Source organism: Monodelphis domestica, chromosome 3, assembly GCF_027887165.1.
Source record: "Monodelphis domestica isolate mMonDom1 chromosome 3, mMonDom1.pri, whole genome shotgun sequence".
In the NCBI taxonomy this organism is placed as follows: Eukaryota; Metazoa; Chordata; class Mammalia; order Didelphimorphia; family Didelphidae; genus Monodelphis; species Monodelphis domestica.
In genome coordinates, this window is record NC_077229.1 from 100,595,763 (window position 1) to 100,667,851 (window position 72,089).

Below are 72,089 nucleotides of genomic sequence, written 5' to 3' on the forward strand. Positions count from 1 at the left end.
AAATAAGTTGGTGAAAGGAGTTATAATCATTCCATATGAAAGAACTGATGATATTTAGCCTAGAGAAGACAAGACTTGGTGGCAAGAGAGGATGATGGTGAACATGATGTATCTCCAAGTATCTGAAATGTTATCACATGGAATAATTACATTTTTTTGGTTGGCTCCAAAATTGAAAACTAAGGCCAATGGACAGAAATGGAAGAGTATCAGACCAAAGATGAATGTAAGAGAAAATTTACTAATATGAAGTTGGGGATGGGAATTGTTGTAAAAATATAAGATTAGCTCTTTGCTGCAAAAGGCAGGGCAGAAAAGAGAATTCTGGAACTCTGAAAGGAGACTGGCAGTTTTATACCCAGGCAGTTTTTTCTCTCTGGAGGAGACAAGACTGTTGGTGAGATTACTCTCTCTTGAGTAGGATTGTGTGATCTTCCTTCAATCAAATTCATCTACTGATAAGTGGTTGAGTTAGGTTAACTCTACACAGGTGGACTGTGTTGGCTAAACCATTACTCCCATTTCTTGGTCCTGTGAGCTGCTGCTGATTTCTACTGGGACTTCTGTCAGACCCCAGAGAACTTCAGTTTGTGAGACTTCCTTTGACCTTGTACCTGTACCTGTACAAACCCTTCCCTAATTTCAATATAGTAAAAGTAGACTTATAGTTAATGAAGTTAGTAGGTAGTGGGTTTAGTACTTTGTCTTTGGGGTTAAGTTCAGATCTTAGATCTTCCTCATTTCCTTCCCTTCTTTCCTTTAGGTTAAATAAACTGTTCATTTGTTATAATTTTAGTTTATGCCCCTTATTTATATACATTATTTCAGAATTTGGTTCCTGACTCCATTGATTTCCCCCATGTCAGGATATAATCATTGATATTGAGGTGCTAAGCTACCTATAAAGGTGAATATATTTATAAGGGCAAATGGTAGTGTATTAATGTATCAGGAATTATAAGGGTTAAAATTAATGGTTTGACTAAAATATGAGAGAATGTGGTTGCCAAAATTAATATATCTCAAGTCAAAATGACTTTTTATCAGTTTTATTTACAAAATAGAGGGGAAAGTAAAGTAATGTGAAAGAGGGTAGAGTAAGCAGTCTAGCTTATTTCCCTAAGTGTGTTTCTGGTGCCTGGCTCAACTCAGGCTTGGCTAATTAGTCCTCCATCTGAGGACCTTCAGTCAGAAGGCTTTTAAATCAGAGGATCTGGCAGAAAACAATCATGTGACATCCCCAACAGGGGAAGGCCTCTCCAGAAACTAGTCTTTCCAGAAGTTAAGAAAGGAAGGTCAGCTTTTTCCACTGACCAATCCAAAGTCTAAGGTGAGAAGATCCCAGAGCAGTCTTCCCAAATGCTAGAGTCCTAGGCCCACACTGAGGAAGGTCCTCTATCAGCCTCCAGACCATTGGAAAAAACTAAAAAAACTCACAGGAAGTTGCTGCCACTTTTAATGACCCCTTTTTTCATCACTTCCTGTGCCTTCCTCTACTTTACAAGGACCAATTGCATTCTAAACTTAGCTTAGGACTGCCCAGAGGGCAGTCTATCATTTCTGAGTTGTCACCTACTTTAGCAAGTGGGTTGTGGACCTCCCCCACTTAGGAGTTAAGCAAGGTGTATACGCTTCTGGTGATTAAATTTAAAAGTAGATGAGGGGAGAGTTAATCCCATCTTCACACAAGGTATGAATGATTTATTAAATATTAAGTCCTCCTTGATAGAATTGGAAGGTCATTTCTCTGTTTATTGGAGGGACTGACAACAAGGCTGGCCACATACATGGTGGCCATAAAAATGTTAGCTTGCTAAGCTTTATAATCAACAGAAGCCAGGAGCAAGTTTATGGTGTGTGATCCTCTATGACTATGCTAAAGGACATGAGAGGGAGGAATTTCATCTTCTCATTTCTTCCCATGGCATCTTTCAGTAGATCTATTTGAGCCATAAGAGACATCGTATTCAGCAGGGAGAAGAGACACACACACCTCAGACAAGGGGAAAGAAGGAACAAGCAGAACAGTTCAAGAAGCATGATCCTTGGCATTAGAGAAGAAAATAGACTATGGGTTCAAAAGAGAATTAACCCTATTAGTCAAGTTGTGGAGAGGCCAGCTGAAGGACCTAACTGGTGAGTAGTATAAAGGCTCTTTTAGGAAGAGAAAGGACATCAGATAGTACAGTACCAGAGGCAGGAGTTGGCTTAGCCACATGGGTTCCCTTTGTGAATGCTTCTGTACCATTATACTACACATTTCTGTCAACTCTTTCAATTGATTCGAGGTTTGTTTGTGAGTGTGTATCCTAGGTTTATGAAAGAATGTTTTATAGCTTTTGTTCTTACCATGCCTTCTTAGTAAATGTCTACTTTGAACTAATTGAATATATTGGCTAATTGTTAAAGGGAAACTGACCAGTGGGGGTTTTTAGCTGTAATGTTAAAAGCCTGAACCCCCAGGGTCCTCCTTTGAATCCAAGAGAGCAGGTATCTCTTTGTTGGACCAGTGCAAGTCAGGGAGTCAGAGGCCCAGAGGAAGTGCTACACTGACTATATCAATGTAGAACAGACTACCTCAGGAGGTAGTAGACTGCTCTTGAGAGTTCTTTAAGTGAAGATTCAAGGAAAAAGCAGCATGGGTGTAGTAATGATGAGATCATGGAGAGACAGAATTCATTACTGAGAATCACATAAATTAAGACATCTGATAGGGTTTTTAAAAAAGGAAGCAGAATCTTATGGTGAAGAGATCTAGTCCAAGACCTTAGGAAGAGTCATTGACACAGAGTAGTGCAAGAGATGAATCCACAGAGTCTCCTGAGGTTCCCATCTCTGCCTCCAAAAGTACTTCCTTTTGTTTTAAACTACCTCTGACCCAGGGACCATCAGGAATATGACAGGTGAGGATGAGATGCTGAGAAAATGAAAAACCTTAACCTAGAAGAGAAACTATTATGAGAACCATAATAACCCTAAACACTGGATAACATTTCATACCATTTCAGTGTTAGAAGAGACATCTGAGATCATTTAATCTAACTTATATCTGAGCAAGAATCTATGCATCTGAGAAACTAGACCATCCAGTATCTTCTTGAGACCTTTTAGTGATGGTGGACCCTTGCCATTTCAAGATGACCACAAAGAGCCAGGAGGGAGGGCTAGGCATAGAGTTCTTAACAATAACATGTTATCCAGATCCAGGTTCCTGTTCCTATACTTCTGGGAAGAGGGAATGTAGTCTTGCCATTGGTCCAAGTCAGCAAACATTTGAGAAGACCCAACACATCCTGGGGAGATGATATAACTAAAAAGCCACGTAGAAAAGATTTGTGAGCTTTAATGAACCCAATGCATAATATGAAACAAAAATGGCAGGCAACAAAGTACCAGGAAAAAGGGAATATTTTTAACTATACTCTTTTCTAAAACATTATATTCAATTATGGATAATACATTTTAGGAACTGACTGGACAGTTTCCAGAGGAAAACAAGAAAGACTACAAGAAAAAAAGTAGATCAGACAATATGAAGATGAAGAAACTGATGATGTTTAACTTGGAAAAAAGAGTTGTTTTGTAGGAAAATGATCCTGAATTATTTGAAGGACCCTTATATAAGTAACCGGTTGGACTTGCTCTTCATCATTGAGAAAATAATAAAGAGCAATGTGGTGCTATGTAGAACCTTGCATCTTTCATTCATATTTCTTTTATTTATTATTATTTTCAATATATTATTATCTATAAATAATACTTAAAATTTGTCTCTCTGTATTCATTGTGAATACTTTATGGCCTGCAAAGTGATTTAAAAATTTATACCATGTGTATCCTTCTAAAATATTCCTTTAATATTTCCAATTAACTTTCTCCATAGACTTATCAAAATAAAGATTTAAAATATTCTGTTCAGATCTAATTTATTTTTCTTTATCTTTCATACTTTTTATAACTCAAGAGATTAACATCTCCAATTGCATTTCAGTTAGCCTTTCCTTTAAATGATTGATTACCTGCTATGCAGTTTGGTGAATGGCAGCTAAATGGTGCAGTGTAGCATCCTGGACTTGGAATCTGGAACACATCTTCATGAGTTCAAATCCTGTTTCAGATATTAACAAGCTATGTGATTATGGGCAGGTTACTTAACCTTAGTTTCCTCTTTCATAAAATGAGTTGTAGAGGGAAATGGCAAACCTCTTCAGTATTTTTACCAAGAATGGGGTCATGAAGAGTTGACTGTGACTGAAATGACTTAGCAAGAACAAAAATTTGGTGAATATATATTTAATATTCATAATATTCTATTATTTAAAGTGCTTTTAGGCACAATGCAGCTTCCTATTTGTATCCTTTCAAAATTATTTTGGCTTCTGCCTCGTCTGAAATTATTATTAATGACACCAGAGTATAGTGGATTTGATGTCAATAAAACTGAGTTAGAATCTTAGATCTGTTTCCTACTAACTGTATCATGACCTTGACGGAAATCACTTAGCTTGTTTGGGCCCCAGTTTCCTTGTTTGTAAAATGGGGAAGTTAGATTTGCTAACTTCTGAGATCTTTTCTAACTTTAAAATCATTTGAACTGGATTTTTTGGCTTCAACTGAAATGGAATAAATTTTAGCCTAGTCTCTCACTTTAAATATCTTGTGTTTTAGGTATGTTTAAGAATCCTATGTTTTAGATATATTTCTTATAGGCAACATGTTGTGCTGTTTTCTAATCTAATCTGTAATACTTAGTACACGTCCTTACTTTCCTCAAACTCATGGTGGAACCCCTAGCAACATGGATTTCAACTTCTACCATCCATCAAATTCCTTTTTCCAAGGTTGCCAGTGAGCTCTTAACTGCTAAATATCATAGCTATTTTTCAGTTCTCATTATTTTTGGCATCTTATTAGCATTTGACACTGTCGATCACCCACTTCTCCTAGAGAGTTGCTCCACTACTGGCTTTTATGAAAATGCTTTCTCCTGCTTCCCCCTCCTACCTGTCTGATTACCTTTTTAGTCCATTTAACATGGATTATCTATCATCCATGTCTAATTCTCTAAGCATAGGCCTCCTCCAAGACTTTATCTTAAGCTATTATTTCTTTCCTCTATATATCCCCTTGTTGAATTTATCAGTTCCTAAGGATTAGGATGTCATTTCTATGCAAATGACTTCAAAACCCACATATTTCCCTGGGGGAGTTCCAATCCTGCTTCACCAAATACCAAATGCCAAATGCCACCTGGATGTTTTCTAGGCATCTCAAATTCAAACTCTTTCTATTCCTCCCCTAACTCGCCTTTCTCCAAATGTTTTTTGAGGATACCATCATCCTTCTAGTTGCCCACGTTCACAATCTTAAAGTCATCCTTGGCTACTTCCTTTCTTTTACCCATCCCCTCCCCATAACCAGTCAGTAACCCAAGGTTTGTTAATTCTGTCTCCATTATACCTCTCCTGTCTCTCTAATCATATTATCACCCTAGTTTTGGCCTTCTTCAGGCTCCAATCAACCTTTCCAGGCACATTTTACTTTGCTCTCCTTTTTTGTGTTCCATCCCCTCTAGCCTACTTGCTGTTCCTCAGACACAATAACCCACTTCCCATACTTCTGGCTTTATGTTCCTTTTTGTCATTTACTTAGACTCTTTATCTTTCTTCAAGGACCCATTCAGGAGCCACATCCTCTATCCTATCCTCCTAGTTGTTATAGCTTGCTCTCTCTTCAAATCATCTTTGCTTTTCTGTGACAATATACACAGAATTTAAGAGTTGGAAAACAACCTTAGTAATTGACTGTACATAGCCCAACCTATGTCCTCCAAAAGATTGCCCACTACAGTATACTTGAGAAGGGGTCATCCAGCCTTGAAGAGCTTCATCTATCTACCAGCTATCATCTGTCTAAGCAAAGAATGGGTAAAATCTGTAAATGTTTGTAATGGGAAAAACAGAATACATGAATAAAACTTTTAAAATATGTTTTACTACTTGTTCTTCCACCTCCACATTTTTTATCTTAAATCTGAGCCATTCTATTCCTTAAAGAATTAACCATTAATTTTTCCCCACTAGCTGTCCCAAGTTGTCAATCTCATGCTTGTCTTCTTTTTCTTTTGTTGATTTTATAGATGCCATATGTCCCTTCATGGCTTTAGTTTAATGATATTGTGCATCTGCCCATCAGTAGAGAGTATAGTGGGAGTAAATAAAATGAGACAGATTTCTAATGTGAACTTATGCATAAGAAGTGAAACAAAGCATATTGTTCAGAGTATAGATGAGCAGAAAAGGAAGTGTGTGGTTATATAGCAAAAGAGAACAGAAGGAAAATCTGATTGCTTCCTTAGTACCCACAAAATATAAAATAGTCCTAGAGGAAGATCTGTAGCACATTGGGTAGATCCTTTGTGAAAGCTCTATAGCAGAACACAGACTTCAACTGTATAAAAAGAAAAGACATGAAGGGGTTGAAATCTACAGTAAATGGGAGGAATACATCAATGAAAACAGATCCACTCAAGTATTAGAAGTCCAGAATTCAGGCTATGGGCCAAAGATCTGCTTTCTGTTTCCCTCCCTCCATAGTGAAAATCACTGATACTTGGAACATGGGGGCAGGACAACAGGAACATTATGGGGACAATAGAGACCCTCCTATAGGACAATCCCCAGAAAAGAGCCACCATTCTTAGACATGACCACCCTTCATTTCTGTGGCACCTATGTGGCATTGAAGCTGGAGTACCAAATTTGGAATCAGGATGTCCTGGGATTGAATTCTACCTCAGACACTTTCTAGGCAAGTCACTTGACTTATCTCTGCCTATCTCTTCATCTGCAAAATTGGGATAATAATAGCATTCAACTCACAGGATTGTTGTGAGATAACATAAAGTGCTTCACAAACCATAAAGCACTATATAAGCTCTTATTCTGCCCCTAATCTCAAATAAGATCAAGGAGCACACAAGAGACCCATGATGACTTAGATTTGTTTCTCCCAGACTTACAAATCTAAGGAGAAGAGGAAGAGAGGAAGGATTTGGGGGAGAGGAAAGGTTTCAAGGGAGGAAGGGGAGGTTTCAGGTGAGGGACAAGAGCATCAGTGAAAGAAGCTGGTCCTGGTATAGGAAAGGGAAGAAGGGTTGGGGCTTGGATGGGAAGAGGGAATTGGTAGAAGAATCCTGAGGTCCAGGGAGAAGAACTGAGAAGAAAGGAGAATAGAGTGGTAGAGAAGAGAGGTGCAGAAAGATGAAGGAAGGATGGAGGAACAGGGATGTTGAAAGTCAGACCAGAAAGGATGAGGAGAGGGGGTTGGGGAGGAAATGAAGGGAAGATGGGACAGATATGACCATGAAGGGAGAATGAAAAGGTATGGGTAGGAATGTTGGAGAAGAAAGTAAAATAGGGAAGGGATGGTTTGGACCTGGAGGTACAAGGAAGAGAGGATGAAAAGGAGGATAGATGGGCAATGAACTGAGGAGAATGAATGAAAATGGGAGGGATGTGGAAAGGAGGAGATGGGGGAAGAGAGAATGAAGTAGAGAGATAGAAGGTTTGGATTCCATGGAATAGAAGGGGAAGAGATTGAGGGGCAGGGGGAATGGAGATGAAGCAACAGAGGAGTAAAAGAGGAAGGGAAGGAGGGAGGACAAGGGACTGAGGAAAATTAAGGAGGAGGGAACTTAGGAATGGAAAAGGAGGGAGATGGAGGGGCAGAAAGTATAGGGATAGAGGAGTAGAAGGGGAGGGATAGAATAGCAGAATGGGGAGAGGATGGAGGGACAGGAGGCTAAGGAGAAGGAAGAGAAGAGGAATGGAAAGGAGAAGTAAGGAGACAGAAGTAGTTAAAGGGTTAGGGATTGAGGAGACTGAATGGACTGAGATGGATGGTTAGAGAGGAGGGAGGATGGAGTGGGTGGATAAGTAGTGTGATAGAGGCTGGCACTAAAGAAAAAAAAGTATGTGAAATTGATCACAGGGGAGGGGCCCGAGGAGTAAATTTCCTGAGGAGAGAAGACTCTGGCTGGGAGAGCCCTGAGGGTCTCTCCGTCTCAACGTTGAAGAGAAAAGATGGACAAAGACTTTCTCCTGAGGGTTAACCACTTTTCCTGCTGGTGACTGGAAATCCTTCCCCCCAACACTTCCCAACTGAAGGGACTTTCTGAAGAGAAACCTGAGCAGACTTTACCTCAGCTCCTGTTGCCCAGGGGTGAGTCAACCTGACTTTCTCTCAGGGGGATCAGGCTGCCAAGGCCTGCAACCCCCCAAACTGGAGGAGGGAGGGGAAAGGGTTTAGATAGAGACAGGGACCCCCTTTCCCCACTTTCCTTTCCCCATCCTTCCCTGCTCATTATTCCATTTGTATTACCTATTTGAGTTAACATTAAAAAGTTATCTGTTTCCCAAACTGAGTGTGAGTGAGCATATCAAGAGGAGACCTTTTGGTCTCGAGTAGTAGAGGGGGGACAAGAGGGACAAGAGCAAATTGGGGAGAGCAGCTTTAGCTAAGCAGGGAAGGCAGAAGGGGGGAAAATCTTCAAACCCCCTCTCCTCTCTCTGAGTCAACCCGTTACAGCTGCTGTCCCCCCTGTACCCCGCTTTGTGGGAAAAAGGGGTTCTCCTCTCCTTCCCCTCTCTCCATACCTCGGGTCCAAGCCTCCTCCCCTCTAGACTACATTCCTTTGTTGTTGTTGTTGTTGTTGTTTTTAAAACAGTAGGGAACTAAGGAGGATAAATGGGGAAAGGGGGAGAGGAGAAAGATGGAGGGATAGGCGGGGTATGAATGGAGGGGTTTCAGGGTCGAGAGGATGGAGGGACAAGGGCTTGACAAGTATGTGGAGCGGAACGGAGGAAGTGGAGGTTGGATGGTCCAGTTGCTGAGGTGGATGAAGAGACCAGGAGCGGGAGGAGAGCAAGGATGGAGGGACAGAGGAGAGGAAGGAGAAATGGATGAGTAAGGGACTGAAGAGGAGAAAGAGGGGAGGAGAATGAGGGAAAGAAAGGGAAATGGAGAGGAAAAAAAGGGACTGAAATAGGGGTCAGAGGACGAGGAAGATCCCTTGCTTGGCTGGCTTGGACAAGTTCGAGGGCCAAGATTCACCTAGAGCCAGACTGGGCTTCCACTTGAGGCAGCAAACCACCCCTACAGCAGGAGCCAGACGGGAAGCCAGTTACAGACCCTAGCACCGAAGTCTACCCAGTCCGCTGTTGCCTCGGGCTTGCCAAGGCTTTGCTGTCTCATCGGTTCTCTGTTCAGTCAAGGTCCTTTGCAGCGCCTGCCTGGTCCTGGAGGATACGCAGGGAAATCTCCCCAAGAGAAGGGGGCGGGAGGCCGAGCTGGGTTCCTAGTTCAAAGGACTCAAGGTGCTGTAGAGGGTAGGGCGTGATCAAAGGAGTAGAGTGGGCATGGTTAACAGGAAGGGCGGGACCAAGGAGCTGCTCTGAGTTCTAGGCAGATTCTGGAGTTTCCTTTGCTCCTAGTCCTTACAGACACTTTCGATTTCTGCTAACTGCGGTTGAGACTACTCTGGAAGCGGAGCCCTTTGCTCCTACAAAACGATCCTCAAATAGGTACTCCCAGGCCTAGATACCGCTGTCCTTCAGTTATTGTAAGGCTGCAGCCTCGACTTGTCCCTGTCTCCTTTCTGTGGACTCAGCCCTTCCAGAGACTCAGAGAGACGCGGCTCCTGAAATCATCCCGGGTGAGTACTAAGTCCTGTTCCCTGCCCCACCCCTTCAACATACACAGCTTCCCTTTTTAGAGTTCACTCTGGTTTATTCTTCTCCCTGCTGCACTCAGCCCTCCACGTCCCTCTCCTATTGCCTCCTCAGAATTCTAAAAAATGTTTCCCGCCTCTCACAGGTCACTTTGGTATGTGCCTCCTCCCAGAAGACATAGGATTAGTTTTCCCCAGCATCATCCCTCCTAATATCCCTTGGGCATGTGCAGCAGTTTGCCACTCCCCAGCTCATGTAAATGGCTCTCCTGGGGTCCCATGGGTCATAACTTCGTCTGCAACAGCTCCCGTGGCTCAGGAGTCTCTTGCCAGAATAAAGCCAAGGGATGCTTCTTGGATTCAATGTATTTCCTGAATCTTCCCTTCCTTCACTATTTTAGGTTCCAGGTGTCACCATCTATTCACCCAATAGGGTTTAATTCCTCTCAGACCACTTGCTGAACAGAATGCAAGTTATTATTCTCAATTCACTTCTAGATCATTATAGTGAAAGCCAGTCCATGCAAGCCTCCCTTCCCACTTGAAATCCTCTCTTAACTGCTCTGACATCTGATTTTCAGTCATTCAGCAGAAATTGCTCTCTCCAAAGTTAAAAATGATCTCGAAATTTTTATTTATTTTTAAACATTCTTTTCTGTTTACATTTTGAGTTCCAAATTCTCTTCCCTCCCACCTCCTCACTTTAAGACCCGGTTCTGGTTTCCCAAATTAGGAGGCACACAGGATAATGTAAAAGCAAGAGGTACTGCTTTATTACAAGCCAGAGCTTGGGTCCCACCACCTCCAAGGCAGATGGGGTTCTGAATGTAGGGGAGAGAGGGATTATATAGGGTAGGTTTGAGTTGCAGAAGAGGACATCTTATCAGAAGAGTTGGGTAGGGTTAGGTCCTTGCAGTCAAGTGTCAGCTGGTGGTGCCTAGTTCTGTTTATCTCCTCAGAAGTGTTGGGAGGTCCTGGGTGGGGTTAGGTCATGGATCAAAAAAGTCCTGGGGGTTGAGTCCTTATCAGTCCCTAGCACATTCCAGGATATGGTCACTGGTTCCTTACTAACTTGACTGCAGGGGCTCCAGGGGCAAGGGGGATCAGGGAAGGGCATAGGAGCTGGTTCTTCATTCACCAATCCACTGAGAAATCAAACAATATATAAATTATATATGTAAAATCATGCAAAACATCTTTTCCTATTAGCCATTTTTTAAAGCAAGAAAAATGAAGAAAGTAATAAAATTACACTTCATCATGCACCTAGAGTTCCATCAGTTCTCTCTGGAGATAGATAATATTTTTTTCTTCTTGAGTCCTTTGGAATTGTCTAGAAATATTATATTGATCAGAGAAGTCGTCTTTCACAGTTGAAGGACATTGCTGTTACTGTGCACAATGATCTCCCATTTCTTCTCACTTCACTTTGCATTCATTTATATAGGTTTTCCATGTTTTTCTGAAGCTACCTCCATTAGTATTTCTTATGGTACAGTAGAACTCCATCATAACCACATGCCACAACTTGTTCAGCTACTCCCCAAATGATGAGCATCTCCTCAATTTTCAATTCTTTGCCATCACCAAAAAAAAGCTGCTATAAGGGGGCAACTGGGTGGCTCAGTGGATTGAGAATCAGGCCTAGAGACAAGAGGTTCTAGGTTCAAATATGGCTTCAAACACCTCCTAGATGTGTGACCCTGAGCAAGTCACTTCACCCCCATTGCCTAGCCCTTACCACTCTTCTGCCTTGGAGCCAATACACAGCATTGACTCCAAGATGGAAGGTAAGGGTTTAATAGAAAAAAAAAATCTGCTATAAATATTTTGTACATAGGTTCTTTTACTTATTTAAACATTTTCTTTGGGATATAGACCTAGTAGTGGTATTGCTGACCCAGAGGGTATGTACAGCTTTATAGCCTTCTGGACATAGAACCAAATTGTTCTTCAGAATGATTGGACCAGTTCACCACTCAATAAGAGTTCATTATTGGACATATTTTTTTCATCCCCTCCAGCATTTATCATTTCTGATAGGTGTGGGTCGGTACCTCAGAGTTGTTTTAATGTATATTTCTTGAATCAAAAATGATTTAGAGCATTTTAAATATGATTATAGATAGCTTTAAATTCTTCTTATGGAAACTACCTGTTTATATCCTTTTACCATTTATCAATTGGAAAATGACTTTTATTTTTTATAAATCTGACCCTATTCTATACTCAGCATGTTTGAAAAATTAGGTCTTTATAATAAAAATTTCTTGTAAAATTTTTTATATAACATCATTGTCTATGGTACCTTTTTGCAAAATGTAGTTTCCCTGCTTGTTTCTTTTTATTTAAAAATTTTTTTTTTATTTATTTGCTTTTGCTTTGTCTGCTAACCCTGCCTTTTTCACTTTAGCTGAAGCATGTTATAGTCTGTTCTACCCCTTTATTTTAATTCTGAGTGTCTTTCTGTTTCAGATGTGTCTTTTGTAGATAACACATTGTTGGATTTTGCTTTCTAATCTGCTATCTACTTCCCTTTTGAATGAGCATATCCCATTCATATTTACAGTTAGGATTACTGTATATTTATTTTCTTCTTCTTCTTCTTCTTTTTCTTCTTCATCATCATCATCTTCTTCTTCTCTCTCTCTCTCTCTCTCTCTTTGGCCTGTTCCTCCTTGAAAGTCTATTTATTCTTCTCTTGAGTGTTGTGTTTGAATGTCAAATTATTTATTCAGCTCTGGTCTTTTAATCAGAAATGCTTTCCTTTGAAGAGTTATACTTAGGTTTTTTTTTGTGGGGGGTAGGTTATTCTTGGTTGTAATCCTAGATCCTTTGCCTTCGAGAATATCATATCCAAACCCTCTGCTACTTTTACACAGAGCTGCTAAACTTTGTCTGATCCTGACCATGGCTCTATGATATTTGTATTGTTTCTTTCTGGCTGCTTGAAGCCTTTTCTCTTTCATATGGAATTTTCCTATAACATTGCTAGGAGTTTCCATTTTGGGATCTCTTTTAGGAGGTGATTAGTGGATTCTTTCTATTTTTATTTTACCTGCTGGATTTAAGGTATCAGACAGTTTTGAAGTGACAACTCAGATTTGTTTTAATGTGATTCTCTCTAATCAAGTGATTTAGAATTTTTTTCATCATTATCAATAGCTTTGATTTATTCATCTGAAAATTACTTATGTCCTTTTACCATTGCTCAGTTGGAGAATGGCTTGTATTCCTATAAATTTGACTTAATTCTCTATATATTTGAGAAATTTGGTCTTTGTCAATGATACTTCGGAAGGCTTTTAAATTATCCACCCTGCAGAAGATATCTGCTGATGGTTTTAGATAAATACTACTTATCATTTTAAGGTGAGGTCCATTTAATCCTATACTTTTTAGTGCTTTTAATAGAAATTGGTGCTACATTTTTTTCAAAGGCCTTTTCTGCATCTATTGAGATAATCATGCAATTTCTATTAATTTTGTTACTGATATGGCCAAATATTCTGATAGTTGTCCCAATATAAAACTGGTCAAGGGTGTATGGGGTGTTCAGAGAGGGGTAGTATCTCTGGTATTGAGGGCTTGTCGTGCCCTCCTAGGGCAGCTCTCCAGCCACTGACCCCTACCTGACACCCAGCTCTCACTTCTGGCTCCTAGTAGCTGCTAGCATGTGGCAGCGGCCACACCCCAGGCAACGGCTTCGACAGGCCAGCTAAACCTTGTGAGGGTAGCCATCGGATCGTTGACCCCTGGTGAACTAGGGCTTTGCTCACCCAGCATGTGAAGACTGCTTCGGCTGAACAGCCGGAAGAAACCAACAAGAAGTTTCAATGGCTGAGATGGTGACGCAGCAAAGCACTGTGGAGTGCTTAGGGCATGTTGGAGAACAAAAAACAACACAGCCATCCAATGCAGCTGAGGAAGTCTCCAGGTGTAACGACCTTTTGTGCCACGGGACCCAGGCTTCCAACGCCGAGAGAGTGGGACTGTCTCTGTGCACCAACTCTTCCACTTAAATCTCTTTCATGCACAAGTGTCTTTGTGCATAAAGCACAAAGACAATCGTCATTCTCGGTTACTGAGAGACTACTACCAAACTGGTCATGCATTCCTGATATAAATCCTACCTGGTTTTAGTGAATTATCCTTGTGATATATTGCTGCAGTCTCTTTGCTTGTGTTTTAGGATTTTTGCATTGATATTCATTAAGAAAATTGATCTATAATTTTATTTCTGTTTTGAGTCTTTCTGGCGTAGGTATCTGCACCATATTAGTGTCATAAGAAGAATTTGGTAGGACTCCTTCTTTGTCTATTTTCCAAGTAGTTTATGTAGTATTGGAATTAATTAATCTTCATGTGTTTGATAGAATTCACTTGTGATCTATCTCACCCTGGGAATTTTTTCTTAGGGAATTCATTGATGGCTTTTAAAATTTCTTTTTCTGGGATGGAATTATTAAAGTATTCTATTTCCTCTTTTGTTAATCTGGGAAATTTATATTTTTTGTAAATGTTCACCCATTTCATCTAGATTGTCAGATTTATTGTTATATAATTGGGCAAAATAGCTCCTAATGATTACTTTTATTTCCTCTACATTGGTGGTGAATTATTTATTTTTAATGCTGATATGTTGATTTTCTTCTGATCTTTTAAAAATAAAATTAACCAATGCTTTATCTATTTTATTTGTTTTACGCATAGCCAACTCCTACTCATTTATTAGTTCAATGATTCTCTTTCAATTTTATTAATTTCTCCTTTGATTTTTAAGATTTCCAATTTAGTCTTTAATTGAGAATTTTTAATTTGTTCTTTTTCTAGTTTTTGTATGCCCAATTCATAAATCAGCTTTTTTCTTTTCTTTTCTTTTCTTTTCTTTTCTTTTCTTTTCTTTTCTTTTCTTTTCTTTTCTTTTCTTTTCTTTTCTTTTCTTTTCTTTTCTTTTCTTTTCTTTTCTTTATTTCTTTATTGATATAAGCATTTAGTGATAAAAATTTCCACTCTAAATGCTTATATCAATAAGCTGCTTTGTACTGCTTTGAGTATACCCCATAAATTTTGATATATTGTTTCCTCATTGCCATTTTCTTTAATAAAATTATTGGTTGTTCTATAATTTATTCTTTGACCTACTCATTTTTTAGAATTATATTATTTAGTTACCAACTAATTTTAAATTTGTTTTCCTAAGAGTCCTTATTAATTATAATTGTTATTGCATTATGATCTGAAAAGGATGCATTTATTATTCCTGCTTTTGGTTATGAAGTTTTTATGGCCTAGTAAATAGTCAATTTTTGTGTAGGTGCCATATACCACTGAAAAGAAAGTATAGTTCTTTTTATTCCCATTCAATTTTTTTCCAGAGTTCTACTAGTTTTAACTTTTCTAAAATTTCATTAACTCCTTACTCCTTTCTTATTTATTTTTTGGTTAGATTTTTCTAGTTCCAAGAGGGGAAGGTTGAGGTTTCCTACTGGTATAGTTTTACTATTTCCTTCTGAAACATTTATTTTCTCCTTTAAAATTTGATCATATTCCAAGCCTTCCAAGCCTTTAATGTAGAAACTGATAAATTCTATGTAATCCTGATTGTGACTCCATTATATTTGAATTGTTTCTTTCTGACTGCTTTCAATATTTTCTCCTTGACCTGGGAGCTCTTGAATTTGACTATATTATTCCTGAAAATTGTTATTTGGAGATTTCTTTTTGGAGGTAAGCTGTGGATTCTTTCAATTTCTTTTTTACTCTCTTTTTCAAGAATATCAGAGCAATTTTCTTTAAAAATTTCTCATGGTATGATGTCTAGGCTTTTTGTTTTTTAAATCAGGACTTTCAAGTAGTCTGATAATTCTTAGACTGTCTCTCCTGGATATATTTTCTGGGTCAGTTGGTTTTTTTTTCAATGAGATATTTCACATTTTCTTCTATTTTTCGTCCTTTAATTTTTTTTTTTTTGGAATGGGGGGCTCTTTGCTGCTTCACTCAGCTCTAAGTTTCTGCAAATTTCAATTCTTCCAAGGTGGTATAAAGGCCTGTGGACTGGGAACTCTGAAAGCCACCTCTCATTGCTGATTCAGTCTCCCCCTAAAGCCTACTGATGACTCATAGTGCTCAGTGCACTGTGAGCTACTTTGTGTTGGGGTCCAGGGCCTAACCTTAGACTTGGGCCCTCACTCTGTGCTTATACCAGCCATGCTCACCACAAACTGCCTTACAGTGGGATTCCCCTGGGGTTCAGGTCCTCACTGTAGGCTTAAGCAAAGGTTCAGAGCCTTACTCTGGGCTTACATCAGCCAGGAACACTGTTGAACTTTCCTATGATGGAGCTTGGAGTTTTACTGTAGGTTTGGGTAGAAGTCCTGGGCCTACCCTTAGGCTTGCACTAGCTAGGTATACCATGGACTGCCTTGTGGTAGGGCTTGGTGGTGTCTCACTGCTAGTTTGCATTAGGACTTGAAACTTCAAGGGGGGGGGGTTGTAGAGTGCTCTATTATTGGCTTAGGCAGGGTCTCTGGATCTTGAAGTTGGCTTGGGCTCAGGTTCAGAACCTGTAGCAGTAGATGTAGTATGTGATATCTTACTATTGGCTTGTACTGGTACTCCTTAGTGTGGTCTTACTTTTGGCTGTGCTCTCCTCTCATCCCAATGAAATAGACTCTCTCTGACTACCTTCCAAAGTGTTTTCTGCAGGGAAGTTGCTTCATTCTATCCTTTTGTTGATTTTATCACTGTAGTATTCATTTTCAAGTATTATTGTAAGGCTGGTTGGAGAGGATTCTCAAAGCAGGTTTGAGCTCTCTGTGCTTCTATTCTGCCATTTTAGCTCTGCCTCCTTTTACAACAAGCCATCATAAATTCTTGTTGAATAGATGGGATTTAGTATTGTGTTCAGTTCTGGGTACCACATTTTAGTCTGGGCATCAATAAGCTGGAGAATGTCCAGAGGAAAGCAACATTATGAATTGCTTAATATAGTCTTTTCATATATTTGCCAATCCCTATATTTGTGGGGCCTCATAGAATAACAATCCTTTATATTCATGTGCCACAGTTAACATACTGATTTATTTTAGGCAATTCCTATGATTGTAGTGGTGTCAAATTAAATTATAAATTATGCCCCAAAGCCAAATATTGACTAAAAAAACACAAATTAACATTACCTGTGATGTAATGTATTTTATTTGTTTTGTTAAAAATTTCCCAATTACCCTTGAATCTATTTCTAGCCATTGTCTATAATTTGATACCTCAGTGCTGATCAACAACTGCTCTGTAGCTTCTTACTGTGGGACATAGTTGCTTAGCAAATTGAGAGGTTAAGAGATTTCCCTCTGGTAAAATAGCCAGCATGTGTTTGAGTCAGGATGACTCTGAGGCCAGCTTTTCAGTCACTATACTGAGCTGTCTCTTTTACACATTCATTTTAACTGTGTAAGTAATGCTAACAAACAAAATTGAGGCACTCTACAGGGGAAAAAAGGGTGGAGTTGAGGGAGTGGAGCTTTTGTGGGGGTGGGGAGAGCCCAGAAAGTGGATTGAGCAAGGCAGATAAACAAATAAGATAAGTCTGATGTTTAAATTTATATACTTTTGTTTAGTTTATTGATAGAAGTTTGATTTTATGTATACTTTCTTTTGCTTTTTGTGTATTTGGATGCTTGTATTTGTGGGTTGACAACTATATAATAAAAAGTTATTTTTACTGAGACAAACCAAAAAGAGAGTGCAGAGTAACTCAAGATCGCTTTCTTACTAGGAATATCAGGAAGCTTCGTGCAAGAAACAGAATTTCTATTTAATTCAACAAATGTGTGTGTGTGTGTGTGTGTGTGTGTGTTGTAAAATGGAGATTTGAACCCTAGATTTCAATCCCCAGAAGTCCTTGGTATTTCCCAGAATTCCCTATAATCTCACCTGAGTCTCCACCTGGGCGAGATTACGAATATTTAATGGACTCTCTGCCTCACACACGGCTCTTTCTCTTCCTCTACTTGGCCATTGAAAGATGTAGTAAGTAAGCTGTGAATGGGCTAATCAGCCTTAGGCACGTGGTTTATTATTTTGTATCCTTGATTTCTAATAATCTTTAATAAACCTAATAAAATAGAATATTTCTATTACTAGAGACTAAATTTAATTTTTGCAGTGTTAGGGGGGGATATAGGAGTAATTAAATTAAGAGTAATTCCAAATAATTTTGCGCTGATAAACCTTAAAGTTGAGTGTGAATGAAGGGAGGTAAGAGGAGAGGAATCATGGGCTATGAGAATACAAGGAGCTGATGCATCATGGGTTGTGTTGAAGATGAAGAATAGGTCTATGAGGCAGCATGAGAAGTAGAGGACAGAGTATCATAATCAGATGGGAGAGAGAGTTCAAGAAGTTGAATGTAGAGCAATTTGGGGTAACATTGAGATTATCAACCTCTGTGGATAGATGGAGTAAAAGTGGACAGAAATTCCATAGATGTTGAGCTTTATGAACTGAGAATTAAGGGTGATGAAAGGTTTGTCAACTTAAATATCAAAGTTATTAAAGAGAGGTAGGGTGGAGGAGAAGATTCCAAGTCAGGTGGTGAAACAATTAGGGTAAAGATCTCTAAGGGGTTTATATGTGTTGCTAATCAGCATTGTATGTTCAGGAAAATATGTAAAATATCTTTATATCAAAGATCTTGTGTTTATGATACCTCAATAAGCCTTTCATTTAAAGTCTCCCTGGACTCAGAGAATAGTAAAGGAAGTTCCAGTTCATCTCCCAGGTAATTTTGACTCTCTCCCTGACTCATTTCTTTCTCCTTATTTAAAAAATAAATTTTTTTTAAAAACCCTTACCTTCTGTCTTAGAATCAATACTATGAATTAGTTCAAGACAGAAGAGTGGTAAGGACTAGGCAATGGGGGTAAAGTGACTTGCTCAGGATCACACATCTAAAAAGTGTCTGAAACCAAATTTGAACATAGGACCTCCCATCTCTAGGCCAGCTCTCAATCTACTGAGCCACCCAGCTGCCCCTTTCTCTTCTTATCTTTAGAACCAGTCCTGCCCAACCCCTTTCTTCCATAACCTTTGGTCTAGTGATCTTTTAGCATAGAGCTAAGTGCATAATAAACTTCTCTTTTCTTCCTTAACCTTTTTTTAACCCTTTATTTTCTTGTACCTAGCCATTCAGCAGATACAAATAAGTGCTAAGAGACCAGAGAAGTCTGGAAATTTCCCCAAGTATTTGAACTTAGTTTTAGAGCAGTGGAAAATTTCTAGTTGTATAACAAATATATAAACAATAGGAGACAAAAGTAGATTAATTTCATTACATAAAAAGCAAAGGGAACAAAAGGAAATGATTCCAAAATAAAAAGGAAAGAACCAGAATGAGTGCAAAATCTCCATGATAAGCACTTTTGACAAAAATTTGACAGAAATTTAGCAAAGAATTGATACCAACTTATAAAAGTAAGGATTGTTTACCCAACCACATTAATGGTCAAAGGACATTAATAGTATTTTCAAAGAAGAAACACAAATTATGTGGAAATTGTAGAGGAACACATTTAGGTTCTATATAAGGAAAAACTACTTTATATTCAAAAATGGGAGACAGTGGGTTCTTTGTCCCTAGAAATATTTAGGTAAAAGTGGATCCATTCATCAGTGTTTATAGAAGGAATTCTTGTTCACTTATAAATTGGACTAGGTGATCCCTGAGATCCCTTCTGACTCTGAGTTCTATGATTCTGAGGGAGAGTGGTGGTCAAAGAAGAGAGCAACATGGATCTGGACAGGGTGACATAATCAGGTGCTCTGAAGAAAAAATTTGTGTGTGGAGTGGGGAAGAGAATGAGGAGGAGGTAGTTGGTTTTTTTTGTTTGTTTGTTTGTTTTCCTTTAGATGGTCCTGGTGAGTGAGGCTCCTAATTGTAGATTCCAGATGAATTCATTTACATCTTAATAGCAAAACAAGGATAGCTATTTCATTTCAGTTCCTTTATATTTTACCCCAGAAGCAGAAATCATTCTCTGACAACATTTTCTTTATCAGATCAGTGCTTTTATCAAAATCCTGGCACCAGGAATGGTTGTACATTGGAAAAATTCAGTTAGGGAGGTCAGGTGATTACAGAGCACAGTCTACCTCAGATACAGTTCTGCCAGAAGAAGGAGCAACCCATTGATAGAACAGGAGTTCTTAACCTTCATTTGGGTCATGGACTTCTTTGGCAACCTGATGATACCTATGGACTGCTTCACAGAATAATATCTATAATTCATTAAACAAATATATGGGATTACAAAGGAAACCAATTGTTATTATTGAAATAAAGGCATATTTTCCCTTCAAAGTTCATGAATCCTCTGAAATTTATTCCAGGGATCCTTAAGGGATCCATGAACCCCACATGAAGATACTCATGCCCCAGAGAGTTCTAATTTCTGCTAGTCCCTAATTTTTTCCCTTCTCCCCTATCCACATCACCCAAAGCAAAGGCAGTCCTTCTGACTACTGACCTTTTTAGACACCTGAACTCCATGCAGCTGGGGTAAGTGGAAAGCAGGGGTGGGAAGACAGACCCCCCAAGAGAGCCTGCTCTGAAAGAATGCTTCAAACATTAAGCTTGGGGCTGGCCAAAGCACTCCTGAGAAAAAGTCTGCTCCAAAACCACCCCCTGCCCACCCCCAAGTGGTGGAAATTTATTAGCCTAGACATCAAAAAACAAAAAAACAAAGTCTCCAAGCCAAAAAGAAATAGGGTTTTTTTTTTTTCTCACAATAAAGCCAGACTCTGGCTTCAACCAAAGACCTTGAACCTTGAGAGCAGCCCCCTTATATGGCACAGTTTGAGCTAGAGATACAGTAAATAGTGTTGGAGATGTAAAGAATATATATATATATATATATATATATATATATATATATATATATATATATATATATATATATATATATGTACACCTCTTACCCCATGAGCTCAAAATAAGAAGTAAAGTCAGCATACATACAGAATACAAATGAACAGGGTGGGTGGAGGGGTCAGAAATATAAAACCAATGTAATACATGGGTGTGCAGTATATAGTATTACATACATATTATGCATGCTGTGAAGGCTTTCTATGAAGAATTTACAGAATACTTACAAAGTGCAGATCTTTGTGGTAATTTTGCAGAAAGAACTGACTACTAGCAACGTGACAACTTATGAAACACTAAATAAGAGAACAAGATGACGATATTTAAAATGCCTACTGATCCTTATATTAAATATAATCATGGGCACGGGGTAGGAGAATTTCACATTCACACCCACCATGTTTTTGCTCTCCATGACATTCCCTGACCCCACCCCACACTACCATTTAACTGACTCCCCCTTTCACTCATTCAACAAAACATTGCTAGATCCTGGGAATGGAAAGACAAATGGAAATATCCTTGCCCTAAAGAATCTTATAGATTATTAGAGGAAGACACAGATAAGTACAAAATACAATATAGACAAAGTAATCTTGGTGGGATAGTAGCAAGGGGAAGAAATTAGCACAGATGGAGATTAGGCTAGACCTCATGAGTTAGGAGACATCAAATGAGCTGAGCCTTTAAGGAATTCTAAGGGACTTGGAGAGAATGGAATATATTCCAGATACAAGCAACAACTTGTACAAAGGCATGAGGTTGGAAGATAGAATGTTGTCTATGAGGAAAATCAAGTAGGACTATTTGGCTGAGACACAGTGCATGGGAAGAGAGTAATGTGTAATTCATCTGAAAACTTAGATGAGTGCCAGGCTGCAGGATTTTGCACACCATGAAGAAGAATATGCATTTTATCCCAAAGGCAGTAGAGACCTACTAGAATTTATTGATCAGAGAAGTGACATGATCAGACCTGTGCTTTAGGATTATAAGCCTAACAGCTGTTTTGAGGATGCTTTGGAGAGGGAAGAGACTTAAGCCTGTAAGAACAGATAGGAGGGTATTGGAACTATCCAGATGATGGTGATGAAAAATTGGTCTAGGGAGGTAGCCATTTGGAGAGAAAAAAAAGGGAATAACTTGGAGAGATATTACTGACCCTCTTGTGTCTTTTTCTCTCAGGTGTGATGGAGACCATCAGTCCCTCAGGTGCCTTTCTCTCCAAATTCCTTATCTGCTTCTTCTTCTTCCTTGAGATGTCCATGCAAGCCTCAGGTATGAGTCTTTGCTCCTGTCTATCTTCCAGAGCCTTTGCCATAGAGTTGTAAGGGCTGAGTCTACAGTGTTGCATATTTTTTTTCTAAACACAGGTGCACAAATGATAAACAAAGTCTCCAAGCCATAAAGAAAGATAGGTTTATTGGGTGGGTGGGTGGGGGGTCCCAAAACAAAGCCAGACCTCTGGTAAGACCAGAAAGACCCCTAGCACTGTGAGAAACCTTCTTTTATATCTCAAAGAATTAGACAACTTTTATACCAGTACAAAAATAGTATAAAATAATTATATCCTTTTAAGAACAGAGACACCCAGAAGCAATATTCATTGGTGAGGTCAACTAGGAAACACTCCTTATTTGGTAAGGAAATCTTTTGACAATGACTTAAGAATCACTAGATGGAAAGCAGGGGAGCAGTGATGCCTGGGCTAAGAGTGGGGGGTGATGAGTGGTATCAGGTTCTGAACTCAAGGTCAGGCATCCTGATGTATAGTGATCACAAGTTAGGATGCCTGATATAGCAACTTTGAAGGGTGGGGCTGGCACTAAAGTCTTGCAAAAGTAATTATTTACTTAATTCAGAACCTTAATACTTATACTAGAATATTCACCAAAAGCCTGCTAAAATGATAACTTAAGCTAACCATCTTAGAATTACAATTATGATTAACTCAAGACTACTGCTAATATTAAAATCTAATCCTCACATAAGGGGATAGGGGATTTTTCTCACAGCAGAGATTCTAGCCCCCATTTCTTCATTATTAGAAGAACCTACCTCTATTTTCACAACCAGTTCCTTCTCTCCAATCTTCTACTTTCTTAATGTCTTCATAATCCTGTTCTTTTCCTTTTCTGAGTTTTCTCCTTTCTTCCCTCTGGCCTGACCCATCTGATTTTGGACTCTTCTGCATCCTGGAGTCCATCACCTCCTACCCCTTTCTATGTTCCTCTCTGACCTCATGTCTCTTTTTTATGGTTTGTTGAATAGGGGATTTCTCAGTGATTGGACCTAATGAGCCTTTCCAGACTTCAGTGGGAGGAGAAGCAGTATTATCATGTTACCTGTCTCCCTCTCAGAGTGCACAGAATATGGAAGTAATCTGGTCCAAATCCGAGAACAAAGTGCATCTCTATCAAAATGGAAATGATAACTTTGAAGAACAGGCACCCAGTTACCAAGGAAGGACTGAGCTGGTGAAAGATGCCATCTCTTCAGGGAATGTCACACTGAAGATATTGGATGTGAAGCCTTCAGATGAAGGACAATATAAGTGTTTTTTTAATGATTATTCTCATGCAGCAGAAGCATTTGTGGAGCTGAAGGTTATAGGTAAGGCTCTTTACCCAGATTTGTTTTCCTAAAATTTCTTTTAATGCATCAGAAAAAGCATGGCATGCCTACTCACTCTATTTAAGAATATAAGTTTACAAGGGGCCTCCCTCTTGCAAGGCCCTTGCTAGGTGCTGGAGATAGAAAGATAAATGAAACAATCCCTACCTTCAAGGAACCAGTTGTCTCATAGGGATAGCTATCGTGTACATAAATATCCACAAAACAAGGCAGAATGTGATTATCCCAAACACTTTTGAATGAGAGGTCGATTTCAACTAGGTACACCCAGGAAGACTTCATGGAAGAGAGGAAGAAGGGAAACACTTCATGGAGGATTTGATATGTATAAAACTGATGCTATCCAGTTCAATGATTCTTATTTTTGACGGCAAGTTTTCCCCTTAACCCATGTAGCCCCTACAAACTTATGCCTCCTTTCTCCCTTAAGAGCCTTTATTCATTCAGTGTTTCATGTTCTATCCTCATCCAAACCTGGTGGCCTCATTTTATTTCCTTTATATACTTGTTGGACTCCATCTGTTATTGCCTCCTCTAAATGAAGGACCCATTTTGGGGCATCTGGGGAGTGATGGTATATTCTCTTTTTAAGGTGCTGAGGGTATGCAATATCCAGTCCTGAGCCCTAGATATCAATGAATCCCATCAGCTTCCTAGGATACCAGCTCATTAGGACTGATTCAAAGGGGCCTCAGCTTACCTTTGGTCTTAGGGCGGTTGACTTTCACTGCTTTGTAAAACCCTAACTCCTTTCCATTGTGACTCAAGGGTAAACAAATTCCTTTTTCTGTAAGTCTAGCTGAAACACATTTGGGAAATTTTCCAGAGGAATTTAAACTTAGAAATATACATAAATTGCCTATTCTGTGGCAGTTAATGCCTTGTCACAGGTGAGCCAGTTTACCTCACATCAATTTCTTTCCTCAACACTATCTGTGGTAGATTCTGGATCAAGATCTCTGGCTTCTAGATTGAGAGATGACTGGAGCTAGCCTTGCTTTGGGGTCAAATGAGATTATCAGTACTTCCAAGAATCTGCCTTCTAGGACCTCTTATCCCTGGCTGCTCTCTCTTCTGCCCTGACCTTCTAATTGATGACTGGGTAACAACACCAGCACTATTGGATCCTGTATGGTTCCCCAGTTCTCCAACTGGTGATGAATTCACTCTTGGTGACACATCAGGTGATAAACTAAAAGCTGGCTGAATAGGATAAATCATCAACTTTGATTAGTCTAAGTACTAGGAAGGCAATTAAGTGGTACTATGATTAGAGTGTTAGACTTGGGGTCAGGAAGATCCCTAGCTGTGGGACCATGGACAAGTCACTTTATGTAGCCTAAGTTTCCTATTCTGCAAAATGAATACCAAAAGTACTTACCCCCTCCCCCCCCGGGTTGTTATAAATATTTAAGAAGGTAACATATAAAAAGTACTCAACAAATAGAAATGCTAACTATTATTATCAATTGCTAGTGCCTTCAATCTAAGATTACCTTCCATTTATTCTGTATGGATCTTTGGTTTATTCAATTTCTTTTTCGGAGATGGGATTACTTCAGTATTCTATTTCCTTTTTTATTAATCTAGACAATTTATATTTTTGCAAATATTCATCAATTTCACCTAGATTATCAGATTTGTTCTCATATATTTAGGAAAAAATGGCTCCTAATGATTGTTTTAATTTCCTCTTCAGTGTATGTCTTGTTGTATTCATGTTTTTAGTCCTGTTAGAATGTAAACTCCTTTGAGGACAGGAATCATTGTTGCCTTTTCTTTATGTCTCAATGGCACATGGTGAGCATTTATTAATAAATGCTTGTTGGTTAAGTGAGGTGTGATATTGAAATCACTTTAAAAGACCAATATATATTAATTTAAGGTTGCCAAGGAATTCACTTATGTAATTCCTAAATGAAACACTCAAGTCAGCTGCCAAAATTTTATGGTGTTTTAATTACAACAGGATGAAGAAATATTAGAGGGAGAGGAGAGAGAGAGAGAGAGAGAGAGAGAGAGAGAGAGAGAGAGAGAGAGAGAGAGAGAGAGAGAGAGAGAGAGAGAGAGAGAGAGAGAGAGAAGGAAAGAGGGAGAGAAGGAAAGAAGTTTAACTCAGAACCACTCTGGCTCAGGCTGAACCAAAGTGGGTGTTAAGGCCTTGGATAGCCAAGGCAGGGAAAGGGATCAATCCTTATCACTCATGTGACCAATCTGAAGGAAAGCAGTCTGGGGGGCTCCTCCAACCTCAAGCACCAGCCTCGAACTGACTCTCGTCCTCCTCCCAGGAAGTCCTAAGAACTTCAGAGGCTGTTCTCTACCTCACTTCCTGCATCTCACATGTGCCAATGGTGGCTCAAGCTTGATCTAGGACCACCCAGAGGTCTGTCCTTTTTTTGCACATGTCTGTTGAAGGCCATATTCTCAAATAATTAAATCTTGAGTTTGCTGCAGCCCTTCCAAATCTTGTTACACTGAGTAGGGTGGAGATTGTAGTTTCCAAGACCTGATTCTGTTATTCCAAGTATCTCTATTATTATTGATCAGGAAATAGCTAAATCAGATCTTCTAAAGAATGGTCTGAATAGGGTGGAGAAGTTTTGAAATTCACAAAGGTGAACATCCACTACCAGAATGAGAGGGCTGCCTTTGAAACCTGAACTGGGTAAGTTTAGGACAAAGAAAAGGAAGGCCCACTTCTTAGGTATTGTTATTAGGAAATAGATAATCAATAAATCCATAGCATATATGAATGTTCACTTTTTATAGATATTGGATGAATACTCATTAGAGACACACTGAACTTGTACTCTAGGAGGATTACCAGAGTTGGCTACATCATTCCCTATGAGGGTAGAGCAGACTGGCAAAGTCCCTATGACTGGGCTCTCACTGGCCAGCCCTATTATTCCTGCAACTCACCCTCTACTTACAAACCCTCATTCTGCTCTCCTGGGTATTCCTGATTTCTGTGACAGAAAGGGGACTATTTTTCTTGGCACAGAAAACAGAAAAAAAAGATGAATTCAGCAAAACCTGCATGAGGGAAGCCCCAGTTATACCTGAGACCTAGTGTTGGGTTTATATTCCAGAGGCACCAACCCTGTTCCAAGCCTATCCTGCATGGTGGAGTGTGATTGGCATCCTGGCATTGGGGCAGCTCAGCATCCTCTTTTACTACAGCTGGAGAACCTACCAACACAGAGGTAACTCCCTATTGGGAAGGTATATGGGGCAGGGAAATCAGCAACGTATATCAAGTAGCATTTATTAAGTGCTTTATGCCAGGCACTGTACTAAGGGCTGGGAATACAAATATAAGTAGAAAGTTCCTACCTTCAAGGATCTTTTATTCTAATGGTGGAAGATTACTCATAAATCAGAGCTGAGAGAAGGATAGGAGCCAGTACAGAGGTACCTTGCATAGGGGCATGACCAGAAACAATCCAGAGTACAGCCAGGAGAGGAATGAGTCTGCTGGCATGGACAGCCTCCTTAAATGGAGAGACCTGGAAGGATAATCCAATCAGAGGGACAGGCCACAGGGGTATGAATTCCATGGGTGGAATGAGACTTCAGAACGAAGTTTCAGGGGTTGGTGAAGGAAATCCATATTTCAGCTTAGAGAAGAAAGAGAAGAGACTAAGGGGAGATAAGAAGTCTCATGTTCTTCACTCCAAACATTAAGAAGTTTTGTTGAATGTCCTTAGGGAATAGATATTGTGGTCTTCAGACTTGGTCAGGGACACCAGGGATGCAGAGGAGGAGGCAGGGACCAGTTGGTCAATCATTTAGTTCTTTAAGCTGACTCAGGGCCAGTTAGTGACCAAGGGAAGGAAGAAGTATTCAGGACAGCCGTGTTCTTGCAACCTGAGGTGAGGTCATGGGATGAGGTGATAAGGAGCCCTGGCAAGGAATCCACTGAAGGGTTCTTGGTCTGGGCATTGTGTTTCAGAGAGTTTCTTAGTCAAATGGACCCATAAGTTGGGAGTGATTATTCTGGCAAGTTTTTGGTGTTTGCTGATGGCCTTCCTGATTTACTACATTGTGAATATGTCTGGCTGTAGAGGTAAGACTTATTTGTCCTTATTGGATGTTGGAACTTTCTGTTCTGCTGTGACTCATCAGAACTGGGTTGGGCAGAAGGCTCAGGACAGAGTTCAGACCTCTCACACACACTCCTAGCTTTACCCTGAATATCCTGGGAGAAACAGGGAGAGTGGCATGTCCCTAGATGCTCATACTGGGCCTGTGTATAAGTTGGGAGTAAAATGGGAGGGTAAAGAGAGGGAGAGTAGTCCTGGGGGAATCTGTGCTAGAAGAGGATGGGACTCTGCTCTAGTAGGTAAGAAAAGGAAGAGGAACCTTAGCTCTGGTTGGGAATATGTATGGACGATGGAGTGGAAGCTCAGATAGGGGATGTAGAAGGCCTGAATGCTTGGAGTTGCTCTGATTTCCAGGAATGGATGACCTGGAAGAGTGGAAACAGAAGGATCAAGTGTATTTAGCACTGCTGACATTCCTTCCTCTGCTGCCAACATTCCTGTTCGTGGCTGTTGATTTCCATGGCAAGCGCAAGGCAAGAGGTAACTAGGACCAATCTGAATATAGCTTGGGGTTCAGACTCCCTGAGGAAAGTTACACAGAAATATAGGCAAACTGCCTTCTCCTCAGGTGCCCCTTAGACATGGTGCCAAAGATCCAATTAGCCTCAGACTTCAGGTTCCAGTGAGGACAGATCTCTGTATCCTCCCCCATTCAAGATTCAAGCAGATTCAAGAGTCTAAGGACTCAATAAGCTCCTCTCTTCTTCTATCTCCTCCTCCCTCATCCCATCCACCAAACACAACCATATGTTGGACTTCAATGTGATGCCTTGTCCTGATCCCCATACCAAAACTCCCCTAATGCTCTGGGCAGGCAAACCTAAAATGATCTCTAGCCTGAGGTCTATCCATAGTTCTTTACCCTGATAGCCTTCTCCTATCCATTCTCACCTGTCTTCCTATGCTGTTACCTTCTAGGGAATGCTGATGAAAACCAAAACCAAGACCCTCAAGGTAAATAATTCTGAGTTCCTATCATCAGTCTTACTCTGGGCTTCAGAAAGTTGGGGACATTAAAAAAAATTTTTTTTAGTTATATACATTCTTAAGCAGCCAAGTTTTTAGAAGAAGTAAGGAGTCAAGCCAGCTTTCCAGCCCCTTCCCAGAGCCTTAGTCCTTTCTCCTATGCTCTCTCTATATTACTTTTGTACCACTTACAGGGAATTCCCAAAGCCAGAGACCTACTCAGGATATCAGTCCCTTTCTAGAAATATCTCAAAGGGAACTCTGCACTTGGCCTAGGAGTTCTTTTGCCTATTATCAACATCCCATTGATCTCTATTCCCAATTCATTCTTAAACTTCCTACTGAACCTTTGACCTTCCTGTTCTTCAAACTGGACCCTGAACTTTTTAATCTCTCTGACTTGCTGTACTTAGTCCTTGAAGGAAAGATGAAATGATGGATAGAGTGTTAGACTTCAAGTCTGGAAGATTTGGGTTTGAATATTGCCTCTGGTATTAACTCTCTGAACCTCAGTTTCATCATCCTTAAAATGGTCATAATAATACCTTCACTATTACTATCCTCTTTCAGGGATGTTGTATGATATGAATGAAATAACATTTATAATACTTTGTACATTCTTAAATGTTAGTTCTAATCTGGCTCTTACCCATCTGCAATGATGTAACCATATTTTTTTTCTCTTCCCCTCTACCCAGTGAGGTCATAGCATCATAGATTTAGAGCTGAAAATGATTCAAACACCATCTAGTCCAACTCCTTAATTTTATATCTGAGGAAAATGAGGCCCAGGGATGTTAAGTGACTTGTTCAAGATCACTCATTCAGTATCAAAAGCAGGATTCAAACTCAGGCCTCTTGCCTTCAGAGCTAACATTCTATCCATCACCCCCAGGCCACTTTAGACGACTCTGCCCACTGGAATGCTTTCCACTAGAGCTGTATTCTCAGCAAAATCCCTTACAATTTTATCATGCCCCAAAGATACTACATACAACCTTAGCCATGTATAATTAAGAGATGTCAACAGGAAGGAATTGGGTTGTTGCTTCATATCAGTTCCCCTAGTGACCCACTATGGGTTTGCATTCCTGTACTTTCTCTAAATGTTTTTTTGAGTCTACTTTTATTTCCACTTAAGGTCAGGTTTGAGGGAATGAGCTCTATGTATTCTCTGCTGCAAGGATATGGGATTTCTGCTTATCAATCCTCTACCTCTTCCCCTCTCCCCTGCTGACCACATTATGTTCCCTCCTTCATCTTGCCTCATCTAGGTCTTTGTAGACTTGGATCCCACCTCTTCTCTGCCTGGTCTTCCCAGACTGATTAAAGGAACCCAAACCTTTTAGTCTCCTCATTTGATGCTTGCTATCCTTTGACTCACTTTTTTTTTGGCTATCCTCTCATGCGTGGCCAGGGCTCACAACCAGAATGTGAGAGGGGCAGGGATTATCTCTGTCCCAGACTTTATCCTGATGGAATCAGAACCCAGCAGCATGCAGGCAAGGCTACAAGCATTTATTAGACCCTGATTGTACTAAGTACTAGGGATACAAATTCAAACAAAAAGAAAAATTGTTCCTGCCCTCAAGGAACTTATATTCCAATAAGAAAAGACAACACACAAAAGGGAGCTGAAAAACAGGGCAGAGGGAAGAGGGGAAAGTACCTATGTGGGAACATTGGGTTAAAACCCAGAAGGTCAGAAACAGTCATTGAGATTTATCTAGTGACTGATGAGTCCCTATTTTGGACCACATGCTGTTCAAAGCAGTGAAGATAGCCCTGATGACTCTTCCCCTAATATAATACCTTGTATTTTGTCCTCTAAGTGATACCCTGTCCTGTCCTATTTTTCTACAATATATTAGATAATCTCTTTTTGGCTTTCTTCTCTTCTATTCCAAGCATATTATTCACATGACAAAAGAATTCTGGAGAGGAAGGGGACATTGCATTGTGGATAGGATTGGACTTGTGTAGAGGTTCAGTTCATATAAACTGAGAGAGAGAGGATGAAGACTTGACTTATAACCCTACCTAAACCAGCTGAACAGTTTTGTTTTGTTGTTTTTACGCAGAAGCCATCAACCTGACATCATTACCGAAACAGCAATAAAAAGCAGCAACAGCAGCCAGAGACTTCACGACTTGACCCTGACATCATCCTTTAGAAGAAGATTTAGTTCCCTTCTCTCTCTCCATCATCCCATCCTCAGCTCCCCTCACTCCTAACCGCTGACATCCACCTTTCCCGTTAAACAAATTTTAGCTATCGGGGAAATCATAGAGTGGCTTAATTTAATAGGTACCGTTGCCCAATTATCTGTTTCTCTTGAAATTACTCTGTGTGTGTGTGTTTTCTTCTATAGAACCTGAAATAACTCTTGTCTCACATGTGGGAACCCCCCCCAAAAAATGTTTCCACAGGTTTAAGGTACTCTGTGGGTCTGCATAAATGTAAAACCATAGACTAGAAATCCTTCCTCATGTATTGACTTAGTCAGCCAGAGTACATAATTCAAAGTGAAGGCATTTGGTAAAAGAATATGTAATAAGTGGGTATCTAGGTGACTCAATGGATAGAGAGCCAGGCCTAGAGATGGGAGGACCTGGGTTCAAATCTGGCCTCAGACATTTCCTGTGTGACACTAGGCAAGTCACTTAACCCCAGTCGCTTAGTCCTTACTGCTCTTCTGCCTTGGAACTGATACTCGGTATCAATTTTAAAATAGAAGGTGTTTATATGAAAAAATAGTATATATTATGAAAATTAGCAATATTACACACACACACACACACACACACACATACACGCACACACAAATACACCATTAATGGAAAGAGTAGCTGTGCATAAAGATTACACACAAAAGTTCACAAATGGGGGAGGTATGTGACCAGGGCATAAATGTTGTTCTACTTGTCCTTAATAATTTCAGTTATGTTTGGCCTTATTTATACTGGTTGCCTCCATTGGACATGTGGTGACTAGTCTTCTGTCTGTTACCAGTTACTGGGCTTCATCTCTTTAGGGCCACCTGATGGCCATCTTAGATCACATTTGCTAGGATAGACTAACAGTTTTTCAGTCACACCCAGAATCCATAAGCCACTGGAGGGGATGGTTGGGGTTAGTTCCTGCAGATTAAGATTGTCTTTCACTTTCATTCCCTCTGTCTGGTGCTGAATCATAGTCATTTGTACAAGATTAGAACTTCTGGAGTTCCTTTCTGGTTTGGCATACAAATGAATTTGAGATAGTCCTAAACCTAAGAGAAGAAGGAAATATTGTTTTCCTCTACTCACCCTTTTTGCCTTTATTATATATACCTGTCACCAGCAAAATCCTCTGGGTTCTTTTGTATTTTGGCTCATGAAAAGTTTTGCTTCTTGTTGTTTAGTTGTTTGGTCATGTCCAGCTCTTTATGACTCAATGAACCATAGTACTCCAGGCCCTTCTATTTCCCACTGTCTCCCAAAGTCTGTCCACACTCATGTTTGTTGCTTCCATGTATGCATCCATCCGTCTCATCCTTTGGTGTCCCCTTTTCCTTTTGCTTTTAATCTTTCCCAGCATCAGGGTCTTTTCCAGTGAATCTTATCTTCTCATTATGTGGCCAAAGTTAAGCTTCAGTTTCGGTGTTGACTTTCTAATGAACAGTCTGAGTTTCAATAAGTTTTGGCTGATTTGATCTTCTTGCTGTGAAAGGGACTCTCAAAAGTCTTCAGGACCACAATTTAAAAGCACTGACTCTGTTGTGCTCAGGTTTCCTTATAATCCAACTCTCATAGTCATGCAATACCTCTAGAAATCTCTGCCATCTCATTACAATTTGGTTTGGAAAGCAAACTTCTTGAAGGCAAGAATTGTGTCATTTTTTTTAATATATGTGTATATATGTATTTTTTTTACATCTCTTATGCCTAGGACAGTGCCTCACAGTGTAACAAATACTTAATAAAAGTTTATTGAATTAAATTGGTTTTTCTTTCCATATTTGAAATTCTAGAACTTTGTAAGTATAAGATATAGATGTTCTCATATAAGGTATATCTACATGAGTGGTTCGGGCTGCCCTGAGATTTCTGGAATCTGGCCCACCTCTACAGAGAAGAGGAAATCCAAGAACCCTGCTTATATTGCCAGTAAACCTCAGAATACCTCAAAGTTGGATGTTCTTTCCTTCAGTATCTGAAAGGGTCTTTGCGCTAGAATTATATCTATCTGCTCTAGATCAAACCAAGAAATAGGACCTGAATTCACTTCAAGATAAGTTCTCTCTCCGGCATTTCTAGAGAAACAAGCTGGAAATTAGGGATATGTTGAGGAGTTGGGTTCTCCTACATATCTATGATTTACCAAGTCTTTCTCTCCTGCCTGATATGTCCTTAAGTTTCTGCTCCCCAAAGTTCTAAAACCAATTGTCATTTATGTAGTGTCTCCTGAAGATCAGCTTCTTTTAATCAATTATGAGTCACATAAACACAGCTTTATGCTAAACATGTCAGGCTTAGTTGAGAGCCCTGAATAAAAAACATTTGGGTTTTAATGTGGGACTTGGTGCTCCATCCCAGCTAGAACCATTGACAAGAGGTGAACAAGGAAAATGGGATCATTTTAGTAATTGGGAATATTGCATAAAGGATATTTGTATGGGACTTCTCTGAGGATACATGGATGAGGATCAAAGGACCTTTGTTACAGTGGGAGTTGAAGGAGATCAGGTCAAGCACTACTGACCTCCCGAAGGACACTAGGGTACCTGGGAGATGTTTAGAATCTATAACTTTCTCTTCTGAGGCACTTTATCCCTTCTCATCTGTTCCCATTTTGAGGTAGGTATATAACTCCAATGATTGGCCATGAAGCGAATCAGGAATGAGGCCAAGACTGGTAGCCTAGGCTTTATTCTTCATGAGTATAAGAGGAGAAATCCTACTGGCAGAAGTGAGATAGGCAACCTGCCCTTGGGTCTGAGAGGTAGGTAAAAGGGAAAATGGGAGAAGGGAAGGAAAAGAGAAGGACTGAAAACTTCAAAGTAAGGGTAATCTTAAAGGAACAGATTCCAGACAAAAGGACAAACCTGGATCCAGGGCCCAAAGAGAGCCCCAATTTCTTCCTTTTTTTCCTTGGCCTCTACCATTTGAAATGTAGGGTTTCTCAGAACTGACAACCATCCCACCCTGAGATCCTCAATCTTTCTCCATAGTTATTTGTGTGGGATGAGATCCGGTGTGTAATTCTCAGAGTAGTATTTGGCTTGTAGCTCCAATTTTCAAGACCCCTTACTATTACTATTCCTTACACTAAAACTGCCCCCACCATAAAATTTTTAGTTTTCCTGACCAATTTTCAAAAACCAATCTTTTGCCCTGAGAAAGCAGCTTGTGTGGGCAGAATACCTTTTTTTCCCTTTCCCCATCCCTTTCCCCACTTTTCCCAGATATCCACTGTTTTCTCCAGATAAAGCTGTTTTTTTTTTCTCTACCAACATCTTACTAAGTCTCCTATCTGCTCATTAGAATGGTTTCTAGGGGCCCAAGCCCCCTCCCCACCAATTTCCCTCCCCACAGATTGGGCTCACCCTGGACTCTAGAATGATAGAAGTGCCTCATTTTACCCATTTGGGCAAATTTGAAGCCTTCTATATGCTTCTAAAAATCCCTGCGAGCAAGATAGCAGATAAGGACTGATAGATGCAAGAGAAAAAATTCAAGTCAACATCCACTGAGACCATTTGTGTAAGTATCAGGGCGAGTGGGAAGGTGCATCACACTTAGAGAAAAGCAGCTGAGTGGAAAGCAGGGCAGTGCTTGTGTGTGACTTTAAGAAAAAGAGATGTCAGAGAGAGACAAGTCAGGATAAAGGGGATTTCTAATTAGGAAATTTGAGATGGCGGTAGGATTAGTAACTCTAGGTGGAGTAAGAGAATAAATTGAGCTTCCAGGCTGGGATAGGTGAGAAATCCCTCAGCTTCAAGTACCAGGTAGAAAGATTCAGCAAGTATGATTAGGTCATGTGAGCTGGGGATCTTGTCAGAAGCCTGTGTATGGTCACACTGAAGGGCAGTTTTCAGGGTGGAAAATGGAAGTAGCCCCCCTCCCCCAGTTCCCTGTATAGATACAAGAAGGTTTAAAAGTTGTTTCAGGGTTGTTTTAGAGAGGTGTGATCCAGAAAAGAGTATTGAGCTGAGCTGAGATAGTAGCCAGTGGAGATCGATAATTGCTAGATCTGCACTAAAATGGTGAGGTTGAGATTCAGTTTGAGCCATTTGTATAAACACAGGACCTCTCTGTTCCAAGATGCTTGGGAAGATTAGCAGGAGTAGGAGAGATCCTGGACTAGTCTTGAGACCTATAAGTAACCTTGTAAGTTGAGAGACACAAGGAAGTAAGATACTAAGATTCTTAGAGAAAGAAAGAAAAGGAAAAGTCTTTTTATTTTTGAAAAAAAAAAAAGCAGTGAGAATACAGCAAGAGATAAGGTTTCTGGGCAACAGGCCAAGCTGAGTTGTAGCTAGGAGAGTAAAGGTTGGAAATTCCAGGATAGAGAGCAGTCTGTGAAAGTATGGACATTTTTAGTTAAATGGAAATCCTAAATTTTGTAGACAGTTGGAAATTAAGCTATAGCTAGAGAACAAAGACCAGAATTTTAGAGAGAAAACTAAGGAAGGATGGAGAGGGTAGCACCACAAAAATGGAAAATTTGATTTAGTAATTGAATTCACTAGTAAACCCTTGGGTGGCTGTGAGGGAGAAATGGGAAGTTTCTCAGAAGCAGAGAGAGAGCATGAACAGGAATGCTCCTCTCAAGTGTTTCAAGAGAATATTGTTCAGGGTATATAAGAAAAGATGTACCCCAGAACCAGAATCTGAATCATGTCTATGAAGTCAAATAGAAGAAGAATGAAACCTTTACTGATTTCTAAAATTCTGGCCTAGATATAACTACTAATCTCTGGCTAGCTAATAGTAGAAAGTTCCAGAAAATGGAAGATTAGGTGAATAATCCATTAAAGGAGCTCTTCCAGAAAACTCAGTCTAAGAAAGGACAGATCCCTAGGAAGGAAATATGGAGCAATCATTTTGGAAGGCTTCCAGAGGTTATGTGTGATAGCTATGGAAAAATAGACCACTTGAAAGAGAATTGTTCCAAACAACAGAACGAGCAGGAGATTCTCTCTCACACAGAGATAGAAGTCTCAAAGATGTTGAAGTATGAAGTCATCTTGTTAGAGAAAGAAGGTCTAGTTCTGAGAGCAGATTATAATTTGAACCCTGCAAAGTTTTTTGGGGAACTGGGGAAAGAGAATCATTAAGAGAAAAAGGAAACTGAGATGAAAGGGATAGATTACCAGACTGAAGGAAGGTATGAATAAGCTGTAATTGAGGAAAACAAAGAGGTTTTAATGAATAGAGGCTGCCCAAACCTGTAAATTATATGCATTCAACCAAGCTTTGAAGATTGCTAGCACTGAAAGGCCTGGTTTCTAGAAAAGGGAAAGAATTAGTTCATGTGGAGTTACTAAATCAAGTACTAACGAATTTACTGAAGCCAGAACAATTGGCAGGAGTCAGCCAAGCCATAGCTCAGACGGTAACCAGAATTTTACTTGAGCACCTTGTACCGAGATAGGGACTTGTCAAGAATATTGATTCTGAGAATGAGATTCATTTTACACCCAAGATGTTGCAAAGATTAGCAAGAACTTTAGATATTGACTGGGATTTGCATGTGCCATGGTATCCTCCTTCCTTGGGGAAGGTGGAGAGAATGAATCAAGAGCTGGGAAAATAGTTTACCAAGCTAGTAGTTACCATGGACCAAATGTCTTTGGCCTTACTGAAGATAAGGACAAAGCCTTGAGAGATAATAGGCCATTCTCCTTTGCTACTGAAGCCTGAAGACACAACTGCGAGAGAACTGCTGAACAAGGCTATAAAGCCTCCTATTCCTGGGATCACTGATGGAGCATCTTTTCAAAGTTTATGTTAACTGTGTATCTGTTTTTGTTGCTTGTGATCCTGTGTTATTGTGCACAAAAAGAGGAGTTGGGAAGAGAAACCTCTCAGTGATTTTGAGATAAACCTGTTTCTCTATGACCCCCAACATTCCAGAAAATGGGAGAGCAGACAGACCAGAGAATGTATTTGAGAGATTCAAAAAGAAATGTGAATTTTTGCACCCCTTAAACTTTAAGACTATCTAAGTGCTAAAGGAACTTTGCCCTTTACTTAAAAAAACAAAAACAAAAAACATTGTAATGTAGGAAACAGACCCTGCTGTTTGGAATGAATAGCCAGCCTTTGGGGAAGCAGCTGGCTGAGGAGGAGGGGAGAGTGAGCAAAGAGGATTCTGGGAGCTGAGAGAATTCTGGAGCAAATGATCACTTCCAGCCTGGGAAGGAGACTGCCAGGAGGGTCAGAGAGAGATTCCTGATGCCAGGAGGACAAAGAACCTGATTTCCACCTTGCTATATTCCTATCTCCTGCTAGAAAAACTTCCACAATCCCTCATCATTAGACTCCTGCCACTCAAGAATGGCCAAGAGTCAGTTGGACTCTGAGGCAGGGGCCAATCTGCTCTCCCATTTGGGTCTCTTTCCCACTTCACCATTCCCTAGTTAGATAATAACGATATTAGTTGAAATTAGCGCAAAGTTAGGAGATAAGGAACAGGGTGTTTGGGCAAAAGGTTTTGAGGCACCAAGCCTATGGCCAAGGACCTTGTATTTCAAACATCTGTTGAATTTCATTGTTAGGGATCTCCAAATCCCTCTATCCTGCTGCCAGATCTCTCCTACCTTCATTCCCCATCCCTTTCAAAATAAATTTCAGTTAATGTCAGTTAGAGATGGATTAGTTTTCTTGAGGAGATAGAGGTTGGGTGTGTGGGGAATAAGATCAAAAGTGAAACCTTGTTTCATCTGTGGCAAGTAGAGAGCCAACTTGTCACTGGAGTTATAGGGAAGGGTCTCACAAAAAAGACCATTACCCCTAAAAGGGGCGGTCTAAGATATGACATCCTCCCAGCAATTTGAGCCCACATTCAAAGGAAGAGAGGTAGACAAATTCTTTCTCTTTCTCTCTGTGTAATCCCTAGCTCTAAGGTCAGCCAGCCTTGGGGTAGGAGAGACACAGTCATCTCTTTAGACTTTCAATTTTCCTCACATCTCTTTGCTTCCATATTACCCTTCAACCCCTCACTGAAGAAGCACCTGCATTCAGTGAGTTAAATACTGTTTACCCCTCTCTATTGTAAACCTTAAAATTTCTTAGACTTATAAATGTTGGAAATTTCACCATTGGGAAATTTCATACTTGGAAATTTTCTTACTGATAGTCTATTGGAACGTGAACCCCACTGGCATGGGAGGTTCCTCCTCCTCCCTTCTTAAGATTACTTTAGGACAGAAACCATTTGCTGAACAATGGAAAGGGCTTTGACCTATGCTTAAGCATAGAACAGGAAGTTCTTTGAGTCATGATTGATTTTAGAATTGATACAATAGAGATACTTGGAATGACAGAACCAGGTCTTGGAAATTACAATCTCCACCCTACTCAGTCCTAACAGGATTTAGGAAGGGCTGCAGCATAGATCAAAATTTAATTATTCCAATCTCCACCCTACTCAGGGCAACAGGATTTAGGAAGGGCTGCAGCAAAGGATCAAGATTTAATTATTTGAGAATATGACCTTCAACAGACATGTGCAAAGCCACAGACCTCTGGGCAGTCCTGGGTTAAGCTAGAGCCACCATTGGCACAGGGAAGACATGTACAGTGATTGGTAGATGTGAGAACTGAGGGGAGGGAACTTGGATGGTTTCCTTAAAGATAGCGGGGTCTGAGGACTAGGGGTGGTTGAGTGGAGAGGTTTTGCTCTGAGAGGTTGTGCTCTGAGAAGCTTGCTCTGAAGGAAGCTGGAGGTGGAGGCCCCTGAGACTGTTTCTCCATTTTGGTCACGTGAGTGATAGGGACTGAACTCTTTTCTTTGCCTCAGCTATCTAAGGGCTTGGGCCTTTTGGCCCAGCCTAAACAGAAGGGGTATTTAAGCCCTATTCCCTTCTCTCCCCTTTCTCTCTCCCTCTCTCTCTCTATCTCTAATACCTTTCTTCCTCCTGTTTGTAATTAAACTCCATAAAAGGTTGACTGCTGACTTGAGTTTTCATTTAGGAATTACATAGCTGAATTCCTTGGCAACCTTAAATTAATATATATCAGTCTTTTAAAGTGATTTCCTTGTCACACTATCAATAAGAGAGGAGAGAAATCTTCCTCCATTTTCTCTCCCCATTTTCCTCCTCTTTTACAACACCTCCTGTCTTAGAATCAATACTGTGTATCAGTTCAAAGGCAGAAGAGTGGTAAGGGCTAGGCTATGGGGGTTAAGTGACTTACCCAAGGTCACACAGCTGGGAAGTGTCTTAGGCCAGATTTGAACCTAGGACCTCTCGTCTCTAGGCCTGGCTTTCAATCCACTGATCCACCCAGTTGCCCCTTACTCTTTACTTTTAATAGAGGACAAAGGTAAAACTATCTGTTCAATATTTTTTCTTTTCCTTTTTTTGACTGGCCACCCAGGTGAGGAAAGAGGGAAGATTAAAACAAAAGAAGGAAGATTTTAATGCCATAATTTGATTGGATTTTTGCTTAGGATTAATGTTAAGGTTGATGTATGTAACTTTGGAAAATCACAGATGATTCTGAAATGTACTGGTGGAATTGTGTGAAAAGACTGTAAAGTGATTTAATATTGAAAATTGTCTAGCAGTTGTATAAGATTCCAGACAAGTTTGATTCTGTACTTAATGATGAGAGAACTATTAGTTCTCACTGAGATTTGAAATGAACAATGGTTAGAGATTTGAATGTTTGAATATCCCAAAAATGTTACTACTTATTTGAGTCAGCTGTATTTGAGAATTGACTGAATGTAGTTGATAGCCAGCCTGAGGCAGAAAGGATTTTTTTCTTTAAAGAAGCAGATGAGAAGCAAACTTCTGATAAGAGGCTGCTAAATTATATAAGGGTTCAATAAAATAAGTGTAAAGTGTATATGAATTTAGTACCAGTTTAGAAGAAGTGATGTAAAATGGAGAAAATTCTGTATGATCTACATTTTGAATTTACAGATGACAATATGAAAATTTTATTTGAGTATATTTGCTATTGAATTAAGCAACAAGTAAAAATGTAATGAACATTGGGGAAGAAGTTTGAAATTTGTAAATCTGGAATTAAATATGTAATCAGAGGTTGGAATATTGGTAAAAGGAATTTGTAAACATTTGTTGTAACCCATTGGGATATATGAATTGTTACCAAAATATGTACATTGGGTAAAATATTTTATTACTGAATGTAAATATGGATTTAAATGTAATCTATTTGCCTGTAGAATGTAATTTTGTTTAAATAGAAATGATGTATGAATTTTTACTATGAACTGAATTAATGTTTAAGGTGAATTGGATAAGATAATATGTAAATAGTGATGCAGTTGATGAGAAGAAAGATAATCAGGGCTCTTTTGAGACACAAATAGCAGGTGACAGAATACCTTGTTGAAGTTGAGTGATGGCAAAAGCAAGTTGTAGAAGGTGAGAGAGGACGATGGGATAAGAATATGAAAGATGTAAGGTGTAGGAGACTTTAATAGAATATGGGACCTCTTTATGAGAGCCAGAAGACAGACATGTTGTATGAACAATGTAAGTAGGCATATGAAGGCATCAGAAGGGAAAATAGAGAATTTGGATTCTACTTGAAGCAGAGAATTGACGGGACAATAGTGGATGTTGATTTTCCCCCCCATTTGAATAAGTTTATTTAGTCAATTTAGAAAGGTATTCCTTGGTTACAATAATCACATTATTTACCGCCCTCCCCTCCACCCACTCTTCCTGCAGCCAATGCACAATTTCATTGGGTATTATTTGTGTCCTTGATCAGAACTTATTTCCATGTTGTTGTTTACACTAGGATGTTCATTTAGAGTCTACATTCCCAATCATATCCCTTCGACCCATGTATTCAAGCAGTTGTTTTTCTTTGGTGTTTTTACTCCTACTGTGTTTCCTCTGGATGTGGATAGTGGTTTTTCTCGTAGGTTCCTCCAAGTTGTTCAGGGTCATTGCATTGCCACTAATGGAGAAGTTCATTATATTCGATTGTACCACAGTGTATCAGTCTCTGTGTACAGTGTTTTCCTGGTTCTGCTCCTCTCACTCTGCATCAATTCCTGGAGGTTGTTCCAGTCTCCATGGAATTCCTCCACTTTATTATTCCTTTTAGCACAATAGTATTCCATCACCAACATATACCACAATTTGTTCAGTCATTCCCCAATTGAAGGGCATCCCCTCATTTTCCAATTTTTGGCCACCACAAAGAGCACAGCTATTAATATTTTTGTAAATGTCTTTTTCCTTATTATCTCTTTGGGGTACAAAACCAGCAGTGCTATGGCTGGATCAAAGGGCAGACAGTCTTTTATTGCCCTTTGGCCATAGTTCCAAATTGCCTTTCAAAATGGTTGGATCAATTCACAACCCCACCAACAATGAATTAATGTCCCAACTTTGCCACATCCCCTCCAACATTCAGAGTTGTTTTGATTTTCATTTCTCTGATTATAAGAGATTTAGAACACTTTTTCATGTGCTTATTAATAGTTTTGATTTCTTTGCCTGAAAACTGCCTATTCATGTCCCTTGCCCATTTATCAATTGGAAAATGGCTTGATTTTTTGTACAACTGGTTTAGCTTTTTATAAATTTGAGCAATTATACCTTTGTCAGAGGTTTGTGCAATGAAGATTGTTTCCCAATTTGTTACTTCCCTTCTAATTTTGGATGCATTCATTTTATTTGAACAAAATGTTTTTAATTTGATTTAATCTAAATTATTTATTTTACATTTTGTGACTTTTTCTATGTCTTGCATGGTTTTAAAATCTTTCCTTTCCCAAAGGTCTGACATGTATACTATTCTGTGTTCACATAATTTACTTATAGTTTCCTTTTTTATGTTCAAGCCATTCATCCATTCTGAGTTTATCTTGGTGTAGGGTGTGAGGTATTGATCCAGGCCTAATCTCTCCCACAACTGTCTTCCAATTTCCCAGCAGTTTATTTTTTTTTATCAAGTAGTGGATTTTGGTCCTAAAAGCTGGGATCTTTGGGCTTGTCGTAGACTGTCTTACTGAGGTCATTTACCCCAAGTCTATTCCACTGATCCTCTTTTCTGTCTCTTAGCCAGTACCAAATTGTTTTGATGACCACTGCTTTATAGTATAGTTTGAGATCTGGGACTGCAAGTCCTTCCTTTGCATTTTTTTTCATTATTTCCCTGGATATCCTTGATCTTTTGTTCTTCCAAATGAAGTTTGCTATGTTTTTTTTCTAATTCAGTAAAAAAGTTTTTCTGGTATTTCAATGGGTATGGCACTAAATAAGTAAATTAATTTGGGTTTGTCATTTTTATAATGTTAGCTCGTCCAACCCATGAGGAATCAATGTTTTTCCAATTGATTAGATCTAGTTTTAATTGTGTGGAGAGTGTTTTGTAGTTGTGTTCATATAGTTCCTGTGTTTTTCTTGGCAGATAGATTCCTAAGTATTTTTTATTGTCTAGAGTGATTTTAAATGGAATTTCTCTTTCTAATTCTTGGTGCTGAAATTGGTTGGAGATATATAGAACTGCTGATGACTTATGTAGCTTTATTTTGTATCCTGCAACTTTGCTAAAATTGTTGATTATTTTGACTAGCTTTTTGGTTGATTCTCTAGGATTCTTTAAGTAAACCATCATATCATCCGCAAAGAGTGATAACTTGGTCTCCTCAGTGCCAATTTTAATACCTTCAGTTTCTTTTTCTTCTCTAATTGCTACTGCTAGTGTTTCTAGTGCAATGTTAAATAATAGGGGTGATAGTGGGCATCCTTGTTTCACTCCTGATCTTATTGGGAAGGCTTCTAGTTTATCCCCATTGCAGATGATGTTTGCTGATTGTCTTACAGATATACTGTTTATTATTTTTTGAAAAGGCCCTTCTATTCCTATACTTTCTATTGTTTTCAATAGGAATGGGTATTGTATTTTATCAAAGTTTTTTTTCTGCAGCTATTGAAATAATGATGTGATTTTTGTTGGTTTGCTTGTTAATATGGATAATTATGTGGATAGTTTTCCTAATATTGAACCATCCTTGCATTCCTGGTATGAATCCTACCTGGTCATAGTGAATAACCCTTGTGATGACTTGCTGGAGTCTTTTTGCTAGTATCCTATTTAAGATTTTTTCATCTATATTCATTAAGGAGATTGGTCTATAGTTTTCTTTCTCTGTTTTTGACCTGCCTGGTTTTGGGATCAGTACCATATTTGTGTCATGAAAGGAATTTGGTAGAACTCCTTCTTTGCTTATTCTGTCAAATGGTTTGTATAATATTGGGATTCGTTGTTCTTTGAATGTTTGATAGGATTCATTTGTGAATGCATCTGGACTTGGGGATTTTTTCTTAGGGAGTTCTTTGATGGCTTGTTCAATTTCTTTTTCTGATATGGGGTTGTTTAGGTAATTTATTTCTTCCTCTGTAAGTCTAGGCAATTTATATTTTTGTAAATATTCATCCATATCACCTAGATTGCCATATTTGTTGCCATATAATCGGGCATAGTAGTTTTTAATGATTTCCTTAATTTCCTCTTCATTAGAGGTGAGGTCTCCCTTTTTATCTTGGATACTGTCAATTTGGTTTTTTTCTTTCCATTTTTTAATTAGACTGACTAGTACTTTGTATGTTTTTTCGAAGTACCAGCTTCTAGTCTTATTTATTAAATCTATAATTCATTGACTTTCAATTTTATTAATTTCTCCTTTGATTTTTAGGATCTCTGATTTAGTCTTCATCTGAGGATTTTTAATTTGTTTGCTTTCTAGTTTTTTAATTTGCATGCCCAATTCATTGACCTCTGCCCTTCTTAATCTGTTAATATATGAACTCAAGGACATAAATTTCCCCCTGAGTACTGCTTTGGCTGCATCCCATAGGTTTTGAAAGGATGTCTCACCATTGTTATTTTCTTCAATTAAGTTATTAATTGTTTCTACGATTTTTTCTTTAACTAGTCAGTTTTGGAGAATCATATTGTTTAATTTCCAATTAATTTTTGATTTACCTCTCCATGTACCCTTCCTAATTATTATTTTCATTGTATTATGGCCTGAGAATGTTGCATTTATTATTTTTGCTCTTTTCCACTTGTTTGCAATATTTTTATGCCCTAATATGTGGTCAATTTTTGTGAATGTACCATGTGCTCCTGAAAAGAAGCACATTCCTTTTTGTCCCTATTTGTTTTTCTCCACATGTCTACTAACTTTAATTTTTCTAAGATTTCTTTTTATCAGTTGATGCCCAATAGATTTGGCTCCATCCTCTTACTTTCACCCTATGTATATCTACCTTCCTCATGTGTGTTTCTTGTAGACAGTATATGGTAGGGTTTTGGATTCTAATCCACTCTGCTATTCACTTGCGTTTTATGGGTGAGTTCATTCCATTCACATTCAGAGTTATGATTAGTAGCTGTGTATTTCCTAGCATTTTGATTTCTACTCCTGGTCCTGCCTTTTCTTCTTTCACTATTTCCTTCTACACCAATGTTTGTTTTTAATCAGTCACCCTAGTCCCCACCCTTATTTTACTTCCCTTTCTACCCCTCTCCTTTCTTATTCCCCATCTTATTTTCCCTGTAGTCTTTCTAAAATTACCCACCCACCCTCTCCCTCCCTTGTACTGCTTCCCTCCCCACCAGTCCATTTGTTACCCTTCTACTCCCCTAAAGGGTGCAAATATATTCTCTGTTCCAATGGATTAGATTGTTCTTCCCTCTTTGGGTCAATTTCAAGGCATGTAAGAGTTGAGTATTTCCTATCTCCAACCTCTTTACTCTTCCAGTGTATTGATGTTCTCCCCCCCTCCTGCCATGAGCTTCTTTGTGACATATAAATTTACCCCATTTGTTTCTTATCCCATTTCTTTTAGTATTAACCTCTTTTAGCTCTAGTTGTATATATATATATATATATATATATACATGTATATGTATTTATGCATGCATGTATCTATATACCTATTTATGTCTTGTCCTTTCATCCTATACAGTTTGTCACTATTCCCTCTAAGTGTAATTCTTCTAGCTGCCCAGGTGATAACAGTTTTTAAGAGTTACCAATTAAATCTTTTATTATAGGGATACATAACATTTAATTTATTGATTTAATATATTTAATATAATATATTATTTATTATCTCATTTAAAAATGTGGGTTTGTTTTGTTTTGTTTTTCTTTTTTCCCTTTTTTAAAATTACCTTTTGATGATTCTCTTGAGTTCTGTGCTTTGGCATCGGATTTTCTGTTCAGGTCTGGTATTTTCTTTACAAATTCTTGGAGTTTTTCCATTTTGTTGAATGACCATACTTTCCCCTGTAAGAATATAGTCACTTTTTCTGGGTAGTTGATTCTTGGTGGGAGACCTAGTTCCCTTGCTTTCCGGAATATCATATTCTATGTCTTTCAGTCCTTCAGTGTGAATGCAGCCAGATCCTGCGTTGTCCTCACTGTGGTTCCATGGTATCTGAATGACTTCTTCTTGACATCTTGTAATATCTTTTCTTTGGTCTGATAGTCCTTGAATTTGGCAAAACATTCCTGGGTGTTGTCAGTTGGGGATTAAGTACAGGAGGTGTTCTGTGGATTCTTTCAATCTCCACTTTTCCCTCTTGTTCTAGAATATCAGGGCAATTTTCTTGAATTATTTCCTACAGTATTGTGTGCAGGCTTTTTCTTTTGTCATGGTCTTCTGGTAGACCAATGATTCTTAAATTGTCTCTCTTCAAGCGATTTTCGAAATCCTCTGTTTTGTGAATGAGATGCTTCATATTTTCCTCAATTTTTTCATTCTTTTGCTTTTGTTTTATAGTGTCCTGATACCTTGTGAGGTCACTTAATTCTAGTTGTTGTATTCTGGTTCTTAAAGACTGGATTTCATCCCTGGCTTTTTGGTCATCCTTCTCTTTCTGGTCTGATTTTCTTTTTTTTATTCTTTTTTTAACATTATTTTATTTGGTCGTTTTCATACATGATTCACTGGAAACAAAGATCATTTTCTTTTCCTCCCCTCCCCCCCCCGCCTTTCCCTCTCCCATAGCCGACACATGATTCCACTGGTTATCACATGTGTTCTTGACTCGAACCCATTTCCCTGTTGTTGGAATTTGCATTACAGTGTTCATTTAGAGTTTCTCCTCAGTCTTATCTCCTCCAACCCTGTAGTCAAGCAGTTGCTTTTCATCGGTGTTTTTACTCCCACAGTTTATCCTCTGCTTGTGGGTAGTATTTTTTTTAGATCCCTGCAGATTGTTCAGGGAAATTGCATTGATACTAATGGAGAAGCCCATCACCTTCGATTGTACCACAATGTATCAGTCTCTGTGTATAATGTTTTCCTGGTTCTGCTCCTCTCACTCTGCATCACTTCCTGGAGGTTGTTCCAGTCTCCATGGAATTCCTCCACTTTATTATTCCTTTCAGCATGATAGTATTCCATCACCAACATATACCACAATTTGTTCAGCCATTCCCCAATTGAAGGGCATCCCCTCGTTTTCCAATTTTTGGCCACCACAAAGAGCGCAGGTATGAATATTTTTGTACAAGTCTTTTTGTCCATTATCTCTTTGGGGTACAAGCCCAGCAGTGCTATGGCTGGATCAAAGGGTAGACATTCTTTTATCGCCCTTTGGGCATAGTTCCAAATTGCCCTCCAGAATGGTTGGATCAATTCACAACTCCACCAGCAATGAATTAATGTCCCCACTTTGCCACATCCCCTCCAGCATTCATTACTTTCCATAGCTGTCATGTTAGCCAATCTGCTAGGTGTGAGATGATACCTCAGAGTTGTTTTGATTTGCATCTCTCTGATTATAAGAGATGTAGAGCACTTTTTCATGTGCTTATTAATAGTTTTGATTTCTTTGGCTGAGAACTGCCTGTTCATGTACCTTGCCCATTTGTCAATTGGAGAATGGCTTGATTTTTTGTACAATTGATTTAGTTCTTTATAAATTTGAGTAATTAAACCTTTGTCAGAGGTTTTTTATGAAGATTGTTTCCCAATTTGTTGCTACCCTTCTGATTTTGGTTACATTGGTTTTGTTTGTACAAAAACTTTTTAATTTGATGTAATCCAGATTATTTATTTTTTTTGAAGTTTTACTTTTATTATTTTATTAAAATTTTTTCTAAACATACCCTTCACCAAGAAAAAAACCTGGAAAAGTTTGCCAAAACCACCCAATACAAAAGACATCAACAATTTTTTTTTATTTCTCACTTTAAAAAAACCCCACCCAGATATTATGAACTAGAGATTTGGTAAAGATGTTATCTCTATGCAAGAAGATACTGACTCATAAGTAAGGTCTCAGAGAAATTTAATACAACTAGAACTTTCTAATTTGGTAAGCTTTTTGTCTTTAAATGATCTTCCTATGAAATCTCTTAAAATTTTTAAACATATAAACATAACACCAATTGCATTCCTTTATTTACTTGTAGTTATTAAAACTTTTCTGACTCTTGTTTTCAATATATTCAGGTAAATATTCTGCTCATTGCAGGATTTTCTTTCAGAAATTCCTCAAATGCCTCTTTTTTATTAAAGATTAATTTTTCTTCATTGAGAATTATGCTCAATTTTGAAGGATTTAGCATTCTGGGTTTTAGCTTAAGTTCCTTAGCTTTTTGAAATATATCACTCCATTCTCTCCATTTATTTCTTGTGACTCCAGAATAATCCTTTGTTATACGAACGGGCATTCCTTCATATTTAAACATCCTTCTCCTGGATGCTCTCAGAATTGTTTGTTTATTATTGAAATCGTAAAACGTAACAATCACATGCCTTGGAGTACTGAACATTGGGTTTTTGGTTGGTGGTGATCGGTGAGTTACTTTGATCAGTTCTTTATCCGTAATCAAAAGTTCTGGACAATTTTCATCTATTACTTTCTGCACCATGATATAAAGCATTTTTGATGTATTCTCTTCTTCAGGAAGACCTATGATTCTTAAGTTATTTCTGCGCATCTTATCATCAATGTTAATCAATTTGTCATGTACAATATTTAGATTCTTTTCTAAAGTTGCTGTATTTTCCTTTTGTCCTGCTAAATATTTCTCTTTTTCTGTTTTTCTGTTCCAAATTTGTTATACTCTCTATCAAAGCATCATTTCCTTCAGATATTTCTTTCAATTTGTTGTCTATTTCTTCTATCTTACTATTTGTGTCTTCAAATTCTACCTTAAGTTCTGTGACTTCCCCCAAAAGCACATCCCTAATTTCTTCTTTTAAATTTATTACTTCTTCCAAATTCTCATCCATCTTACTATACTGTTGTTGAAAATCAGATAATCTTTGTTGCATACCTTCTACTTCTGTACAGAGAAGCTCTAGCATAGATTCAATTTTATCTATTCTGCTCATTGTCTTTTTGAATTCCATACTGAGAATCCTCTTTTCTTCAGTGATTGCTCTGTTTTCTTCATTGAGAGATCTGTTTTCTTCATTGAGAGCTCTATTTTCTTCATTCAGAGCTCTATTTTCTTCATTGAGAAATCTATTTTCTTCATTTCGAGCTCTAAATTTCTCTTCTGTGAGTCTTACTTCTATTGTTAAAATTTCTACAATTTCTTCTTCATTTCTATCCATTTTTCTTGGTTTTAAAGATTCGCTGCTCATTTATCACTTGTGGAATCTGTTTTTTTTACACAATTTTTCCCCCTGGGAAATGGTAGTGTCTCCGTGTCACACTTTTGTCCTTCAACTGTAGAACTGCACAGATCTCCTAGAAATTTTAACTTCTTTAACTTCCAGAATAAACTGAGATTGGAGTATGGGAAGATAGGCTAAAAGTTATCTATTCCCTTTTCCCTCAGGCACAGTTCTTTAGTTTTTCTCCTTTTATTTTCTGTGGCTAAGCAAAATCAAGATGTCTTTTATAGTCTGACACTTGGAGTATTTTTAGTATGGGAGCTCTTAAGAATTTAAATGTCTCCAATGTTAGTTTGTTTGTTGCTTTGGTTTTTTTTTTTACTTTAATTTGGGATTTAATTCCTTTAAAGTTTGAGAAGTTTTTTGAGTGTTACTTCATCATCATTCTGTTCAGGTGGTGTACTGTTATCAGAAAAACTGATGTGTCCAAAGAAGTCACAATCTGCTCTCCCCTCTCCCTGAGTTTCAGTTTCCTTATCTGTGAAAGGGTTTACAAAGATCAAGAAATGGGATGTACCAACACTCAGTTTGGCTTCTTTGTCACTGAAGGACTGGAATCAGCCTTTCAATGTTGGGGCTCTTCTGTGATCCATCCACATAACCTTTCTCAGAAAAACAAATCAAACTACAGAAAGTCTGAAGAAATGGAAGCCCAAGGGCCACAAGGAAAGAGGAAAAACTGGGGACAGACAGACGGGATGAATTATAGCCCACTCTGCAATTATAAGAAAGAAAAAAGAGAGCAGCAGGATACCCCAGATTATTTATTTTGCATTTTGTAACTCTTTCTAATTCTTGCTTGGTTTTGAAGTCTTTCCCTTCCCAAAGGTCTGACATGTATACTATTCTGTGTTCGCCTAATTTTCTTATAGTTTCCTTCTTTATGTTCAAGTCATTCACCCATTTTGAATTTATCTTGGTGTAGGGTGTGAGGTGTTGATCTAAGCCTAATCTTTCCCACACTGTCCTCCAATTTTCCCAGCAGTTTTTATGAAATAGTGGATTTTTGTCCCAAAAGCTGGGATCTTTGGGTTTGTCATATACTGTCTTGCTGAGGTCACTTGCCCCCAGTCTATTCCACTGATCCTCCTTTCTGTCTCTTAGCCAGTACCAAATTGTTTTGATGACTGCTGCTTTGTAATATAGTCTGAGATCTGGGACTGCAAGACCCCCTTCCTTTGTATTTTTTTTTCATTATTTCCCTGGATATCCTTGATCTTTTGTTCTTCCAAATGAACTTTGTTACGGTTTTTTCTAAATCAGTAAAAAATTTTTTTTGGAAGTTCCATTGGTATGGCACTAAATAGATAGATGAGTTTGGGTAGGATGGTCATTTTTATTATATTGGCTCGTCCTACCCATGAGCAGTTAATGTTCTTCCAATTGTTCAAGTCTAGTTTTAGTTGTGTGGAAAGTGTTTTGTAGTTGTGTTCATATAGATCCTGTGTTTGTCTTGGGAGATAGATTCCTAAGTATTTTATTTTGTCTTGGGTAATTTTGAATGGGATTTCTCTTTCTAGTTCTTGCTGCTGAGCTGTGTTGGAATTATATAGAAATGCTGATGACTTATGTAGGTTTATTTTGTATCCTGCAACTTTGCTAAAGCTGTTGATTATTTCGATTAGCTTTTTGGTTGAATCTCTAGGATTCTTTAAGTAGACCATCATGTCATCTGCAAAGAGCGATAATTTGGTCTCCTCCTTGCCTATTTTGATGCCTTCAATTTCTTTTTCTTCTCTAATTGCTACTGCTAGTATTTCTAGCACAATGTCAAATAATAGAGGTGATAATGGGCATCCTTGTTTCACTCCTGATCTTATTGGGAATGGATTTAGTTTATCCCCATTGCAGATGATATTAGCTGATGGTTTTAGATATATACTGTTTATTATTTTTAGGAATGACCCTTCTATTCCTATGCTTTCTAGTGTTTTTAGTAGGAATGGGTGTTGTATTTTATCAAAGGCTTTTTCTGCATCTATTGAGATAATCATGTGGTTCTGGTTGGTTTGCTTGTTGATGTGGTCAATTATGTGGATAGTTTTCATAATGTTGAACCAACCCTGCATCCCTGGTATAAATCCTACTTGATCATGGAGGATGATCCTTCTAATCACTTGCTGGAGTCTTTTTGCTAGTATCCTATTTAAGATTTTTGCATCTATATTCATTAGGGAGATTGGTCTATAATTTTCTTTCTCTGTTTTTGGCCTGCCTGGCTTTGTAATCAGTACCATGCTTGTGTCATAAAAGGAGTTTGGTAGAACTCCCTCTTTGCTTATTATGTCAAATAGTTTGTATAGTATTGGGATTAACTGTTCTCTGAATGTTTGATAGAATTCACTGGTGAATCCATCAGGCCCTGGGGATGTTTTCTTAGGAAGTTCTTTGATGGCCTATTGGATTTCATTTTCTGATATGGGATTATTTAAGAAAACTATTTCTTCTTCTGTTAGTCTAGGCAATTTATATTTTTGTAAATATTCATCCATATCACCTAGGTTGGTATATTTATTGCCATATAGTTGGGCAAAGTAGTTTTTAATGATTGCCTTAATTTCCTCTTCATTGGAGGTGAGATCCCCCTTTTCATCCTTGATGCTGTTAACTTGCCTTTCTTCTTTCCTTTTTTAAATTAGATTAACCAGTACTTTGTCTATTTTGTCTGTTTTTTCAAAGTACCAGCTTCTAGTCTTGTTTATTAGCTTAATAGTTCTGTCACTTTCTATTTTATTAATTTCTCCCTTAGTTTTTAGGATCTCTAGTATGGTTTTCTTCTGGGGTTTTTTAATTTGTTTGCTTTCAAGTTTTTCGATTTGCATTTCTAATTCCTTGGTCTCTGTCCTCTCTAATTTGTTAATATGTGCACTCAGGGATATGAGTTTTCCTCTAAGTACTGCCTTGGCTGCATTCCATAAGGTTTGAAAGGATGTTTCGCCATTGTCATTTTCTTCAACAAAATTGTTAATTGTTTCTATGATTTCTTCTCTAACTATCTGATTTTGGAGTATCATGTTATTTAATTTCCAATTAATTTTTGATTTGGGTCTCCATGTACCCTTGCCGATCAATATTTTAATTGCCTTGTGATCTGAAAAGGCTGCAGTTATTATTTCTGCTTTTCTGCATTTGAGTGCCATGTTTCTATGACCTAGTGTATGATCTATTTTTGTGAATGTGCCATGTGGTGCTGAAAAGAAGGTGTATTCTTTTTTGTCCCTATTTATTTTTCTCCATATGTCTATTAACTCTAATTTTTCTAAGATTTCATTCACCTCTTTTACCTCTTTCTTGTTTATTTTTTGGTTTGATTTATCTAAATTTGATAGTGGTTGGTTCAAGTCTCCCACTAATATGGTTTTACTGTCTATTCCCTCCTTCAATTCTCCTAGTTTCTCTATTAAAAATTTGGATGCTATATACCATTTGGTGCATACATGTTGATTAGTGATATTTCCTCATTGTCTATACTCCCTTTTAGCAGAATATATTTACCTTCCCTATCCCTTTTGATCAGGTCTATTTGTGCTTTGGCTTTGTCAGATATCATGATTGCAACTCCTGCCTTCTTTCTATCAGTTGAGGCCCAAAAGGTCTTACTCCAACCTTTAATTCTAACCTTGTGAGTGTCAACCTGTCTCATATGTGTTTCTTGAAGACAACATATGGTAGGGTTTTGGGTTCTAATCCAATCTGCTATTTGTCTACGTTTTATGGGTGAGTTCATCCTATTCATGTTCAAAGTTATGATTGTCATTTGTGGATTCACTGGCATTTTGATATCTTCCCCTAGTTTTGACCTTTCTTCTTAACTTTCTCCTTTTGAACCAGTGATTTACTTTAGGTCAGTCCCCCTAGTCCCCTCTCTTGAGATGCTTCCCTTTCTAGCCCCTCCCTTTTTATGCTCCCTTCCCCTCCCCCCTCCCCTTCCCTCCCTTTTTGTACTCACTCCCCCCACCCCCTCCTTAATTTTCCTTTCTTTCTTGCCCTAATGGATAAGATAGAATTCAGGATCCCACTGGATCTAGATGTTCTTCCCTCTCAGATTTGATTTCACTGAGAGTAAGGTTTAAGTAATTCCACTTCACGCTCTCTTCCTCTCCTTCTCATATGAGAGTTCTTCCCCTCCCCTTCCCATGTGTATCTTTATATGGGAAAGATTATTCTATTGATTCCCCCTTATTTCTTGAAGTTAATCTTAGTATTATCGATGGTTCCCCCCTCCCTTTTCCTTTCTTTGCCCCCACTTTCCCCAAATCTTCTTAATGCCCCAATCTTTCCCTATGCATGTTTCTTCTAACTACTCTTATGATGATACAATTTATGAGAGTTACACAAAACATTTTCCCCACATATTAATATATATAATTTGATGTAAATGTGACTTAAAGAAAAAGATAAGATTTATCTCCTTTTCCCTTTCTTTCATATTTAACTTTTCATGTTTCTCTTGCTTTCTGTGCTTGGATATCGAACTTTCCACAGAGCTCTGGTCTTTTCTTAGCAAATGCTTGGAAATCTTATATTTTGTTGAATGCCCATACTTTCCCTTGGAAGTATATAGTCAGTTTTGCTGGGTAGTTGATTCTTGGTTGGAGACCCAGCTCTCTTGCCTTTCTAAATATCGTGTTCCATGCTTTGAGGTCTCTTAGTGTGTTAGCTGCTAAGTCGTGTGTGATCCTTATGGGAGCCCCCTTATATCTGAAGCTCTTCTTCTTGGCTTCTTGTAGGATTTTCTCCTTTACTTGGAAGCTCTTGAATTTTGCAATTACATTCCTAGGGGTTGTCTTTTGGGGATTTAGTATAGAAGGTGTTCTATGAATCCTTTCTATTTCTATTTTGCCCCCTTGCTCCAGAACGTGAGGGCAATTTTCTTTTATAATCTCCTGTAGAATAATATCGAATTTATTGTTTATCTCTGGTTTTTCTGGGAAACCGATAATTTGGAGATTTTCTCTTCTCCCTCTGTTTTCCAGATCTGTGACCTTCTCAGTGAGATATTTTATGTTTTCTTCTAATTCATTAATTTTTTTGGTTTACTTTATTGATTCTTGCTGTTTTATCATCTCACTTTCTTCAAGGTGCTTAATTCTGGTCGTTAGGGACTGGTTTTGCTTTTCAGCCTTGTCTGCCCTTCTATTGGATGCTTTGAGTTCTTTTTCCAATTGAGCATTCTTATCTGTCAGACAGCTTATCTCTTTCTCCCATTTTTCTTTCCAGGTTTCCATCTTTTGGATAAGTTCCAGTTTGAGATCTTCCAGAGCTTGTTGATAGTTTCCATTTTGGGAGGCATGTTCTGAATTTTTTTGGATTTCCTCCTCATTCTCCTCTTTTCCTTGGGTACTTCCACCATAAAAGTTTTCAATAGTCACTTTTTTCCCTTTCTTCCTGGAGGCTTGATTTTGGGCCATGTGAGCCATCCCTTTGGTGGTTTTATTCCCCTTTCCTTTTTGGTCTGGGATCTGAGTTATATGGGCGGTTTTTCTGTGAATTTAGGTTGCTTCAGACTAGTTCTTCCCAGCCTCCGAGGTTTCTTAGAGTGCTGGGTCCCTGATCACAGCCACACTGCCCAGGTGTTCAGCTCCGCCCAGATAATCAACATGTGGTCCACCCCTGGTGTTTAGCTCCGCGGAGATGTTCTGCGCAGCCAGCCCCAAGTACAGCTCCGCTGAAGAGCTGGATTCTCCAGTGAAACCGCCCTGAGACGTTTTATCCTGGCAGTCCCCAGATCCCAAGGACCCTGGAGTGCCCCCCACCCAGACAGAGATGTTCCCCACTCACTCGCTGTCCCGGTGAGCGTTCAGGTAGCTCACGTTGGTTTAGTGGGGGAGGTGGGGTGGAGGAAGGGCGGCTCAGTTCACTTTTCTGTGCAAGCTTTTCCTCCTTATTATAGTGTGGAAATGTTCAAACCCCAGGTACCTTTTCCTCAGTGGAGTACTGGGAGTACTGGGGTGTCCTTCTGTTCCTCCAAATGTGATTTTTATGCTCCTTTGATGTAGTCTATTTCGTTCGGTGCCGGGGAGAGGAAGCGTGTGGCGTCTAGATTGCAGCCATGATTACCTGGAAGTCCTCTGGTCTGATTTTCTATGGAGGCCATCTTTCATCCTCTTTACCTCATCTTTCATCTCCTTTGCCTCATTTTCCAGCTGGTTGATTTTGGTTTTCAAGACACTATTTTCTCATTTTAGTTCAAGTGCCTCTGTTTCCAGATGACATATTAGTTTTTAAATTCTTTCCCTAATTGTCTTCAGCCTCTCTTAATTATGTTTTGAATTGCATTTTGAGTTCTTCCCAATCCTGTATCCAATCCGCTGGGATTTCTGATTTATCTTTTGCTGATCCCTCCCCCTCTGTTCTGTTCACTGTATAGAAGCTGTCTATTGTAATTTCTTTTTTCTCTTTCTGTTGTTTGCTCATATTTACTCCTTCTTTGCTCTCCGTATTTGTCTGTGCTCTTGCTCCTCTCATTTTTTTTGGTTTTGGGAGCTTCTGTCAGTCTCCCCTCTTGGAGCCTTGACAGAAGATCTCTCAGCACAGTCTGTGGGGGAGGGTTGTTGGGGTTTGAGCTTCCCTGTCCTCTGGAGGCTTTTGATTGTATTAACGTCCAGCAGTCAATGAGGGAGGGAGCCTGGGCTTCCCTGAGTTAGGAAGACTTTTGATGGGATTAAGTTCACCTGGGTTGGGCTGGGTATGCTCTGAGGCCAAAACCTCCTGGAAGGCTGGAGTAAATATGGAGGATCTCCACAGGTCTGGCCAGGCTTCCAGCTCTAAGCTCCCTCTCCAGCTCCTTCCCCACCATCTGTGTTCAAAGCTCCAAGCTTGGCACAGTCCTGCCCACCAGGTACACCCTCCAGAACAGCACCTTGCCTGCTCAGAGGTTCCCACTGCTGCTGAAGGCTCAGCTCTCTAGGTGGGTGGGGGAAGGGGTCCTCGGACCTTCCTTCTGCCTTCCCCTTAAACTTGAGTGTTCTCAGATTCCAGCTTTTTTTGGGGGGGGGACATACCTTTTGAATTGAGTCCAGCAGGAAGGTTCCTTGGCTCTGTCTTGTTGTTAGGTTTGATTTTCAGTCCCCTAGGAGCATTCAGTTTGTGATCAGTAAGGAAGGGTATTCAGAGGTCTGAACTTCTGCTCCTTCTAGGCTGCCATCTTGACTCCACCCCCCTGGGTGTTTAGAGAATAAGGAAATTTAAGATGATAGAGTAGGAGAAAGTCATTTGAAGACCATGGCAAGGCAAATATAAATAAGGTATAGAATAAAGCAGATACAGAATTGGCATTCACTGTATGAAGACATTAAAGGAGAAGAACATTCAATTTTAGACAAGTCTGAAATAAGAATTTTAGCAACCATTAGAAGTAAATTGTTACAGCTGAAGGGGGAGAGAACTGATTTCTCTCTCTTCCCTAAGGGAAGAAGTTCATCTTCAAGAATAATTAATAGAGGGGAGTAAAAGGCAGGTTTAGAGAGGAGACAGAACTGGAGAGGACTTAAGGGGGTGGAATAACTGATCTCATCCTCCTTCTACCTCCTGGGGCATATAACATCAACTCCTCCTTTCCCTTGTCTTTACCTTGAGGGAGTGAAGACTCCATTCTCTCTCTCTCCTCCATACCACCAAAACACCCTCTTACAATGGCACTGCAGTGGTTAGATAGAAGCCATTTTTCAACTGTCACTGGGGAAAGTTGGAACTCCCTGAGCAAGACAGCCATCTTGACAGGAAGCATTAAGGCAGTTCATACTTAGAATCAGCCATTTTGATTCTAAGTAAAGGGGAAATACCAACCAAGAAATACAGTGGAAATATAAGGAAAAGAAAGCACCATGTTCCACGTAATGTTTTGGCTATTTCTCATGGGAACAATCATGACTTACTGGGTATATTGTTTTATTTATAATACAGTGGCAGTAATGATAAATGATACCATACAAAATATATTCAACATAAAAACTTATTGGACCCAGATACCTCTGGAAGTTTCTCTGGCAAACTCTCCCTCAAATTTATGTAACCTTCCTTGCAGTTGTGCAAGCTTTGAACCATGTCAGAACAGGAGCTAACATCACCATGAACAAAAAGGTAGCAAACACTTTGGTTTTAGACAACAGATTAGATGTTCTTTTTAATCAGATGCCTATTGTGACTGAAATATGCCAAGAGTATATGCTGAAAAAGAAGGAGATTATGGTAAAGCTGACTGAAGGGGAGGGGACAGAAGTAAACATGGCTGACAACAAAGACAACACTGACATGGACAAGGGATCTGAGGCAACAAATGCAACAACAACAGAAGCATTAGGCCACAACAATGACAATGCCAGTGCAGTAGAGACACCAGTTACTGCCAAACCTGAGAATGTCTCAGGGGCTTACAAGATCATGCCTCTAAGAGATGTAGCAAAGTTAACACTTAATGCAGGTGACATGCATACAAAGGTACATAAGTCTTTTACCACACAAGACTTAGAATCATTAAAAAATGAATTCCAAAATTCATTTCTGAGCCTCACTATTGTTTAAAAGAACTTAAATGAGCTTTCCACCTTTATGAGCCAGATTTTGGGAATGTGGAAATCCTTTTGGGGGAGCTTTTTTCCCCTCAAGAATATAAAAAAAATTATTTCTAGGACCAGGCAGGATGAGTCACTTACCAGTTGGCCAGAATCCTTTGAAGATTTTAATTTTGCTAACCCCCTGAGCATGAGTTATCTAAAGAAATGTCAGGAAGACTTGTATAGGCAATGAAACTATTTTGTGAAAGACCCAATGCTTGGGGAAAGTATGACAGGCTGCTACAGGAAAAGAATGAGCATCCTTCCATTTTTATTGATCACCCAATCAAAAATGTTGAAGGGTTATTAGGGTTCAATCAGGAATCCCAGTAATCTGTAGCTCATGTTAGGACACAATTTTTGAGGAGCTGTGACAAACAACTGAAGAACTTCTTTTGCAATTGCTGTCCCAAATATGATTCACTTTCATTCAATAAGTTCAGGGACACTGCCACCTACCTGTTAAAAATCAACTAGAACAGGATAAAGAAAAGGAAGAACTTAAAAACTTCATGACACCACTGAGTCATTAAAACAAAAAGAAATAGAGGTGAAAAACCTGGCCATTATAAAAACTTTTAACAGGCAAAGCACCCAATACCAGCAGAGGTGGCAAAGGGACACTAGGAGATGTTTCCCATGTTCCAGGGTAGGTCATGTAGAAAAAAACTCCCCATTAAAACAAATATATGAGCAAGGGTATAATAAGGGTGGAAGATACCAAAATCTGAATTCACAGAGCAAAGGGATAGCAGATCCTATGGAAGGCAATAGACCAATGACAGACAATGTTGCAATCACTGCAGACTCAGGGAGGAAGAGACACCCAACCTGAAGTTGATGCAGGAAGCTATTAACTCAGGGACTACTCTGAGGTTGTATCCAAAGGAGCTCACTATACAGCATAAAGCTAGGTTGTATTTACACTTAGCACACAGAAAGGGACAGAGTGGAAAACCTTGGGAGGCACCTCAAAGAGGAAACACGAAAACCCAAAGAATGGAGAAAAGGAAATGGAAGAAAGAGGGAGGAAAATTATATGGTGGGAGGACTATACATTAAGCAGAGTATGGGAAAAAACATGAGTGCAAAGCAGAGGTCTATAATTGACGTGCAGGAAGAAGTGAAAAATTGCATTGCAGAAATAAGACACGGCATGTTTGATTTACAAGGGGGCTTACAAAACTGCATGAGTTGGTGCTGGGATGCAAGCTCCATGTATATTCTGCATGCCAGCTAAAAAGCTGTTGAAATCCCATAGTATGTAAGCATTTACATCAGCAAGACTATCCCAGGTCATTTTGCTTGAAAATGACAACCTGACCATACACAGATGTGCACCACTAAACCTAGCTACATTAATCCCTGATTTACCATTGGGAGAAGAACCCCTACATGACTGCACCCAAACTGTAGAGACAGTGCATAAGACCAGAGATGATCTACAGAATAAACCACTCATCATTCCCAATTTACAAATATTTTCTGATGATTCCTTTTATGTTTTCAGAGGGAAAGGGGTCACTGGAGCTGCTGTCACAATTGACAAAACACTCTGGCATGCTTCACTACCAAGTCATATTAGTGCTCAAGGTACAGAACTAAAAGCCCTCATAAAAGCACTTGAATTGTCAAAAGGATAAAAGGTCAACATATACATAGATTCAGCCTATGCTTTTACTGTGTTATTTACAACTGGACAAACATGGAAAAACAGGGAATTTGTTACAACCACTGGGAAAAAGATAGTATACGAAAATCTCATATCACAACTCTTAGCAGTAGTGGAATTGCCAAAAGAAGTTGCTGTGATTCAATTGTATTGATTTAGAATCTTGAACCCAGAGACTACATTTCCCCAAATTCCCTTTTCTTTTTCTTATTTTTGTGTCCCCTTACGTGGAGGGAATTTTGAGTTTTTGTTTCTGCCTATGTGGTCTCTCTGGTTCCATGATGGAGGAGCAGCTTTTGGTTTTTGATAGCCTTACTTCCTTATACTTCAAGATAAATATTTATTTGTATTTTTATTTTTTGTGGGTTGGAGATTTGGTCTGGGGTATTTTTTTCAAAAAATATTTAATAAATATTAAATATAATACTTGGAGTACTGGATATTCATTTTAATCTTTACATTTTTGGCAGACTATGAAGGGATTCTAGAACTCAGCTTTTCTTTTTCCTTTTCTTTAAAGCTGGCAGTCTCAGCCAAGCAACTACAGTGGTTTAAAACTGCTACTGGTTTACAACCAAAGCTGCTTTTCTACTGGTAGTTTTCAAACCCCCTTTCCAGCCTCCCAGCTGCAGCTCATTCCTCTAGCTCTCCATCTGCCTTCAAAGCCTCTGGCAGCTGTGAGTATCTGAGTATTTTTACACCCCTATCACCCTGCCATGCCTAGCTGCCTTAATGTAGGAGACTTGGTGAAGAAACTGCTCCCTGCCCATGGCCTTAAGAGCAGCCCAATCAGCCTGTTTGACCATTCCTTCCCACAGCTTGTCCAAACCCTGGCTAAGCAGGTTTGCTGAGCCTCAAACTACTACCTCAGGCACTGCACCCCTGACCCACCCCGGACCCACCCTGGTGCTGCTACTGTGTCCTCCAGCTGCTGAAGCCTAGTCACACCTGACTTGGCTTCTCCTATCCATGGCCCAAAGCTGTTGTTAGATTTTTTGTTTTTGTTTTGTTTTGTTTTGTTTTGTTTTGTTTTGTTTTAGCCTAGTTCCAGAGCTAGTTCCAGCCTGGGCACACTCCCACATTGCTGTTGCTTCTGCCACTTCTGCTGCCACTTCTGCCATCCTAATCCATTCCAGCTGGTGAGTATAAGCTTCCCTTTCCTCAGCCAGCAAGGAAGGGAAACCCCTTTACCTGCTGGACAGTTGATTGCCCCCTAGGCTCCACCAGGCTCTTTGTCTTGGCTGGGAGGGTCCTAGCCCTTTTTTTTTAACCACCCCAGCTTAACTCCTACCCCTGCTTGCTTTACCAAATTTGCCTTAATTCCATCTCTCAGTGTTCACCAGATTTTGTATTCATATCCTCCATATTGATATCTGACAGTCCCTAACCACAACTCTTACCCTGAAAACCACTCCTAACCATACCCCTAACCCCTCTCAGTTATAGTGCTTCCTCTTGGCCACTAGAAGTCAATACTGAGCACTGATTTTATTTTCTTTTCTCTTTTCTTCTTCCCTTTTCCCCTTTTTTCTCTTCTATTTTATTTTTTTCCCTTTTCCTGCTTAGCTATAGTGGTTGTTTGCTGCCACTAGATGGCAGCAATAAATAAATTTTAAAAAATTAAAATCCAATAAAATCATAATAAAATAAAATAAATACTTTAACCTTCTACTCCACCCCTTATGATAATAACAATTAAACATAAATCAATAAAAATAAAAAATATACATTATTTTTTCTCCTTTTTTGATCAAAATGCTAAGCAGCAAAAATGCTACCATGCATGGAAGCCTTTTGCTTTTTGCCCAATTAGAAGCATGTAAAATTCCAAATTCCCTCCTCCTCCTTCTACTCCTAGGACATTTTATTTTTCTGATATTCATTCTTAAGACAAAAGTTGCCTCTATACAAGAGATTAAAGCAGAAATGCAGGCCAACAGGAAAATCCAATTAAAAAAATTTCAAACACTTACATGACCTAATGAAAAATACTAATCCCACCCAAAGCAAGTCTTAATTTTGCAAGTCTGCTCCTGAACCACAGAGTATGATCCTTTTTCTCCCAAAATGAAGATGAGACACCCCTCTCATATACATCAGGTACAGACCCTTCTCTCCTGTACTCTGCAACATCTCTCTCATGCTACAGAACTCCTGACTGATCTTACCTCCCCTGATCCTTCTTCTAACCCTCCATCCTCTCCTGCCCTTTGGAAGCAATGGGGATGTGGTGACTCTAAGATATCATAGTCCTTTCATTCCCCAAGAAATTAGAGAACTGATCTCCACACACAACTAAAACTAGATTTGAGCAATTGGAAAAACATTAACTGCTCATGGGTAGGACGAGCCAATATAATAAAAATGAACATCCTACCCAAACTCATTTATCTATTTAATGCCATACCCATTAAACTTCCAAAAAATTTCTTTACTGATTTAGAAAAAAAAAACACAACAAAGTTCATTTGGAAGAACAAAGGATCAAGAATATCCAGGGAAATAATGAAAAAAAAAAACAAAGGAAGGGGACCTTGCAGTCCCAGATCTCAAACTATATTACAAAGCAGCAGTCATCAAAACAATTTGGTACTGGCTAAGAGACAGAAAGGAGGATCAGTGGAATAGACTTGGGGCAAGTGACCTCAGCAAGACAGTATATGATAAACCCAAAGATCCCAGCTTTTGGGACCAAAATTCACTATTTGATAAAAACTGATGGGGAAATTGGAAGACAGTGTGGGAGAGATTAGGTTTGGATCAACACCTAACACCTTACACCAAGATAAACCCAGAATGGGTGAATGACTTGAACATAAAGAAGGAAACTATAAGTAAACTAGGTGAACACAGAATAGTATACATATCAGACCTGTGGGAAGGGAAAGACTTTAAGACCAAGCAAGACATAGAAAGAGTCACAAAATGTAAATAAACAATTTTGATTACATCAAATTAAAAAGTTTTTGTAAAAACAAAACCAATGTAACCAAAAATAGAATGGAAGCAACAAATTGGGAAATAATCCATAAAAACCTCTGAGAAAGGTTTAATTACTCAAATTTATAAAAAGCTAAACCAGTTGTACAAAAAATCAAGCCATTTTCCAATTGATAAATGGGCAAGGGACATGAATAGGCAGTTTTCAGGCAAAGAAATCAAAACTATTAATAAGCACATGAAAAAGTGTTCTAAATCTCTTATAATCATAGAGATGCAAATCAAAACAACTCTGAGGTATCACCTCACACCGAGAAGATTGGCTAACATGACAGCAGAGGAAAGTAGTGAATGCTGGAGGGGATGTGGCAAAGTAGGGACATTAATTCATTGCTGGTGGGGTTGTGAATTGATCCAACCATTCTGGAGGGCAATTTGGAACTATGCCCAAAGGGAGATAAAAGACTGTCTGCCCTTTGATCCAGCCATAGCACTACTGGGTTTGTACCCCAAAGAGATAATAAGGAAAAAGACTTGTACAAGAATATTCATAGCTGTGCTCTTTGTGGTGGCCAAAAATTGGAAAATGAGGGGATGCCCTTCAATTGGAGAATGGCTGAACAAATTGTGGTATATGTTGGTGATGGAATACTATTGTGCTAAAAGGAATAATAAAGTGGAGGAATTCCATGGAGACTGGAACAACCTCCAAGAAGTGATGCAGAGTGAGAGGAGCAGAACCAGGAAAACATTGTACACAGAGAATGATACACTGTGGTATAATTGAACATAATGGACTTCTCCATTAGTGGCAGTGTAATGTCCCTGAACAATCTGCAGGGATCTAGGAGAAAAACACTATCCACAAGCAGAGGACAAACTATGGGAGTAAAAACACCGAGGAAAATCAACTGCTTGACTAAAGGGGTTGAGGGGACATGTCTGAAGAGAGACTCTAAATGAACACTCTAATGCAAATACCAACAACATGGAAATGGGTTAGAATCAAGAACACACGTGATACCCAGTGGAATCATGCGTCGGCTATGGGAGAGGTGGGGGATGGGGGAGGAAAAGAAAATGATCTTTTTCTCTAATGAATACTGTTTGGAAGTGATCAAATAAAATATTGTTTTTAAAAAAAGAAATTAGAGAACTGAAACATAATATATCTTCATTTGAATCTGAACCTTTGGTTGTGACCAAGAATATGGGTGATATATATAATCAATATGACCTGTCCTGTAAGGATATTGAGAATTTTCTCAATGCTTTTCTAACAGAATGTGAAAAAAATATATAATCATCTCTCATGTTAACAAGGACAAGGGGCATAGTGCATCACACTGGTCAGCTCAGAATCCTGCATGGGATTATAACAGTACTGTGGACCAGTTGCAATTATATCATTATAGTGATTCCATTATAACAGCTATGTGAGAATGCTCTGAAGATACAGAAGCATGGTCAAAATTTGAAAGGCTTAGACAAATAGATAATGAGACACCCTCACAGTACATGGATAAGCTCATTGAGCTTGGGGTCGATATTGTAAACACCAAAACTGAAAGGATATTTTTAGTGTTTTGACTTAACATCTAAATAAGTGGTCACCATGGGAAATTCCCAGATATGAAAAATACCCAAATCAGCTGGGGATTTATGGAGATTTTAATTAATATAAATGAAGGAATTAAGAGATGGAGAGAGAGAGAGAGAGAGAGAGAGCGAGAGAGAGAGAGAGAGAGAGAGAGAGAGAGAGAGAGAGAGAGAGAGAGAGAGAGAGAGAGAGAGAATAAATTTAAACTGCTCTGACTCAGGCAAGCTCCAGTCCTCCACTGAATCTCCTGAACTGAGTTTAGAATCTAACTCAATTCAACTCTGAACTCAATTGCCTCCTGACTTTTTACCCCTTCCTTTTAAAGAAAATTTTCTCTTATGTCACCTCTCCTAAATTTCCCTGTCTACCAATCACAGTAGACACTTTTTTTTTCAGGACTTCCCATTCTTAGTTCTCATCTTCTTTAGTTCACATCTTCTCTGGTTAGATGATATCTTACGAGTACTTTACATCTCTTTGTTACATCTCTTTGTTTTGTAAGTTACTTGACCTTTTTGTGACTAATTTAACCTTTAAAGGTACTTAACACCTTTTAGCGTTAGATATAAAAATAGACCTATCTTAAGGTTCTAGATTTACTATAAGGTATGAGTTAGGGACTTTCATTGTTCAATCAGGAGTTTACAACTTTATCTTCCCCTAAGGCACTGTCTGAGTAGGGTGGAATAATTTTTAAAAGTTCCCAATACATTCCTGATTCTTGTTAGAGCAAGTATCTCCATTGTTACAATAAGGGAATAGCTAAATCAAATCTTCTAAGGTACAGTCTGCGTAGTTTTTAAGATTCACAATATCTAGACCTTGATATTTCTAGAGACAAAGATACTAAGCAAATAAAGAGACATTTTGGAAAAAACTCTTGCAGGGTGGTATAATAAAATGGATAATCTGTGTGAAACTATTTCTGTTTGCAGTGACTGTAATATACTCTGGCTTGAGATTAGAGAGCTACTGAGGGGAAACTTCAGGATGCCTATTCTTTATGGAGATAGATGAGAGATGCTGCTAGAGAGATAGATACTGCTAAAGGGGTGCCCTGGAGCTGCCTATTGATCCCTAATGGCTAATAAGTCCATATATTTTCTGCCACCCTTCCTCCCTCACTCCCTCCCTTTTCCACCCTCTCCCTCCCAGTTTTTTCTGAAGCCTGTGGCTTCCTCCCTCCCCTCTGAGTGGACTACAAGATTTATGAGGAAAAACTCCTTTCTTTTCCTTTCTCAGGTAAGGAGGTTTATTGGGAAACAGGAGGAGATTGAGGTGAAGAGGGTTGAGGTTTTTCCCTAATCTACAAGGAAGGGTTATGAGGATTATGGAAATTGTCAGTCTTGTCACAGTTGTGACACAGAGATGGCCAGAGAAATGGAGGACAAGTATCTTTCTTCTTTTCTTCTTTCTTTAGTCAGATAATCTCTGCTTGAGTAATTCAAGTCCAGAGTCTGTCAAAGCCCCAAAGGTCTTTCTCTCTCTGCCTAAGTCAGGAAATGCCAGTCTCTCTTGGTCAGGAATCCAGAGAAGAGGTTTCTCTTCTGGTCAGTAAACCCAGAGCCAATGTCTCAGTTCCTCTCATCTCTTGCCAGGCTCCCCCAACTGCCTCCTCCCGGGAACATTCCGTTTGGAATCTTTACCTTGACTTTGTAGATCAGGTCCCCAGCTTGATCTGCATGCCAGGCTTGTCCTGCAAATCCTCCCTTTCTTCATGCCTCTTCCACAGTGGTCCAAAATTATTTTAAGATGCATTGCCCATGGTGGCATCAGATGGACCTTGAAGAGTTGATAAACACTATTTCTTATGTCTTTAAAGGCCAAAAGGAAAAACAGGAAGAGGCTAATAATGTCATAGAAACCTTGAGAAAACATCAAAATTTTGGAGAATAAGAGTGATAAACAAAACAAAGGGCACAATGCTCAGCCAATTGTGCTAGCCCCTCTCCAAGAACTGAACTATCACTCCCTTACCTTCCAATTCTGTCATAAGAAGGGCCACACAATGATGAACTGTAGGAATTTTTCTTGGGAAATGATGAACTATACCAACCGGAGAAATTCTTATAGGAACAATTACAGGAATGATAATTATAATGATGATTTCAAGAACCATAATTTTAGGACTGATAATAATCCTAGGGACATAAATCAGGCCCCTGACAACTCATACCAAATGACCCCACAGCAGTATATTTTGAGTGGAGCTTGCCTCTGAAACACCCAGGGAGCTACTGCCCTTTAGGGGAGAGCCCAAGGTACTACCCAAATATTAGGAAGGTGTATGGGGGTGGGGTGGGGCACAGGAATCAGAAGATACAATTTTTTATTTCCAGACACTGATGTCTTACTTCCCATTGTCCCTATCCACTGCCCTGCCCCCCATATTTGTGAGCCCCATGTAATATTAAAGGTTGGTAATACCTATTATGATTGCCTTTTGGACACTGGAGCTTCCTGGTATGTATTGAAGAGTATATCTGATTTGTATTGCAGTTCCATGGGCTCAGTTAATGTCAGGGGGGTATCAGGGACACCCCTAAAGATTCCCAAGATTTCCCCTAGAATATTGTCCATAGGACCCCTTAGTGCCTTAATGCCTGGCTCCCCTTTTAAATTTTCTGAGGAGAGTCCTTTTGTGCAAGCTTATGGCCACAATAACTTGCTCTCCAAATGGCTCTATGACACTGGAACTGCCTGAGGAATCCTTAACTTTACTTCCTGTTCTTCTTTCAGATGCTCATGAAACTAAGGAGACTCCTATTTTTGAGATACCAAATGATATACCTGAATCTCTCTGGGCCACATCATCTTCTGATGTTGGCCTACTTAAATTGACTGTTCCTGTCCAAATGCAAAAGAATCTAGCCCACCTCTTTCCATTCCTCAGTATCCTCTTTCAAACAAGGCAATTGATGGCATTACACCAGTAATAAATTCCCTGATAGATCAAGACATCATAATTCCCTGTAAATCTGAATACAATATACCCATCCTGCCTGTTAAAAAGCCAAAACTGGGGCCCAATGGCAAGCTTTGTCCAGGATTTGAGAGCAGTGAACAATAATATTATAAAGAGACACCCTGCAGTTTCCAACACAAATACTGTTATTTCTTCTATTCCTAGCATAGCTACATAATTTACAGTAGTAGACTTGTGCTGTTTTCTTCTGTATACCCATACATGAGAACTCCAGGCACATCTTTGCTTTCACCTGGAAGGGCAGTCATGGACCTGGACTCATCTGCCCCAAGGTTTCGTGGACAGCCCTACTCTGTTCACATAGTTCTTAACTGATGATACAGATGCCATAAAATTTAAATACAGTCATTTAATTCAGTATATGGATGATTTGTTCTTGGCCTCACCAAATGCTGAAGCAGGCCAAGTGAATAGCAAACACCTCCTCTTAGAGCTACATAAGAGAAGCCACAAGGTCTCCAAGGACAAAGTTCAGTGGTGTCTCCCCAAGGTACAGATATTTAGGCTTTATTTTAACTGCTGGGTCCTGTTTAATTTCTCCCAAACATATTGAAAATATCCAAAAGTAAGTGCTCCTACCTCTAAAAAGCAACAGGATTTTGTTGGCAGTGGATCACTTGCTATGGGGAAATCACTAAGCCCCATGTAGATCTCACAAAAAACTTGGTCCCTGAACCACTTAAATTGGAAACAGAGCACCTAACAGCTCTTTCAATTTTAAAACAAGCTAGCCTGTCTGCCCCTGCTCTAGGCATACCAAATTATAAGCATTTACCTTATATGTCCATGAACAAAAAGGGGGTAGCTACAGGTGTTCTAACTCAACTTTTGGGACCTGCTCAACTTCCAGTAGCCTATTATTCTGTCTAGCTTGACCCAGTAGCTGCCCAGCACCACCATGCCTTAGAGGAATAGCTGCTACAGCTTTACTGATAACCAAATCTGCCGATTTAGTATTGGAATGCCTTCTCACCATAATGTTCCCAAACAAGGTCAAAGCATTGTTATTGAGAAATAGGAAACAGTCACTTACTAACCAAAGGATTACTAGGTATGAGATAACTCTATTAAATAATGAACATATCACTCTAAAACGCTATGGAGTTCTTAATCCTGCAACCTTGCTCCCTGATTTACCAATTTTCAGAGAAACTTTACACCATTGTACATCTTTAGTGTCCACTGTTGATAAACTTTGTAATGATTTATTGGGCACCCCTTTGGATGATTTGGATTTAATATTATTTACAGATGGTTCTTCATTTATTAGGGATGGTGTGTGTTATACAGGATCTGCAGTAGTTACTGAATTTGATACTCTGTGGTCAGCTTCCTTGCCCTCAAATGTAAGTGCACAGGGTGCAAAACTCATAGATTTGAAACATGCCTCTATTATTGCAAAGGATAAAAGAGTCACAATTTACAGACTCCCACTATGCCTTTGGCATATGCCGTGCCATTGGAATGCTATGGCTTCAGAGGGGATTCTTAACATCAGCTGGAAAATGTATTGCCAATGCAAACCTTATTACTGAACTTCTTTCTACCATCCAGCTCCCCAAAACCATAGCTGCTGTTCACTGCTCTGTACATATAGGTGGCACTGACCCTGTCTCCAGGGGAAATAACCAAGCAGATATCACAGCAATACTAGCAGCCATAGAAAGTCCTGAACTAATTATGCCACTAACAATTACAAATGATTTGGATCTATCTCTTTCTTATAATGACAAGGAAGTGGAAAAATGGAAGCAGAAATTTAAAGCAAAACAGATAAATGGAGTATGGGTGTCATCATATGGCAAACCCTTACTCCATAGAGCTTTCTATAACCAGATTTGTCACTCTATTCATAAATATGGTCATTTTGGCACCCAAGGCATTGTAGACTCTGTTAAAAGAGTATGGATACCACCTGGAATAACGACAATTGCCTCCAAAGTATGTACAGCTTGTCCTACCTGCCAGGCCTTTAATCAATATGCCTTTCGAGGAAAAACCTTTGGTAGACGTCCTCTTGTTTACACACCATTTGAGCACCTACAAATTGATTTTATCTCTATGCCCAAAGCTGGACAGTATAAATTTTGTCAGTAGTTGATCAACTGACCAGGTGGCCTGAGGCATTTTCAACTGCTTGTGCCACAGTGGCTTTTGTTGCTAAAATCCTTTTGAAAGAAATTATTCCTCATTTTTGACTGCCAGCACATATTGATTCAGATAAAGGAACTAATTTTACCAATTTGGTGTTATCTCAAATTTATTCATATCTGGGGATAACTCCTAAATTTCATATACCATATCATCCCCAGAGCTCTGGTCAAGTTGAACAAATAAATAAAGAACTTAAAACCATGATTGGTAAATTATGCACAAAGACTCTTTAAAGTGGCCTGAAATTCCACCTCTGGCCCTGTTTTATTTCAGAAGCAGACCCAGTGGTGATTTATACATCTCACCATTTGAGATGCTATTTGGACATCCACCTATTCAGGCACAACCATTTGCTCTTGCCTATACCTCACTGTTAGGAGGGAATACAACCATTGCTATATATATATCAGATAATTCCAAACAAAATCGGAAGAACTCCACAACTCTGGAGCTGCTGTTCAAGCAGGCCCCATTGATTTCTTGCTTCATGATTTAAACATAGGTGATAGTTTATACATAAAGAATTTCAAACATACTGGGTCAACTGAACCTGCTTATGATGGACATTTCCAGGTCCTATTAACTACATCAAGAGGCATAAAAATTGGAGAGAGGGACTCATGGATTCATTGTAGCCATGTAAAACAAGTACCTTCTGTTGATGGTGAATAATTGCTTGCACTGATTTTATTTGACTATTGATTGTGATTGGATTTCTTTATTGCTGGATTTGTACTATTTTGTTGCACTTTATTTGATTGATCCCTGTATTTTCACAAATTGCCTTGTAGGGCAACATATGTACTACCTCATAGAAGAAAATTTGTATTAGTGACCTATATTGACCTGATGTGCCTTTTGTAACATTTTGTTTCTTTACTAATTTTTTTTTAATTTTCTTAAATGTATTATTACTTTATCTAACTCATTTGCACTCACATTGTTTTGTCTGCTTTATTTGCACTCACACTGCAGATCATGGTAAATCAAAGAGGAAATGAATCTTATTCTTTTTAAAACTAGTACCTATACTATACCTCTGTAATTGTGGAATATACACAATTTTAACATCTTGTTTTCTTCCTACATATGTCATGCAGTATTTGATTTTCCCTTCTTTTCTCATTTTTTGCCTTTGAGACACTTGTCAATAGTATTGAAAATGTTGGTTTTTTTTTAACTATTTTTACCTTTTGGAATAGCATAAGCTAAGATATCCATTTACCTAGCATATAAAACACATACCCAAAAAGCTTTGGACTATGGCAACCTCACAGATGAGTATCATCAAGGCTCCTACTTGGCTTCTATAATCTGGTCCCCCTTTCTGCTTTTCATAGTGTGGTACCTTTCTGTAGTCCTGGCTACTGATTGGGTAAATGCATCATTCCTTAGATCATTTTAATTGGGCCCTGATTTAAGGACCTGTTATAGATTTATTTTTCCTTTACTTAGAATTTTACACATAAGACTTTGATAGTCTATATTTTCATTCAATATTTTCTTTTTATTTGGATTTTTCTGATATCTTTTTAATTTCTCTTGCCAATTGATTCATATACCTCATAACTCAGCCATGCATCCCTATAACTCAGTCATGCATCCCTAAGTGATTTTTCAATCACCCTCTTAATGGGGGAATGTAAAAAATATCATTATTTTAAATTGCAAAGTTTAAATTCCTTTTGAGAAGAATTTTAGGTAAAGAAAGATGATACCTCCCTGAATCCAGAAACTGTGAGATTTAAAATGGTTGAGGTCTTAAACTGTAGTGGTTAAAATAGTGGAAGATATAAATTGTGATAGATATAAGAGAGGGAGAGTAAGTTTGACCGCAGAAATATGTTTCACTACAGTGTCTTGGGTTTAAAATCAAATATAAGGTGGTCGCCAGGGAAATATTCCCAATTATTCAAATACCCAAGTCAATTGGGTTTTATAGAGATTTTAATTAATAATACAATGAGTAATCAAAGAAAGAGAGAGAGAGAGTAAAAAAGGAATAAGTATGAAGGGCCTCAAAGCCAATATGGCCTAGACCTGAGTCTTAAAAGAGAAATCAGTCAGTTTTTTATAACTCACCATAAGATCTGTCTAAGTAAGCATTTCTAATGACACCAGGCCAGCAGCATCTCAGCTGCTTTCACCAGCTCCCTCCTCCATCTGAATGTTTCAGAATCAGTCTCTTCAGAATGAGTCTCTCCAATCTGAATGTTTCAGAATGACTCTTCAGCTCTTCCCTGAGCTCTTATTTTTAAGGGCAAAATCTCCTATGTCACCTCCCCTAAGTCCTTACATCTACCAATCACAGTAGACTTTTTTTCTAAAAGACAGCCCATTTTGAATTCACAGCTGAGTAGATTACTCTCTTTAGTAAGTCAGAAAAAATGCTGCTGTGTTGACAAATTTCATTAGAAAAAACCTCTGAATAAGTTATCACCCTTTTTTAGGTTTAAGTAGTTTACAAGTTGCCCCACCTTTATAGGTACTTAGTATCCCATTGTATCAATTCTAAAACAGTCATGACTCAAAGAACTTCCTGTCCCTTCCATAAGCATGGATCAAAGTACTTTTCATTGTTCTCAAGGAGCTCTCTGTCCTAAAGCAGTCCTAAGTAGGGTGGAGTAGAGATATTCCCAAGGCAAGGAGCCCCCACACTCAAGTAGAGTTCTCACCATCTGCTAGGGAATTTTTTTAAGTAGAAGATTCCCCAATGGGGGAAACCCCTAACATTCATAAGTCTGAGAAATTTTGAGGTTTACAAAACTGAACTGTTGGAGAAGTCACCATGAAGAAGCCTCCAGACCACAAGCTGCACAAAAATAAACTTTGGGTGTAATTGATTGAACATTTATTTGTATGTATACTTTCATGCCAAAGGGGACTGCCCCCTAACTGGCTTTTTGTCAATGCGTCCAGCAATTATTGGTTTTGTTTTGTTTTTTTCTCTTATCCTCAAATTATTGTAATCTTTAAATCAATTATGTTTTTATGATCCTTTGGGGAAGTCCTTCTTACCAAGAGGATCAAACGGGGAGTGGGGGGAATATAAAAATAGGCTTGAATCCAGGACTTGTAAAGATTAAAATTTAGGGAAGACTGAGGCAGGTAGAAATTAGTTTCTCTCTGTAAAGAGTATTATATTTTTATGAGGTTTATTAAAGATTAAGGATTAAAGAAAATACAGGATAAGAAACATGTGTCTAGGCCAGAGAGGCCTAGACAAGATAATCTCACATCATGGAAGAGCCGCATCTGCTCCAAAACAGAAGTCCAAAAAGAGACCTCAGTAGGCGGAGAACTCCTTTAAATAATCATTTGTGTTCTCACCCAGGTGAGAATTCAGTGTGATTACAAAGCACTCTGGGTACGTGAAGAAAAGGATTCTGGGGATTGGAGTCCTGAATTCGAGTCTATTTTTACAGACTTCAATCCCCAGAAGTCCTTGCTCCACTTCCCCAAAATGCCTTGTAATCTCACCTGGGCCGAGAGCAAGATGGAGTATTTAACCTGGTTGTGAATAGGCTCTGCCCTCTTTTCTACTTCTGCTTCAGAGCACACGCGGCTCTCCACCTAGCAGGCAAGATGTGAGTGGTCGTGAATAGTCTCTCTGGGCCTAGACACATGCTTTTCTTACTTGTGTTTTCTTTATATTTTAATCTTCAATAAACCTCATAAAAATATGATACTCCTTGCAGAGAGAAATGAATTTCTACCTGCCTCAGTTTCCCTAAATTTTAATCTTAACAGTTATTATGAAACTTTAGCTCGATGACTATGTCTAATCCAAAGTCAAACAGACTACAAAGGAGCTCAATTTGCAAAGTGCCAGCACAAAAAGATGAAAGAAACCAATCCTATGGGGATTGATGACATTCTGCACAAAAGGCACAATGACTTGATCATGTGTGAGACTCAAAGTTGCAGCTGTTTAACATGTGTTAAATGCAGGACTTCCTTATA

General features: G+C 38.9%; 1 protein-coding gene across 1 annotated transcript; it reads left to right on the plus strand.

Moving 5' to 3' along the window:
* The first annotated feature begins 9,163 nt into the window (after positions 1–9,163).
* LOC103095190 (myelin-oligodendrocyte glycoprotein-like) lies at positions 9,164–32,345 on the plus strand. Its single transcript, XM_007488638.3, has 8 exons — positions 9,164–9,715; positions 21,843–21,935; positions 22,929–23,270; positions 26,384–26,497; positions 27,247–27,360; positions 27,752–27,877; positions 28,316–28,351; positions 30,445–32,345. Exons 2-8 carry the CDS (start codon positions 21,848–21,850, stop codon positions 30,480–30,482), a joined length of 858 nt encoding a protein of 285 aa, XP_007488700.1. The 5' UTR covers positions 9,164–9,715; positions 21,843–21,847; the 3' UTR covers positions 30,483–32,345.
* The last annotated feature ends 39,744 nt before the right edge of the window (positions 32,346–72,089 follow it).

Bases quoted from the DNA above. Each gene is read 5' to 3' on its own strand.
- LOC103095190 (XM_007488638.3), top strand. From the start codon at position 21,848: ATGGAGACCATCAGTCCCTCAGGTGCCTTTCTCTCCAAATTCCTTATC. The intron at 27,878-28,315 runs GTAACTAGGACC...GTTACCTTCTAG, and splicing joins TGGCAAGCGCAAGGCAAGAG to GGAATGCTGATGAAAACCAA. The intron at 28,352-30,444 runs GTAAATAATTCT...GTTTTTACGCAG, and splicing joins CCAAAACCAAGACCCTCAAG to AAGCCATCAACCTGACATCA.